Source organism: Jatropha curcas, chromosome 6 (genome assembly GCF_041381405.1).
Source record: "Jatropha curcas cultivar XTBG-Jc1 chromosome 6, XTBG_Jcur_1.0, whole genome shotgun sequence".
NCBI classification, from domain to species: domain Eukaryota; kingdom Viridiplantae; phylum Streptophyta; class Magnoliopsida; order Malpighiales; family Euphorbiaceae; genus Jatropha; species Jatropha curcas.
Genome location: NC_143156.1, coordinates 20,578,696 through 20,650,784, shown reverse-complemented (window position 1 = coordinate 20,650,784; position 72,089 = coordinate 20,578,696). Strand labels below are relative to the sequence as shown.

At 32.2% G+C, this 72,089-nt stretch overlaps 4 protein-coding genes across 10 annotated transcripts in view; all 4 read right to left on the bottom strand.

Annotated features, from left to right (window-relative positions):
• The window catches only part of LOC149495695 (alcohol dehydrogenase), a 2,635-nt gene extending 1,188 nt beyond the window's left edge, over nt 1-1,447 (bottom strand). Inside the window, exons 1-5 of the mRNA XM_089723323.1 lie at nt 1,255-1,447; nt 1,032-1,168; nt 894-940; nt 473-798; nt 302-384 (exon numbers count right to left, since the gene is read on the bottom strand). Coding sequence (XP_089579449.1) covers nt 302-384; nt 473-798; nt 894-940; nt 1,032-1,168; nt 1,255-1,291 — 630 coding nt within the window. The 5' untranslated portion in view covers nt 1,292-1,447. The remainder of the gene's footprint in view (nt 1-301; nt 385-472; nt 799-893; nt 941-1,031; nt 1,169-1,254) is intronic.
• Nucleotides 1,448-2,414: 967 nt separating this feature from the next.
• Nucleotides 2,415-3,258, bottom strand: LOC149495694 (alcohol dehydrogenase-like). Its single transcript, XM_089723481.1, has 3 exons — nt 3,040-3,258; nt 2,631-2,792; nt 2,415-2,531 (listed from the first exon to the last, which is right to left on the bottom strand). Exons 1-3 carry the CDS (start codon nt 3,121-3,123, stop codon nt 2,415-2,417), a joined length of 363 nt encoding a protein of 120 aa, XP_089579607.1. The 5' UTR covers nt 3,124-3,258.
• Nucleotides 3,259-18,379: 15,121 nt separating this feature from the next.
• On the bottom strand, nt 18,380-39,125 carry LOC105636104 (pre-mRNA-splicing factor ATP-dependent RNA helicase DEAH1). Of its 5 annotated transcripts, none has more exons than XM_012219273.4 (30): nt 38,932-39,072; nt 38,184-38,253; nt 37,098-37,246; nt 36,907-37,008; nt 36,610-36,740; nt 36,280-36,498; nt 36,108-36,176; nt 35,811-35,897; nt 35,426-35,459; nt 35,251-35,305; nt 35,092-35,151; nt 31,765-31,836; nt 31,264-31,327; nt 29,883-29,962; nt 29,647-29,714; nt 29,499-29,556; nt 29,249-29,306; nt 29,088-29,156; nt 26,522-26,590; nt 26,266-26,355; nt 25,023-25,109; nt 22,436-22,551; nt 22,287-22,353; nt 21,056-22,096; nt 20,901-20,963; nt 20,234-20,357; nt 20,039-20,139; nt 19,781-19,843; nt 19,606-19,678; nt 18,380-18,688 (listed from the first exon to the last, which is right to left on the bottom strand). In XM_012219273.4, exons 4-30 carry the CDS (start codon nt 37,001-37,003, stop codon nt 18,645-18,647), a joined length of 3,159 nt encoding a protein of 1,052 aa, XP_012074663.1. In that variant the 5' UTR covers nt 37,004-37,008; nt 37,098-37,246; nt 38,184-38,253; nt 38,932-39,072; the 3' UTR covers nt 18,380-18,644. The 5 variants fall into 5 exon arrangements, with proteins under 5 accessions (XP_012074663.1, XP_089578626.1, XP_012074665.1 ...); XM_089722500.1 differs by lacking the exon at nt 38,184-38,253 and adding an exon at nt 37,603-37,732 and having other exon boundaries at nt 38,932-39,066; XM_012219275.4 differs by lacking the exon at nt 37,098-37,246.
• A 737-nt stretch (nt 39,126-39,862) lies between these two features.
• On the bottom strand, nt 39,863-45,382 carry LOC149495693 (uncharacterized). 3 transcript variants are annotated; one of them, XM_089723430.1, is made up of 4 exons: nt 45,245-45,382; nt 45,112-45,156; nt 43,637-43,806; nt 39,863-39,995 (listed from the first exon to the last, which is right to left on the bottom strand). In XM_089723430.1, the coding sequence occupies exons 1-3, from the start codon at nt 45,360-45,362 to the stop codon at nt 43,652-43,654; spliced, it is 318 nt and encodes a 105-aa protein (XP_089579556.1). In that variant the 5' UTR covers nt 45,363-45,382; the 3' UTR covers nt 39,863-39,995; nt 43,637-43,651. The 3 variants fall into 3 exon arrangements, with proteins under 3 accessions (XP_089579556.1, XP_089579555.1, XP_089579554.1); XM_089723429.1 differs by lacking the exon at nt 39,863-39,995 and adding an exon at nt 41,437-41,591; XM_089723428.1 differs by lacking the exon at nt 39,863-39,995 and having other exon boundaries at nt 43,415-43,806.
• Nucleotides 45,383-72,089: the final 26,707 nt, after the last annotated feature.

Here is a 72,089-nt window from a genome sequence, read left to right as displayed (position 1 = left end):
GCATTAGCATATTAACCAAGACTTCAGACAAAGAAATGATAAAACAATCTCAAGGCTTGTTTGCTATTGTTCTTGCTGATTGCAGCTTTTGAGATAAAAGTTAGAAACAGAGAACTATTTTTTTGGTGATAAATAGTAGATTTTTGTAGAATGTGAAATTTTGATGATTAAATTAACATGTTCTGCATTAGTTTTACGGAAGGATAAAAATAATCTGAAAACATGACATTTTTTTCATTTGTCAATAATTTCAATCATGTGTAACAACATACCAAACAAGCTCTTTGGTTGAGATACTTACAGCAAGACCTACAGCTCCCAATCCAAAAATAGCAACAGTTGAACCTTTTGGAGGCTTAGCAACATTAAGAGTGGCACCAAGACCTAAAAAACAAATCCAAAATTAAGGATTTGGCTGAAAAGAGAAAAGGGCCTTTACAATTAGGCTTTGATCTGCATTCAATTTTTATACCTGTGGAGATTCCACAACTTAGAACACAGACTTTGTCAAGAGGAGCCAAAGGATTGATTTTGGCCACACAGCCAACATGCATAACAGTGTACTCACTAAAAGTGGATGTCCCAACAAAGTGGTAAATAGGTTTGCCCTTAATTGAGAATCTTGATTTTCCATCATTAAGCATTACGCCTCTATCAGTATTTATCCTAAGGAGACTGCACATGTTGCTCTCTTCGGAATTACAGTGAGCACATTCCTTACATTCTCCAGTAAATACAGGAAGGACATGATCGCCTGGTTTCAGATCAGTCACTCCTTCACCAACACTTTCCACAATCCTAATTAACAAAAAATTAGAAAAGAAAACAAGACTATATCAAAATATGATTGAAATCGTATGTAATTAGGAACACCCATTAAGAAATTTACTTACCCTCCTGCCTCATGACCATAAATTCTTGGAAATAATGGATTCTGTCCCTGCAGGATAGAAAATTAACATAGAAAATTTAGTTAAGAAGACATTTGAATCGGTATAGAAAAAAGAAACTATGAAATCATGAAGTTAAACCTTGGCTTCCCAAAAGTAAACATCAGTGTGGCATAAAGAAGTGAAGAGGATCTTCAAACGAACTTCATTGGCCTGTGGAGGTGCCACTTCCACTTCTTCAATCACTAATGGCTTCCCTGCCTCCCATGCCACAGCAGCTATAAATGTACCAAAATAAAAATACCAGTTAAGCATATATACATCAACAAAAATTAAATGGCAAATGCCTTTCTAAATATAATACCTTTGCAGTGAATGACTTTTCCTGCAGTGTTTGTCATCTTTTCTTTTTCTTCAGAAAAAAAAATATTAAAAGGTTTTAAGTAGCTAATAGAGCTCAAGTTTTGTTCTTGACGGTATATGCAATTTAGATGTATTTATACCCAGGAGATTAGATTTAATTAATTATATTTAAGTATATAATATACGTTTGACAGTTAATACAATTGAGGATTAAAGTTTTAAATGAGAAAATACAGGAGGCTAATCCAAAACCATTCCCAGGTTTTAGTTCATAGGATTTTTGTACCTGGTTTTATTTAACAGCGTTGTCAAATAATCTGTCTCTACCAATATTCTTCTCAAATCTCAAAAGCGCGTGATGTGCCATTGGACCCACCAAATGTTTATTTATTTTTTTTAAAATTTTTTTTCTAGTCAACCACCTATTGGATAAATTAATTTAATAATCGAAATTGTGACAGCATAGGAAAACAGTGGCTGTAAAGGGTATTTGCCAAGATGGTTTATGGTTTTGGAAAAATGGCATTTTCCTTTTGATTTTCTTTTTCTTCTTATCCAATTGTTATACATTCTAGCTCATCATAAGATTTTTTGCACCAAAATCACCAAATCACCGAATCATATGATAGCACACTAAATCATAGTCAAATGATAAGTGTATATATGACTTAAAATAGTTTCACGTTGGAATCTCTTTCTCAATACTTAAAAAATAATAATAATAAAAAATTACTAAACAATATGTGTCTTCGATTATTATAAATATGTTTTATTGACTCCGTTGTTTAATTTAGTGAATTTTTGATAAAATATTATTCTTTTGTGACCGACTAGTAGTTATATCTCGTATTTACATCAAACTACCAAATGCATTGTTTGTCTAAGTGATTTTTTAAATATTATTTTATATTGAAATCATTATTTCATTTGGTGAAATTAAAAAATAGAAATCTTCAATAGAACCAAAAATGGCCATCCTTAAAAGTATAAACTCCTGTTAACTCCAGAACAGGGTTCCTTATATATACAAGATGAGAACCAAACTTTTACTTGCACTTATAAGTGCAAAAACATCTTAACAAAAATTTATTCTTCCTTTTTTTTTTTAATTTATACTCATATTAGGTCGCTTTATTAAATTTTGAAAACTTATAAGGTGATCTACTCTTTCGTGCAGATTAGACATCTAATTCCTTCTCCTTTGAGCATTAAATCGAAAGCTGTATTAATCTTTGAGAATGGAATAGAGTGAGTGATGAATTTATCGAATTCAAGCTGCTGTAATGTCATAATTAGAACTAATTAGTAAAAATTCAGCGTGTTACTTGTTTATTCTATATATGTAATTTAGGAAAATTGATAGATTAAGTATTGGACCTTATTCAAGTACTTCTCCGCGAGTAAGGGTATATCAGTGAGGGGCTTGAAGTTCCCATAAAAAGTGTCCTTTAGAGTCCTTTCACTCAAGAATTTGAAGGGATGAGTCTGGAACACATCATCTTTGTTAGCCACCCCTACAAGAACAGCAACACCCCAACCCTGCACCCATACATACAATTTGATCCTATAAGATTAATAAGTAAAAGGTTCTTATAATAATTTAATGCCTAGGTGTTAAAGTCATAGTTAGAGAGGCTAACAAGTTACAAGAAAGTCTTGAAGTCTTTGTGCATGCGATGTAAGATTTTAATTGGAAAATTAAGACAAATGTCATAGAGGAAATAATAATTAACTTTAAAAAATAAATGTAGCTACTGTATAATTAAAAGAAGGAAGAAGATCATACATCATGAACACTTTCAAATGCAGAAATCATGGCCTGGACATTTCTTGTGCACTCAATGCTTCGATCTACACCTCCATTAGTCATCTCAGCTAAAACCTGTAAAAGAGTTTGTGTGATTAGAGTCTTTTTAGACCATCTTCAGTTTAAGTTCAAGAAAAAAGTTTCACTGCCAAACATCTTGGACAGGCTTCTTGTGGTCTTTTGGATTCACGAACTCTGTTACCCCAAACTTCTTTGCTGTGTACAAGCAAGGATATTAACAACCACTCTGCATATGATCCTCTTCTTCATACTTAGTTTAATCTTGCCAAAATCCTTATTTAGTTATGGCTTCCTCTCCTCTCTGCAATCTACACTCTTATGCTTTTTTTTTTTCTTTTTTTCTATTTTTCTTCTTTTTTAATGTTGCCAATTTTTTTCTTTTAATGTATCGTTTTCTTTTTTTTTTTCTAGCTTTTCATGTTTTACTCTCCTTCTTTACCGTGCTCTCCTCCCTTTTTTTTTATGCTGAGTCTTCTCCTCATATCTCTGTCTCTTCTAGTTTTTACCCTTTCTATGGATAGAATTTTCCCTTTCTATCATCCAAGGATTCTTCCTCTCTCGTCTTCACCTTATCTCTTTTTTTCTTCCTAAAAAAATTCTACGCTCATCTCCCTTCTTTTTTCTCTACAGCCTCCCTTTTTATTTATCCTCACAAAATCACTAATTACTTTTAGGGTAGTTACTAATTTATTTTAGATTTTTATTTTTGGATTGTCACTAATAATTTTTAGGCTTTTACAATTATTTTTAAGCTTTAAATAGATTTTTAGCCTAATTCAAAATTCAATTTCAAAATATAGGCCAATATCTAGAAAAACTATAAATTGAGCAATCAAAAATTATCAACATTAATTAATTAGAGAATTAAAGGATTTCATCATCGATCGAGCATGAGTAAAAATCGAGCATTGACAACCCTTTTTTTAAGAAAATGTGAGACTTTGTTTATTAGGAATTTTCATCCTATATTAAGGTTTTAGCTATAAATAAATTATTTTACATTATATATCTATCATCCACCACTCAATATACAATTAAATTAAAGTTTACTTATCTTTTCCCTTCAATTCTCTCCCCCTTTCTTCTCCTCCAACCCTCTAATATTTCTTTAGATTAATGACAATCTTGCTAATATATCTCACTTAAAATTATGTTACTTGAAGCCTACATATTCAATTTTAATATTAAAGGTTGACTTTATCTAATACCTTATATAAGACCTATATTGGATTTTTTTTTTTTTTAATTTGAAATGGCTAATCTTGCTGGAAGTTATTTATAAGGACTCTTAAATTAAAAAAATCTAGAAATAATCAATTGATGGGTGTCGAGACCACAAAAAATAATTTCTGCTCTTTCTAACCTAGGTAATTTGTAGATGTGGTGAAAAGGGTCGAACCCTAGAAACTAATTCAAAGTGATTCTTAATTGTAGACCAGAAAATTAAACAATAAAAGTAAAAAGGGGGGTGTTGTTTATCAAGGAAGGTATAGTATCACAAAGCAATTAAAATAACTAGAGTGCAACAAGAATAAAAGATTTAAATCAATGGGGGAAAGATTTAGTAAAATGTGATTCTTAGTACGAAATTCTCTTGATTGATCATTGATACTGAGATCTTTCAATAATTCGAAAGGTCGATAGGTTATGATCCTTGAACAAGCGTGGTCGAAAAATCTTTCCATATTATTAGATTAAACAAGACAAGCTCTATAAATAATTCCTTACTAGCAAATAACCTTAAATAAGCGATAGAATTTAATTTACTAGCAGCAATAAAAACTAGAAAGACCCTGCCCTAATTAACAAACTCTACAAGCGAGGTTTATTTAAATTAGATTGTAAGTTTTCATAATATAATCCAAAAGCCTAATTACAATTAAATTATATTATCTGCTACTTGAATTAAATCAATTAAACAATTACAGATTTAATCTCATTGATAGCTATATGCATTCCTATTAAGTTGAACAATGGGCCCTATTGAACAAATAATAAGAAGAATAGAGATGGGGTTTCTCATCAAATCCAGAAAACACACAAAGACCAATCGAAATTAAAGAAGAAAATATTGCATTAAGATCTCACAATCTTTGAGGAATTTCTACTTGAATTCTACCTTTGACTAAAACGTAATATTTAGCCACGCATGTCCATGAAGAAAATATAGAGAAAAATAAACTCTAGAATAGTTGTCGTTTCTAAAAGATGAGAAAAAGATCCCTGCTCAATAGACTTAAGATTCTATTTATAGCAAGGGAAAAAAATCATAAACTAGGAAAATAAAATCTCCAATTAATGAAAAGAAATAAAGTATTCAAATTTGAGTATCTTTCATAATCCCCTAATTAGTGGTCCAGTTGCATTAAATGACTTCCTGTAGTAACCCCAAAGTAATTCTAGCTAACAGAACACTTCAATCCCAAACAGCTCTAGGTGCGCCTCTACTAGCCTTGCCCAAGCTTAATTTGAAAACTTTCAGGGGGTTTTGGATTTGCCTTAGATGCGTCCCCCACTAAGCTTGCCCAGGCTTAGTTTGTCAACTTCTAGGAGTATCCTAAAAATTATGCTCCAACTTAGTATACTTCTTCAAATCTCCAAGGATCAGGCTTCAAAGCTCCTTTCCTGATGAATTTAGCATAATCTACGAAAAATATGAAAATCAAATGAAAGCTCTCATTTTAAATCAGAAAGTATCCATATATAATATTCTAATAAAGAGTATTTTATGCTAAATTAACTACTTATCATCAATCTTCATATGTTATATTGCGGTATTAATGAAACCTATATTCCATGGAACATGTAGTTCCAGCAAAGATATTGCAACAAATTTCAAGGTAGCATTACATATGTTTAAATATATTGCTCTAGTTAACCACAACCACAAATTTCAAGGAATTGTTTCTCAAGGAATATTCACTATAAGGAGGGATTTCAGTTTTTATTAAATTATAATCAGCCTGTGACTCTTTTTCAATTTATCGATTAAAGTCAACTCATATCAGTCTATAAACTACTTAAGCGTGCTCCTTGAATGAATGTATCCATTAAAAAAAGAACTCATGTTCGTGCTCCTCTATGTTGAGGACATGCCGCTCCAAAAGTATCTCTTGACATATATAAGAGTTATTTTTCCTCTTTTAGCCAATTATGCTCATACAGTGAAAATGTTTCAAGCATCAATGCCCAACCTATTTCAAACTCACTAATTGATGTGCTATTTTTACTAATTGTTTAAAATAAAATTTTCCCTCTTTGTAAGGTTTGCAATGCTTCGCCTTTCTAGGAAACTTGCCCATGATGTGCCATAGACACCAACAATGTCAAGCTTGTGGAAACACAATACCTATAGCCTTTCCTATACTGGTACATTGATAAATGATAATAGCAGGTGGTGTCACATTGCCCATGCACCTTAGCCACTGCCATATAAAACTTGACACCTTCTCATTGGATACAAAGCGCATCCTAATAATATTAATTTCCATGGTTATTGATGCCAACAAATGGAGCAAAAGACATTCGTTACTTGTTCACCAAATAAGTCATGTCAAATGAAATGACATGTTCAAACTATTCATAAGCATATTAGCTCCTTTAATCTGCCCAAAAAATATTCTTCATATAATACCCTTGTCTGTTGTTATTTCATAAAATATTTACTATATCTCTATTGCATTCTTTTAAATAATTGATCGATAGATTCTGCATCGCCCTTTTAAAGTTGTAACTTTCAAACTTTGCATAAGTGGCTTCTACAATCCCTTTTAAGACAATCCATCATCTCATATCCCCTAGCTTCTGCCACCAAAGAATGATATTCTTGGATGGACAAATTCCAGCACAATCATTTTAAATCTTCTCTTAACGTGGGGCATTACTTATCGATGTTGGTGCATAAATCTAGATTTGCTTAGACTCATTTCATGGTTGTCCTCTATTATGACTTTATTGATCTTCCACCTTCCATCACTTTGTGCAGATGAACAAATTTTAGCTTTACAACCTATTTTTTTAGATGATCATTCCTTTTCATCTGACATGCTACAATTATTGGCTTTACATTCACGGTGACAACTAATAGTTATGAATTGATATTCTCCATATTGTTCCTTCTTCCCATATATCACACTGAACCCTTTACGCTTCACATATGCTCTGTAGAAACTGAAAAGATCATCCATTGTAGCAAACATCTTGCCAACAATTTCCTCATCAGGCATGTCACTGTCATTCTCATTTAACTCATCGTTGCATTCCCAAATTCAACTATTTATTCACTAATAATGGTATTCATAATATTGATACTACTCAAATCATCCATCTATCTCCTACTCAAGCAATTAATAGTTTGGAGTTATTTTGCAAGAACCTCGTCAATCACATATGTTCAAAATGCAATTAAGAGATAATAGATTAATAGACAATAGACAATAGCTCCTTCTGAAGCACCATTGTAGGTTATTAAGTGTTTTAGTAAGAATCTTAATCCACATGGTTATTTGTCTCTATGTACCTAAAATATAGCCAATTAAATCAGTCAATACATCAAATTCATCAAATTCAATTAAAGCACTCCTACACATTATCTAAATTCAGTTTAATGTAATACGAGACAAGTGTTTCTTACCTCAAATATCTACTGCATTCTCCAATCTACCATCAAATCTATTTAGACAAATTGCATTCTCGATTGGCCTCTCCATGCTACTCTTTCCAAGCCCTCATTTTGTTATTTAGTTATGTTGCTTTTTTACTATAATTTTTCATCACCACAAAGACTTATAGCACAAATTATTGAAACCTTGAACCCTAAAAACTGCTTAATCCATGTTTTACAGAACCTTTTTGTCTAATCTCTAGTGATATCATTCATAAGTTCAACCACATTTTCTCCTAAATTCAATATAGAATGAGATCTATGTTCTACACCCATCTCCTCCACCATCGACCTTTATTGCTTTTATGGAATTTCATTCCTCTCCCTCCTCAATAACTACCGAATTTGTCCTTACAACATCCTAAAGCTTGACCTCTTTGCTTGTCTTAAACAAATGGGTATCTCCAAAGATTTTGGCTCGCTTTTTCTTTGTTTAAGTATGCTTGCTCAACTCATCTTCAATAAAGCTCAATTCAAAATAAGGGCAAAAATAACTTTTATTCATTCTTATCTTTGCCCTTGGCAAGGACAAATAATTACAATTAATAACCATTAAGCTATAAGTACAAACTACTCTAATGTATTGTTGATTAGTCACTTCGGTCCTTTTGTACAAACATTCTATTCCTTATAACCTCCAATGTATCTGGGACTGTTTCTCAACATTTTGCAATAAAAATGGTCATGCCTTGGAAAGAACCATTTTATCAATCATTTCTCATTTTTTTTATACTTAAGCATTCTTTCCTCCACCTTATTCTCTTTCCAATTATTTTTATTTTTATATCTTCTTTCTCCTTTGCCTCTCTCTCCTCAATTAGATGCCAATCTTTCATTACTCATCTTTGTTTTTTATTTTCAAAAATCAAGATCTCAACTTTTTTCTTCTTTTATTCATATTTATCAACCTTAATTTGTGGATTCCTCTTTAGGGAGCTTAGACACATCTACAAATTCCCATCCATCAAGTTTCATTTCTCTTATGCTTTTATGACCACTTCTTTCTCTAATCTCATTCACCGATCTAGCATTGTGCATATTTAAGCTTCTTTTTTGTTTTTTATTCTTCACTTACTCTAAATAACAATCTCAGTTTCCCCAATTCATATATAATTGCACCTTCATACTCCTCAAAAAAGTTTATAAACCCCAAAAAATAAACAAAAAAATGGAAAAATTATTTAAAAATAAAAGTTAAAAAAGGAAAAGTACTATTTAGTCCCTCTAGTTTCATCAAATTAACTTATTTGTCCCCCTATTTCAGAGAACTAATTTAAATGTCTCATATTTTGCTTTTGTCAAACAATAAAGTCATTCTGTCAAAAAAGATGTAATTTTGTCGTGAGTCTTCTTCAAACAGTGGATTCAAATGAATGAGAAAGAAATTTAATTTCTAGCTACCCTTATTGACTAATATATTAATAAATATAATATTTTTCTTTCTTTCCAGACTTCATGAAGCCTTCTACCGTTGCATTCCAAGAAATCAGTTTCTATTGGGCATTTCATCAAACAATTTATGCACATCACTTATCTTGCCACATCTTGTGTAGGTTTATTGTTGATATACTAAAAAATCTTCTAGCTACAAAAGAAGAAGGAAAACAGGAAGTAAAAAACTTCAAATAAAAAATGGGACAAACACAATAAACTAAGAATTGAACATTAGCAATATGCATCTATATGAAGAAAATTTAAGGCTAATATATCACAAGCAACATAATCAATTTATTTCAATGAGAAAATGAAATGAAACTTCATATAGCATACAGAAAAACCAATTTCAAGCTTCACTCTATAAGAAAAGAAGCAGATATAATAAAGTTTCAATCTAAAAAAAAAAAAAAAAAAAGACTTTCCTAGCAAATAAAATTGAATTGACATTAAAAAGATAAAAAAAAAAAAAAAGAAAACAACTTTCGCTATCCGTCAAAGGGGAAAAACTTGTAAATTTTTTCTTTCAAACAAATAGAAGAGTTTTTCATTTTAGGAAAAAAAAAACAATCATAGGGCGTGGAGCTTAATGAACAAATCCCTAATTTCTCAAACTCTTTTAGAAATCAAAGACATTATTGCCTTAAAAATCTCATTTTTTAAAAACAAAGAAGAAAAAAAAAATCGGGCATTAAATATAGAGCAAATGCATAGCAGCATTCATTTAAAGTCGATAAGACCCAAGAAGCACCTCAAGAAATTAACAACTACATCAATGTTACGATATTTTGCAGGTCTATGTCTTACCCAACTACCCAATTCTTTTGATAAACGGTAATTGAGAATTCAAATTCATCTTCTTTGTCATCGTTAATTTTCGTGATAAGATAAACCCAACTACAACTGAGCAAGAACACAATAAGAAAGGAATGAATGGTCGATGATGTTTGTTGTCATAGGAACGAGGGCGGTGACTAGGTGGGATTTTAGAAGGACAAAAGAGAGGGCAGCTTCATCTTTTCACACGCTATTGACAGTAAAAATATATCATTTTGATGGAATGGCTTTATTCTTTGACAATGGCAAAATAGGGGGACATTTTAGTTGGTTCTCTGAAATAGGGGGATGAATCAACTAATTTGACAAAAACAAAGGGACTAAATAGTACTTTTTCAAAATAAGAAAAAAAGAAAACAAACAATAATTACCGTAACTAGATAAAAAACGCCATGGATGCAGAGAGAAGGGACAGAGAACTCCAGTCACAGAGCTAGGGAGTTGGCCCCTCCCTGTCTCAAAATTTTCTAATAGGCCTTTAATTATGATGAACTTTTTAGCTTAGTGGTGTAGCTCCCGTTGTTTTGATTTGAAATTCATGGATCAAACCACGAAATCTGCGGTTTATATTCAATTAGAAAATTACATTTATTAGTTGATTGGATATATTTATAATAATTATTTTTTAAATAAATATATATAGATAATTAAGCATTTCAAAATTTTAAATTTATCTATTTTAATATATTTTAAGTTTTAAGTTTTTCCTTTTAAATAAATATTTATTATTCCAAATACAATTACTGTAAATAATGCTTGACTTTTTTATTTTTTTATTCAGAATATTTAATTTTAAAATTCTCTATAAAAATTTAATCAAGGTTCATGAAGAAGATGTTCAATTTAACTATAAATTTTATTTATTAGCCATGTAAATTTCTCTAAATATATTGTCAGTATATAATTTATGAATATATTTTAGTGATTCGGAGAAATGCGGATAAAATTTATTATTAAAATGATGCTATTTTTTTAATTTATGTGAAAATAAAAATAAGGCTATATTTATGAGATGAAAGGAGTAATAATATTTAATCACCACATTTACACTTCTATGCATCAAATCAAACATTTAAACGTATAATAAATAAATTAAAGATTTTCATAAAAGAAAGAAGGATTAACATTCAATCTCTAAATTTTTGTCAAGATTACTAGCACATTATGTTTTTTAGCAAAATCATGAATTCATTATTGGGAGCTAATATTATTCAACTATTATGTTTCTCCATTTAAAAATTACTTATTTACCATTAAATATTCCATGATATTTGATTATTTAGTCCTTTATATTTTAGTGGCATTATTATTTAATTTCTAATATTTACTATGAAATCACTAATTTAAGTTTATCAAAGGAAATTAAACGAGTTAGGGTTGAGTTTAAATGGATTCGTGTCATAAATGAGTAACTCATATATAATATGAGATTTAAATGCATATTATCACAATTAACTTGAAAAATCTGAATAACCAGTTTCATATTAAGGATAACAAAGTAATTTCAAAATAATATAAATAATTTTATTTTGTACATTAATTATATTTTTTATAATTTCATTTCTATGGTTTTTTTTTTATTTTGAATATTGAGTAACATATGCATTGTGTTCATTAATTGTATTTTTAAATATGATTTGGTTAAATATTATAAATATCATATATGCAGGTTAAGTGGGTCGTGTTGGGTTTTTTTTATCCATATACAAGCCTTTTACTGAAATGGATAATGTATGTCATATTCATATTACATACTCATATTCAAAAATTTGACACAAGTATTAAATGAGTTGTTTTCGTGTTGACCAAATCTTGTTACATAATTCATATCGAATTCGATATGAGAATCCATTTTGATGCCCCTATGACAAAATTACTATTTGGTTTTTCACCTAATGGTCAAAATGACTTTTTATAAATGAAAGGATTAAATCTATCTATCTATATCTATAATCTATCTATAATATATATAAATGTGGAAATAAGAGGAAATAATGAAATTTTTGATAAAGCTCTTGATGAAATTTGAAAATCCTAAAATAATCTTAGTCATGACCGATTATAAAATTATATTTTATTAATTGATTGGATGTACTTTATTAAAATTATCTTTTAAATAAATACATATAGATAGCATTTCAAAATTTTAAGTTTTATCTATTTTAAATTTATTTTTTAATAAATATATATGATAACAAGACATTTGAAAATTTTTTATAATTTATTTTTTAAATATTTGATTCTGTTTTTATTATAAATTAAAATATTTTATTTATGAGAGAGTAAAAAAATATGTATCTATTTTTCTATGATTTTTTTCTTTATATTATATAATTTGATTAGATATATATTTTTAAAAATAAATTTTCAAATTGAATATATATAATTAAGTCTTTTAAAATTTTTAAATTTTTACTTTTTAAAATTTATTTTTAAATAAAATGAATATATTTGTGTGAGATGACGAACAATTGAAAAATTTTAATTTAAAAATATATATAATATTTTATTATTATATCTATATATCTATATATTGAAACATATTTATATGTGATATTGTAGAATTGCAATGAATTTTAGATAAATGACAATATAAATTTTATTTTAACATTACAAAAATCTAAAATAATATAAGGCAAACATTATAATCAATATTTAATTAAAAAATAAAAGATAAAAAATTTAACGAATACAATCAACGTGTAACGCACGTCATTAAAGACTAGTATATATAAAGTACGAATTGTGGGAAAATTGGATTCCTAAAACGCCCTGTAGACTTTAATTTTATTTGTTGATTAAAGAATAATTTAGTCTTATTCTAATTTTGTCTTGTTTATTATTTTAATACTATAAATTTATTATTTTTTTTAGTTTTTATCTTAATTTATTATATTAATATTACAAATTTAATCTTATTCTAATTAGAAATTTAACTTTAATTATATTCTAATATGATATCAATTTATTATTGTTTTATATTAATATTATAAATTTAATTCCATTTTAATTAGAAATTTGTTTTATCATACGACTATATATGTTTGGTTTTAATTGCTTTTGACTATTAAAAATTTATTATTTTTTACTATCAAAAATTATTACATCAACCATTTACTAATTTGGAATTATTGAGTTTATAACCATTTATTCTTTTTGGGTAAGTATAATCTGAACATTCTCTATTTACAAAATAATAGAATAATTTTTATTATTTATATTTATATATATATATATATATATATATATATATATATATATATATATATATATAACTATAAATTTTAATTGTATATATAATCGTATGAATATGAAATTGTATATATAATCGTATGAATATGAATATACATAGGAAAAATTTCTCAATCACGTATCATTATTATTATATTCTTAAGTTTTCATTAATATTTTTGAGTATATATAAAAATTAATATAAAATTGCATTATATAATAAATGAATAAGAATATATATATTACATATATATATATATATATATATATATATATATATATATATATATATATATATATATATATTATAAAGTATATATTTAATCCTAATATGATTCTTATTAAAAATATGTAATTTAAAATTTTAATATTAATATATATTTATTTTTATATATCGAATTCATAATATAAATTTTATTTTGTAATTTCCATTATATTAGAAATTCATAATATTAGTGAATAAAAATTGTATTAGAAATTTAAATATATATTTTAATAATTATTCACTAAGATATTTTTATTATACTAATTGAAGAGTTTCTATTTATATTTAAATTAGGAATTTTAATTTATAATAATAGTGATATATATAAAAGTAGGAATAGGAAAGATAAACGTTGGGATTAATCAAGATACTTTTATTAAATTTAGAGATGACAAAATATTTTTAAAGATTTTAATTTTATATTTAAAAAATTAAAGGATAAATAATAAAAAAATTAAGAACTTGTGAAAATAATTAAAGAATGTATTGCTGCCTATATAAGAAATAAACCCTAGAGAAAAATTAAAACCTTCGTTGCTGCTTCTACAATGAGTCTATTTTTTTAGACAACTATTAATAATTTGTTTACTGAACTTAGATTAATTTTTTTTAGACTCTTTGAGCCTAAAGAAAAAAAAAATTCTTCTGATACAATGATGGAACGCATAAGCTCTCAAATTAAAATGCATATACTACGTTCTTAGGTGAAATGTATGTAAGCATATAATTTTCATTAATTATTGTAACTGAATTCCTTTCTCTGCCTTTCTTGACTATTATATATATTGATTTACGACAATTTGTTAATAGAGTTCAATTAATAAAAACTCTTTGCTTTATCATTCTCCTTTATTTTTAGAGAATTAATAAATTATTTTTACTTTTAATCTCTTAACTAAATTTTTATTTTTTTAGAAGAAATTAATTTTTATTTATTAATTCTTATTTAGAAATTATTATTCCATAATTTTAATAAATTATTTTTCGTTTATATCGAAACAACCTAAATTTTTATTTTCAAAATTTTTCATTTAAAATTTTTAATAAACTAACACCCTACGAATTTATTTAACCATTTAAATACAAACATATTTAAACTTAACCATTTAAATGCAAATATATAATTTAAATAGTTGAATCAACCCTACATTAATTGAAAACCCGAATGAAAAGCAATTGGAAATTAAAAACATACTAAAACAATGAATTGGACCGAACCAAATCCGAATCAAACCAAACCAAGACCTAAAAACCTAAATCAAACTATTCTAGAAACCCCCCTACCCCTTCAGCGCCGACTCACCCTTCCCCCTCTCCTCCTCTCATTTTTCCGACCACCAGGACTAGCGCCTCCTCGCCGCCGCCCCTTCGCCGCAGCAGCTCCGACGTCTCCTTCCCTCTCTCCGTTCGATTCCAGTGAAAGCAACAGTCGCAGGAAGAGCTGCGACCTTGCCTCGATCGGGAGCGCGTCGCAGTCTCCTCCTCGGCTCTCCAGCGACGCCAGGGGGTCTCAACGACGGCGTAGCTCCGACCCTCTCTCCCTCCGTTCTGGCTGGCGCAGCAAACCAAGGAGCTGCGATTGCGACTCGCAACAGGTACAGTCGCGTTACCTGCGTTCCTCCTCGATTTTTCGGCGAGCCTAGCCAAGGACCGGCCGGACTACACTCTCTCCACCCGTTTCTGGTCAAGTCAGCGGCGGCAGCGACTGTGTTGGCGCCTTGTTGCTACTGCCGGTCATTTTTAACCAAAAAATTTCAATTTTCAGCCTGTTTGTGCTGCTGGGTAAGCTATATTTTGACTCTTTTAGGTGGAATTCACAAGTTTTGATTTTAGTTGAAAGGATTGCAGTATAGATTGAATTAATGTGCAGATTAAACTCCTAGCCTTGGATTCTACAGCTGAATTTAGAGAATTTCGTCAAAATTATTATTATTAGGAATTATGAATTGAGTTTTAGATGAGTTAAGTTGGATATATTTTGATTAGGTTAAATATGTGATGGAACCTTAATTTTTTTTTTACTATCCAGTGGGTTTATAAAAATTGAATTTTCTTTCCTATACAAAAAATAATATAATAATTGGTTTTTTAAGTTAGTTTAGTTTTGAGTTAATATCTGTTGTTTGACTGTAAACCAAATGAGGTCGTGAATTAAATTTTGTGATTCGAGTTACTTAAAATATAATATGTAAATTTGAGTAAAGTAAGACCCGTTGTTCTAACAGGCAGCAACTATTGGAAAGCTAGTGCCATTTTATATAAATTAATATAATAAGAGATTTATTTATTAAGTTAATTGGAAGTGGTATAGGTATGTCAAAATGGAGGAAAAGATACAAAGCTTTAATTGATATGCTTTTAAGTGGCGAATTTAATTACTGAAAAGATACATTCATCTAATTGTAATTTAATTAAAGCAATGATTCTTAGTGGCTAAATTAGGATTTTATTAAAGGATATTTATGCCCGGGTAAGTTGGATGAACAGAACATATTCTTTTCTCTATCACTGTGAGTAATAATAAATAGTGCATATCATCGTTGCATACACATCATTTATTTATATTTATTTTTATATGTATATCATTATTTTATTTCATTATTAGTATGTGATTATACTTTTATATTTGTGCATTGAGGACTGCTTTGATGCATTATGTTGAGTCAATTGTTTGATTATTTGTGTTGTAAAACTACTGTGCTTTGTTTGTGTGGAATTGGAATGAAGTGGGTCACCATGGGTTTGTGAGGGTAGTCTTCGATACTGTCGGCCATGTTTGGGGAGATCGGCTCCCCGTGTGCATCTGAAGATATATGATATGGAAAACCACAGGATGGCCTGCCTGTTGGTATGGAAAAGAAAAGAGAGTATAAAAAAAGGAGAGGGCTGGTCAAGGGTTAGACCTGTCGGCCATATAAGGGGGATCGGTTCCCTGGTGCACGCGTTTGAGAGGGCGAGCCATGTGGGAGGACGGCTCGTCAGGGGTTTCGGTGACGCCACTGACTAATTTTCACTTGTTTGATTAATTGAAGGTGAAATTACTTGTAAGTACTGATGGTTGTGCCATATACTTGACTGGTTGTGTGTTCACTTTAGTACCTTAGGATGCTTTTCTCTTGAATGCTTGTATTATTCATTATTTATTATTATTCACTGAGTTGAAAAACTCGCTCTTCTTTCACTGAGCTTACTGCTCTTGGGATTTTGTGTGGCGTGTATGGGTTTGGTAGTTTAGGCTTACTACGAGCCCCAGGGCCTTAAGCTTACCTGGGTTCTTGTGCCAGTCCGGCCTATAATTTCGGGTTGTGACACTATTGAACTATTTATATTATTAATTTTAATTTTAGGTTATTTAATTTTATATTTTTTTAATTTTAGTTTTGAATTTGATTTCATTCTATCAATACACAAAATTCACATAAATATTAAAATATACAATAGTATTATAAATTTATATTTCAATTGTTTATTATTTACTATTTAATTAAAAATTAACTTGGAAAAAATTTTAGAATTCTAAATTCATTGAATAAACACATATGATATTTAATTTATTCAAAAAAATGAATTTAATATTATAATTCATATTCTCTTTTAATAGTTTTTTCCAAAAAAATGTGAAATTGAATTAATTAAATTTTAAAATCACAACAACATATTTAAAATTTTAAATACTAATATTTATTTTCATTGCAATTTCTAATGTGTAAATTTTAGGAAATTATTTCTTTTCTATTAAAGTTATTATTTATACTAAAAAAATCTTTATTATTTTATTATTATTTATACTATTTTTGTTTAAAAAAATTTTGATCACATGCAATATATTTTTCCATGTAATTACATTATTTTTATTTTTTTTAATTAAATTTATTTTTTATTCACCGTCCGTACGAAGACACATTTTCGCCTGCTATGAAAAAATTGGCTCCGCTCAGCGAGGGTTGTGGAGAATATAAAAAGCAGCTGCAGACATACAACAACAAAAATCAATAATAGGAGAATAAGAATATTCCAGAAGCGGCAGCAGTAGCAAATACTCTGGCCGCTACGAGGACATCGGCGGCTGTTGTGAGGCTGTGGACGGTAAGAAGGGCGAGCAGTGGGGTTATAGAGATTAACGTTGAATGCAAGAAATTGGTTGTGTTATTCTTGAATGAGCGCAAACCTCTCCAACGCTCTGTAGTGGGATATAATCTCGCACAATTTAGACTGATGATTGATGTTGTTTGGATTTTGGAATAGACAAATAGAGTGAGATAAACAGAGTGATAAGGGCGGGATTTAGCAGCGTTATGTTTGATATTGTCAGTATTACTGGTGGCAATGATCGAGTTGACTCAGAGAGTCATCACCGAGTTGCTTTGATCAAGCTAAGCGATTAAGGAGAGATAGATAGGAGGGAAAATAAAGTTCAAATGGAAAAAGAACCAAGTCGGAGGAAAGAATGCTTTGGTGTAAAAAAAAGTCCACATGTTTATAAATAGCATTTTAAGAAATTTTTATGTAATAAATTGAATTCTAAATTCGAACAATGGCTGATAAAAGTTCCAAGGAGATGAGCAATATTTAGTACTTAGAATGGATTATCCAAACCACTAAGCTGCTGCTGCTGCTTATTTTCTTTTGAACTTTCATCAGCCATTGTTTAAATTTTTTAGGGTGTCAAGCCCCCTCCCTCCTGTCATTGCATGTAAAATTGTGCATGTGCTCCCCTGTTAGTCGATGTACAAGAAGTCAACATGATACGACAGGCCGTCGCACAATGTTAATGTTGAAGCATATCAAAGAGCAATTCTGACGGCGACTCAGAATTCCACTTGTCTCAAAACAAAAGGGGTAATAGTTCAAATGTAATTGCAACGAACTTCTTCAGTAACAAATCCAATATCGCTATATCAGAGACTGGATTATCAAAAGCATTTTTTACAATGTTTAATTGTGACCCCAAAATGGTCAGTGAGCAAATACAAGAGATCAACTGATATCTACTTGTCAGTAAAAGCATTTCGACCTAATTTACAAAATTATATTTACAGTCTTCTGGTCGGCCAAAGAATCGTAAACATCCTGCTGAGCTAAACAAGGCCCTATCTGAACTAACAGTTTTTAAGTTATTTCTAACGAACCCAGCTATGATGCACGTCCTTCACCCCGCGGCATTTTCTTTGATCCCGCTGCCACATTCAAGCAACCAAATGAGATATCAAAACCAAAACCAATTTGCATTTGCTAAAAACTAAAATCTAAAACAGCATAGTTCATATAACAAAACAAATCATTAGAATGTTTGATGTACTTAATTTACACAATGTTAAACTGCCATCAAGGAAAACCACTTCTCAGATCCAACTCACACTAAACCATTCAGAATGCTGAGATTAGAATTTTCCCAATAAAATCTACAATTCTTTAAGAAATTGTTTTGCAATAGAACCAACTCAAAGAAATAGTTTGTTTTTCTTGGATATTTTTGCAAAAATGAGGAGAAGAGGTTGTGGGCCGTTTAGTGTAGATCATAAAAAGCAGTTGGTCTCTCATTGTTAATTGTCTGATTGCAAGGTGTTGATAATCTAAGAAATGTTGAATCTCAGAAATTTTAAATATTTTTCTTTAGAAAAAAAAAAAAAAAAAAGACTAATCTTATAAAGAAATTAGTAATTTTCATTGGAAAGGCATAATCATCCTCAAACAGAAATTAAGAAACTGTACTCAAATAAAATTATTCTTTCCTAAATTACTATAACAGATCGAAGCCGCTGTCCAAGCCGCATGGTAGATCTATTGTTAAAAGCCCTTCTACATTACGAGTCAAGTAATCTCAAACATGAATGCACTTGAATTTAACTTCATAATGCACCCCATATCATGCACACGCACATGCATGTATACACACAGCAAAAGGCATTCATTTTTCTTCCTATTCAACTCATTCAGATGCTTTTTCTTTTCTGCTCAGCTATCCCATCAAACTGAGCTGTTTTTATTTATGATATGAGGCCAATCAAAACCAATGGCATAAATTTATTCATAGAAAAAAAAAAAAAAAAAAAAGAAGATATACGAAATAGAGAAGGGGAGAGAGAGAGATTACAATCTTCAACATCCTTCAGCTGGTAATAGTGAGGGGCTATTTCTACCAGCCACTCGGGCTTCAGCTCAGTTACCTACAAATTCATCTTCAGAAATTTAGCCATGCTGGCATATGCATGCCAAAAGAATCCCTTAAAAAGGGAAAAACGTGTGGAATAATATATCTTAATACTTGCCTGCCTCATGTACTCCTTGGTCGTAAGAACCAACTCATGATACGTGACCCATCTTGGAAGCACCTGAAAGCAAACAAACACAACATACAAAAACGAATCCCAATTCTTCAACTTTCATGTGAAGCATATTCAATATTCAATATTCAATTCTTTCATCCACATGGTTGGTTTTCTGTCTTCAGTATGGCCTAATTCACGACATGCTTATGCAATAAGCCACCTAGCTCGTCATAAAAGTAAATAATGCAGACACCTTACCTGAGCCAACCCTGAGCTGGGATGTATGTGAACCGTCTGAGGATGTTTCACTGTTCGATATGATCCATTCTTCTGCAGCCTTGCGGAATGAGGGAAAAAACCTGCAAATAATATTTAAATCAAATCCAATTCTGAAAATCAAAAGAAAGTAATATTTACTTGTAGGTCCTAGGAATAAAAGGCACTTGTAAATACCAGAAGTTATGCACTTCTTTATGGCATCTAAATCATTGGAATTGGATGTTAGCTCAATTTCAACCCTTTCTAAAAGGCCTTCCAACTGATCTCGAATATCTCTAGCCCGCTTCATACTCCTCACCTTGAAAGATTAAAGGTTATAGGTTATAAAAAGTACAAAGAACAGATACAGATATGAAGCCTAACAAAGGGATGATTAAAACCCATGAACAATTGTAAATGTATTACACCAGCTTGAAATATTAAATATGCATGATTCAACCCTTTTTAAAAACCATTAGTCGTCTATCACAAAACACACAGCTGAACACCGATATGAGACTAATTCAGCAAGTTACATTGAACCCACTCTAGTTAACTGCAACCCTGATCTGCATTCCTCTCGTTCTACAATAGCTAAGTTATATCTTTTCTCCTCCCTTCTTTCCTAATTTAATTTCTCATCCAAACAAAGGAATAAAGAAAAGAGTCACAGGAACCCTGCACATCCATATACTATTGTTTCGAATTCACATAACTAAAAATTTAGAAGTTAAAAATATTAAATGTCCCTACATTTGCACTCATAAGATACCCAAACAAAGCCTCATAACTTCATACAAACATCAGTGAGACTAAAATACTATATTACTATCATGATGCACCGAGAAAATATCAGCCATACCTGAATGTAATTTTCATAACACCATTGCGTCGAGTAATTAGTTTCCTTCCAAGAATTATACACCTAAAAGAACAAAAACAAAGGACATAAAATAAGATCCTTCCAGAACCCTCCTCTCTCTGTGTGCATGCACCACATATGTCATATGTATTAACCTTGAGAAGAGCTACATGGTCCCCCACATTTCCTGTGTGGAAATTCAATCTAGCATTGTCAGCATGGACTTGTTTATCCTTCGGACGATAGAATATTGAATTTCCGATGGAAAGCATGGCAGCAATAGAAATTATCTCATCTGAACACTTGTACTTGTCAGAAGCAACTATCATTTTAGATAGCATAGGATCAAGTGGGAACTCAGCCATCCTTCGACCAACTTTAGTCAGCTCCCCATGTTTATTTAATGCACTCAGCGCAAATAGAAGTTCCAGGGCTTTCAGTAATGCCTCAGAAGGCGGAGGATCCATAAAATCAAAATTTAGCAAGTCATGAATTCCAAGACTCTTTAAAGACAATACAACATTAGCCAGATTTGTCCTTTGTATTTCTGGTACAGTACTATCATCCAAGTCATGCTGATAGTTATAGGCAGTGTACAACCGGAAACACTTTCCAGGACCTGTTCGCCCAGAACGGCCAGCACGTTGCATGGCCGAAGCTTTTGAAATAGGTGTTATAAGTAAAGACTCCATTCCTGTCCTGGGATTATATGATTTCATCTTGCAAAACCCAGGATCAATGACATACTTGATCCCATCAATTGTTAAAGATGTTTCAGCAATATTTGTTGCAAGAACAACTTTTCGTGCCCCTTCAGGAGTAGGTTCAAATATTTTAGCTTGAAGCTCTGTTGGTAAATTTGCATATATAGGGCAGATAATAAGTTCTGCAATTTTTGTCCCCAAACCTCTGGTCCTATGCTTCAAAATTTCCTCAGCTGTCTCTATTTCCTCCTGACCTGTGAGGAAAACCAAAATATCTCCAGGTGGCTGAGTCACATGAATTTGAAGCGCAGTTACAATTGCTGCATCAAGGTAATCAGCTTCTGGCGCTCTAGTATAATGTATCTCAACAGGAAACCTTCTTCCAGGAATTTTGAAAATTGGTGCTGAATCGAAGTAATCACTGAATTTCTCAGCATCAAGTGTTGCACTTGAAATAAGCAACTTCAAATCTGGACGGAACCGGGCTATATCCTGCCATGCACAAACATCAAATGGTAAATTAAAACGGGCAATGAACAAACTATATTTCCTTCTGAAAACCCAGGGCGAATATCAGTTCCCCTTGAATCCAACTGCTATAATTCACACAAGCATGGAGAACAACTTTGCCACTCTGTTCGTTATATGATCATGAAACTGAAGCCTGAAGGGATGTGCTTGCCTTTACTAGTCCAAATAGTATGTCAGTTGACAAAGTTCTTTCATGTGCCTCGTCCACCATCACGACACTAATAAATTGCTACACAATGTGAGTAAATCAGTGAAACCAAGAGATCGGCACTATTAACAAGCCAGTAAAGCAAGACTCACCTGTAGCTTGCCAAGTCTGGCTCACCAAGGAATTCTCGCAAGAGCATTCCATCAGTCATATATTTAAGAACAGTCTTTTCTGATGTGCAGTCTTCAAAACGAATGGAGTACCCAACCTGAAAATAAAATGGTAATAATTACTGGTGTCCATTCAGCAGCAGAAAGATAACGGTATACAACTCCCGACTGTAATAAAAACACAAGGCAATAAATACAGTCTCCGAATTTTTCGCATGCCAATGAAGCCGAATCATATAAACACAACATCATGATGATTTACACCCAGCGCCAAATGATGTAAGACATGTTAAAGTAAGCCTGACAATGATATGGTGGGGAATTCAAGCAATTCATCAGTCTTAGGGTGTGAAAAGGATCTGGAAATGCAGGTTTGTACGGATGCAAAAATAAATAGAGATTTAGCTTTGAGATTAAGTGTATAAGAGAACAAACCTATGTGGAAAGGGTGCTGTGAACAGTACACCTGATAATTTAGGCTATTAGAATAATTAGGATGAATTTCACTGGTTGTGCGTGAACACAGGGGATACGCACTTAATGCCTTGCCTTCAATTTGTAACTTAAAGATGCTCCAACTTTAATTTAACAATGGTAAGAAGACCTTTGCCCGTTTTGATTGACTTCCGACCACCGGAATGCCATATGACACTGACACTTGGATTTCTCTTGTTTCCATGTTGGCATTTTCTCTCTTTTTTTTATTATTTTTTTGTTTCCATTATCTCTCTCTCTTTCCTCTCTCCATCCCTCCACCCATTACAATTCATAAAGAACTCGACAACCTTAAACCCATCTTCAGATTCCTCTTCAAGACCATCTGCCTCTCTAAGCTTATTTTGTTGCAATTTTCGATTAGAGCAGAAAAATGAGATATAGGGTTCCACAATGAAAGATGCATTCAAGCTTTTGACTTTATAACAAATCTAAGAGACAGCCAAAAAATACAATCCCAAGACTTGAGAAAAATAGCTGAGCTCAGGCTTCCAGCCAGTATACAAGGAACAGAGGGTCCAATTTCAAACCTTAGGTGCTATAACAAGAAAGAAAAAGGCTTGACTTCAAAACTGGATCAAGAGAGCTCTAAATTAAAGATTTCTTCAACAAAGAACCTAAAACAATGAAAAACAAATTTATAAAAACTCGGAAGGAAAGATGTTGGCTCAGCTTCAAAAGAAATTTCAGGTGAAAAACCAACAGAAATATAAAATCCAGAATTGAAATGACTCAATTCAATAATGTCAAAACCCCACTAGAGTGAAAACTTAAACAAAGAAAACAAATTTGGAAGAAACCCAAGAAAGACAGAGAGTAAACCCTAGAACACCAAAACAAAATTTGTAGAGAAACTCGCATCAGATGGCCTATGGACGGAAAAATGATCGACCCCGATTTGGACTTCATTGGCGGCATTGTCCATTGGCTTTCAGAAGCTCGTCGTCTGGGCAAGGTGCGTTTACTTTGTAAGTTATGTAACGACGTAGTTCGTTTGGAAATTGGGTGCAGGCTCGGGTAACCGGAGGTGAAGGCGAAAGTTAAGTGGGAGATTGGCGTCGGATCCTTGATTGGCAAAGCCAGAGTTGGTAGAAGTAGTAGCCGGGCGGCTAATGTTCCCAAATTAAGGATAAGAAGAGATGAAAAAGAATAGAGAAATTTTTTATTGTATTAATAAAATTAAAATAAAAAAATAAAAAAAAATGTTGAAATGGAGAGAAATTTTTTAATCAGTGAAAATCTAAGTTAATTAAAAAAACTCCACGAGTCATGCCACGTAGCATTCTGGTGATCGGAAGTCAATTAGAACAGGCAAAGGTCTTTTAAGTTCAGAAACCACGAGTGAAATCAACCCAAACAATTAGAAAGACCTATAATATGTACAATTAAAAGGTCCCTAAACATCAAAATGATACCAAGTTCTTAGACCAAAAATTTGCCTCCAGTTCCAGAAGAGGACAATAATTTTGAGGTCATGGTAGTGCCCAAGCATCATTAGTTGGCTGTAATTAAAAATTGAATTCCATGATGTAAACATGAAAATACCAATCCTAAACTTTATAGATCACTGCAAGCAAAGATTTCACTAAAATTTCTCTTTCAACTTTTCAAGCATTTTCCCATGAAATATTGAAAACACGGATACCCAAAAAAAAAAATTATGCAGTAAAAGAAATTTTGTTTAATTTCACAAACAATAATTATAAATGTATAAATTAAAGCTAAAAAGATTCAACATTATAATTAAATGTTTCTCCAAAATCTCTCATAATGTTTAACCATTTTGAATAATTATTAGTGTTAAATTAAAGTTAATTCTCTAGGTATTTAAAACCCTAGACCAACTTCCTCGACAAAAACCCAATATGGTCATCAAAGTCCAAACTAAAGATTAAGTTGACCATATAAATTTGAAAGCATATAAATCAATTTTCAATAACCACAAAGTTCAGGGTGTCGCACATAATTATCCCTGAAAATTGTACCAGAAACAATTGAGAAGTGAATACAGCACGATTTGGAACATGAAATACAACAGGCAGAAGTTTATAACCAACGAAAGCACAAGACTTACTTCATGCCCAAGTTTGACTCCCATTTCTTGAGAAACCCTAGCAGCAACACTCATAGCAGCAACCCGCCTTGGCTGGGTGCAACCGACCTGTGAGACAAAGAAGACAAACTTATAAGTCTCCAGCATGGTCTTCAATTTTTTTCAAAAAGTACCAAACATGAATGGTGAATCATCAATTTTATACAAGGCCATAGGACTGAAGTTGTATGTTTGCTGATCAACAATTTTAGTCATGACCATAAATTTTTTATGATATAGATACATAAATAAGTACATACATGCACCTATTTGCATGTAGTTGACAGCAGGATTTTGAACTCTGGATCATAAGTTATAGAGAGGGGTCGAGCTACCAATTAAGAATGCCTCACTGCCACTTCTTTAAGATTTAAATATTTAGAATTTGCACAGACAAATTTAGTGCAACAATCTTTTGAACAAAGCTAGCAGGCTACATGCTGAAAACTTTGTTTGGTTCTTTAGATTTTATCACTGTCTAATTGGATGTCTCTCTCAAACAGTTTTTCACTGTTCTCAGTATGTATTCTTTAGACCTACGATCAAAAGAAACCTCGGTGCTACGTGTTTGTCGTTTTCAAGTTCCACAACACTACATTAAAGCACACAACACTGAAGCATTCAAATCATCAAGAATCAATTTAAATGAATTATGAATAAATAATCACAAAATTCAACTGACAGAATAACAGAAGAAGTCACAAAGAATGTAACCATTAAACAGCAAGTGGCCTAATAGATTTGGTTTTATATTACCACAATAATTGCACCAGTAGATCATTCCCTTTGGTTTAATTTTTAATTACAAAAATTCAAACATTTGTTACTTCTGTATGCATTTCCCACTTAGGATCATCTTATTTAGGAAGCATTTTTATATTATAATGTAGCAATTTCATTATTCAGAATTTGTTTCATTACTGTTATGCAGACTTCATATGTTGCTTTTTACATTACTGAGCTACCACTTGTAGCAACGAATTTCCTATATTTTTCTTGCTCTGGCCAGTGCTTTTAATTATCAAGCTTCTTATTCTTTAAACCTGAACGCTAAGATTACTCAAAATTATCCCACCATTAAGACATCAGTAGGCACCTTTCATCAGTGTGTGTGTAACAAATTATTCCCAAAATCACAAAAACTCAAAAGTTCAACAGAAGGTAACAATAGTTCTAACTCCAACAAAATCTACCATCAACCAAAGGGCAAGGAACAAACTTATACCTTTCCACGCTTGGTGTATCCAGCTTCATGAAGGTACTGTGGTATTTGCGTGGTCTTTCCAGAACCAGTTTCTCCTACAATAACAAGAACCTGCAGTAGAAATTAACCAAAATAACCACAGGTTAAATACATCTGAAAATGATTAGTCCATGCAAACTATGCCCCAGACTTGAGCACAACTAGTATTTATATGCCATGTTTCAAGACATTAATTTCAAATTAAAACTTAAAAATGTAATCAGGGAAAATTGAATACCTGATAACTCTCAATCGCCTCAAGAAGAGCATCTCGAAATCCATAGATAGGTAAGGTTTTCCTTTCCTCCTGAAATAATAACAAAAAAATCTCACATATTTTAGCGACATTCTCTGTTAGAGGATACGACATGCCAAACTAGATTACAAGACATGGTCTTAGGCCCATCATCATTAATGTATGTGCAAAATCCATCAACATTGAAGCTTTTAGCTTATACAGCCTATTTTAGATGTGCTTCTCCTCATAATTTGCATTTTTAATTGGGCAAGTTCGCTATATCAACATTTATGATTGTTAATTGGGTAAGTTTGCCATTTCTGTATTTTTGAATGAAAAATTAGAAGACATCAAATCATAAACTGAACATAATTTGCAAACCAAATTGCATATTGATTATCAATCCTTAAAGTTTCAGCAGTTGTGAGATGAGCCAACAATCCATATCAGGTACCCAACACACCTAACGACCTCCCTCTGCTAGGTCCTCCAGCAGATGTAACCTAAAGCAAGAGTTCAACTCAGAAATCCAAATGAAAACCAGAGACAAGGGCATATTAATTTCACCACAAAGCTAGAATGTCAGATATGTGTAGAACCCAGGAGATAGGCAAACAAGTTCCAATCCCTGTCAGTTAACCAGCCATCCCAAAACCTTGGGAATGGGATTACCAAAAAACAAGTCCCTCATCAAGAAAAAGCTACACGATTCTCACTTTCATCAGCTTTATAACTAGAAATGCAAGATAATTAAGTTCCTAATAATGTCATGGCAATTTTCTCTATTTCAAATTACACTGTAGCTAAATGTAACAATCAAACTCTTATCCAATTCAATTTTAGGAAAACAATTAACAGAAACCATGTATTAAGTGAGTCAAAATAAGGGCACCAAGAATGCGAATTCTCAATGAAAGAAAATAACAAGGAGAACAAAAAATCTGTTATATGATATATGCCATCTATAACTGTTTGGATGTTTATACCAAAAGTAAATACCAACAGTAGAGAATATCTTCCACACAATCTATTTATATATGATGTACAGATTTTATTTGGTCTAACTCTAGGGAGAATCCTTCCTTGCCCTGCATCGACAATTTCTTGATATCAGCAAATAGGTAGAATGACATCAAAATGCGGTCTGAAAGCTCCTACCAAGTCATCAACCTATTCTCCCTCATGTGGATGCTAGATCCCTGGTTCCTAATCCCTTCCATTTTGAAAATATGTGGCTTAAAGCAAATGCCTTTAAGGGTCTAGTTAGAGGCTTGTAGCATGAGTATCACAATTAAGGTAAAGTTAATTAGGCTCTTACTACAAAAAGTGAAATTCCTTAAAAGAAAACAAAGGCTATCAACTAAACAGTGTTACCAACAGCTTTTACAATCTGATTTCTAAAGTGCTTGTTTCAAGACTAAGGAGGCAATTGGCAAAGTTGTGGGGCTCATCCATAGCTTTGCATGAATGAGAACAAATCCTTAAAATATGGGTTCGTATAAAAGTAGTCGGGCAGTGATTAATCAACCCGGTAGAAAGAAAGTCTTTGGACATATTTGTTGGGATTTTCTCATCTGTGTCCTTGGGAAATGGGCTCTGTGTCTTGCATATTCCAAGACGATAAATAAGTCTGAATATTTTGATGGTTCAATTGCAAATGGATTAAAAAGAAATGCTGGTATTTACCTTGCTTTTCTATATTGCCCAATTTATGCCCTTTACATTTATTTCTCTTTGCAATTTCTTTGTTAAGGAAACCTTTTGTCACCCTTTCTTTTAGTTTTAGTTATGGGGTTTGAGCAAATGCAGTCTAGATCAGTGGAGGAGATATGCTATCTGATAAATCCCTTATACATATTTATACTCTTGTGGTTTTGCAGTTTTCTCACACATTAGTAAACTGCTACTGGATTCATAAATGAATTTATTTTATAATTTAATATCATAAATTAAATACATTGATAGAGATAATGTGGCAAGCACGAACAACAATTAATAATGCAGTTACAACATTTTATAGTTAGTTAAAATTTTTAAAATACACTTGATGTTCACTATTTTTCAATATAGTAGTCAATATCGTACCAGTATCTAAGAACATAAAAGTACGAAATTAGATATTACACTATTATTACTAATAAAATTTTATGGTATTTTTGTAATCAACATAAATTTGAACATAAGTGCATGACAGAAAGACTAGTGGCAAAAGAAGCAAGGGGTCTATAATGAGTTGATGACTTGACTCATTTTATAGACTTTTGTCAAGTGCTAATACGAGGTCATAATTAAATCATTAGGAGCAAAGAGTTTCCCCTGAAAGCTGAAATAACTAACATTGTAACACTAACTATTTGTGTTCTTCCAAATAGCAACAGCAAAAGAAAATTGAAGGTATACCCCATACAGACTTTTAGGAAGCTAAAACTGAGGCTTTTCCTAACACACAACACATATTCTTTAGTGGCAAAATTCGCTTCAAGTGACTTTGGGGGAGATTAAAAAATAACACAAACCCCACTAGGAAAAGAAAAGTAAAAATATAGATAGACAATAAAATATACACCTGAAGCTTCTCCAATGCAGTTTTTCCCCTAGACTCATCCAGTGACTCAGCATGCAATTGATCATCAAACTGCAAATCCAAAAAGGTAGTGCAATTATATGTGACTTTTAGAAGAAAACTGGGCATCCATTATTAGATAATTAAGCTAGTAACAGATCTACCTTGTCACCATCCATAACTGATTCCTTGATGAATTCAATCTGGTCTTCAAACACAAACCTAAGCCATATTTAGAAAGTGCTAATCATGTGTATTCATACAAAAGAACATATGTGAACATTTTAATTCAGAAGAAAAGAAAAAATGAAACAATGTTGAAACCACCGAACAAGAATGTAAAACATGAAAAAATAAGAAATGCTTGGTCAAAAGTTCCATCAACTTTGTGAGTCAAAGGATATTTCAACTTACTGATAATCATCAGATATTTGCTTTTTATTCTTTGAACCAAACTTCAATGATGCTTTCCCTGGAGGATGATGAAGGCTTCAGAATTAGTCTCAAAACTTAGTAGCAACAAAGAGATGCAAAAAGAATGCTAAAACCTTCCCGAATTTACCAATTTGATAATCTTCCCAAGCCTCCTGCTCTGCAAATGGGTTCATTTTATCACCAGCAGTAGGGTCCCTATGAAAAACAGTAAAAGATAATCTTAATAAGACAGACCAACAGTTGAATATTGAAAACAGTAATGTTAATTACTAGGATGAAAATTTTCTAACAGAAAACAATTTATGTAATGTGTAAAACTATTTGGTGCTCTTGATCAAGAGTAGCATTCCATTTCCAACTGACCTATAGCGCTGCAAAGCAACAGCGAACCTCTTCTCTTGATTAACACCCCCTTCCTGATCATATGCATCCGGCATTCTGTACTGCGTTTTCATAAAGAATGTAGGACAGCATATAATTTGTTATAAACAGTTACACAACGACCACAAAAACATGTATAAATAGAACATAGATGAAATGCATGATAGAGAATCTAAGTTAATCTGTCAGCTCGATTAAAATGGCAAAAAAATGCAGAGGGAAGATGAAACTAGGAAATCAAATTTTAGAATAATATAATCATTTTATTTCCTGTTATATTGGATAATAGGGGCATTGAGAGAAGAGATTTAGTTTAAGAGAAGGGATTTCTTGAGGATCCTAAACCTAGTTCCTTTCAGGAATCAAGCAACTCAAATCATTACCATAAGTTGCAAAGAAAAAGAGGGAGGAAGAAAGAGCCAAAAGGAATATAACCTCCAATACTATGAACCTGATAAAGTCATACCAGTATCGTAAATCTACATTATGATGTTCACATTTTGAAAAGTAGCACAGAACAAGAACAGTCACCTCATTTTCCCACAAATCACCCACGTATGGGAATATATATAAAAAAGTATGTAGAGAAATTATAACCTAGAATTTTTTTCCTCCCTCCAGTTCTCTCTTCATTTCCTACAAGATTGAATTTTGATTTCACTCTGTCAAACACTAAAAATTTCCATTAGAACCCTGATCAACTTTACAACACTAAAAATTTCCATTGGAATCAGTTAATGCAGCATAGACATTCAACCATAAATAGTCAAAAACTTAATCTTCTTCTCCTTTTTGAGTCGGTTATTTTTAACAATATTTAGATCCTCAAAGACATTGCCCTTACTTTTAGCAATTACATTGGAGCAATAATTTTTCTGATATCTCCTTGAAGAACTTTTTCAACTGCTGCAATATCAATTTTGTCAATTCATACATTAAAGTGGCTTTCAGGGTTATATGGCCTTGTACAACTTTACAATTATATAAAGGTGAGAAAGTAAAGTATTTGTGATTATATAAGAATAACGATCTAGATTACAGATATTGTCAAATGGTCATCTCTCGATTTTCCAAGGGGAAAAGAATGATACTAATATCTATTTGACGGCTTTAGAACATTGAAAACCTCAAGCATTTGCCACTAAACTCCATATTGTCACATTCAATAATTACAAAGATGTGAGTACTCATAACAACAACCAGTTTACTCTAATAAAAAGAAATCATTGCATCAAGAAAATTTGAGAGTTATATTTTACAATCCTGATAAAACACGTATTATTGTGACAGATAAATGACAAAAATAACAAAAACATAATATGGAACAACACCCGAGAAAAGATCTAAACAAATGATTAATTACCTCATTTGCGTCGTCTGGTGCTTCTGATCTCTTCTTTACAAGCTCATATATTTCTCTCTTGTATCTGCCAAATAAGATATCAATGATGCTTATTGTCTTGTATGCTATAGCAAATAACTTCACTGGTTAAAAGGGTTAGAATTGCATGTTAGCCTATGACAGCAAACAAGATTGGGAATGTTTAATAATTAATCACACAAATTTCAATACAGATAGAGAGAAGGAGGAAGGAGAAGACAAGAAAAAAGAAAAAGGAAGGCATTGGAAATGAGAATTAAGTCATTGTTCATTTGTATGCACCTGCTAAAATCACACCATAAAGTTAGAAAGATCAACACAAACTCTTGGATTTTTCTAAGAAATTTTGTAACTTCTCTAAGTTTATGGCCACATTTGGGTGAAAAGAAAAGAGGGGGAGAATGTCGAAAGGCAAGTATACATATACAGGGAATTTGAATTGAAAGGGTACAATGTACAACAGAAACAAATCAAATATATTACCTTAGTTCACGATTTTCTGCTTCAGTGAGCTTCACACCATCAAATAGATATTGTTCATCTTCTATATCATCTCTGAAACAGACGTGCAAAAATTAAAAACAATAAAGATTAAAAGGCAAAAAGCAAAATCCTGCAGGCTAAGCAACTGAATTTGCAGTAGTTGACAAAGGCATGCTGAGGTAACCAAAGCCTAGAGGTGACACCCCAAGTCACACGGATGGTAAATAAAGGTGCAAGGTGCACTAAGGCACAAAGGGATGTGGAGCCTAGGCACTAGCCTCCAGGCGAAGGCGCGCGCCCGAGTGAAGTGAGGTGCAAAAAGAAAAAATAAAAATAAAATAAAATACATAAATCTGAAAAATATATTTTAAGATATTAAAAAAAAAAGAGAAAATAATTAGAAAGACAAGGAAAGAAACACACATAAATCAGAAAAAAAAATGGTAACATGACAAGTTATATATTAAGATATTAGAGTTAAGACAAAAAAGTAGAAAGCAAATATAGGAGGAGAAATTGAAAGACGCAAATCTGAATGGATGTGGGCTAAAGACTAGATTGCAAGAGGTGAGTGCTAGATGATGGAGAGGAGGTTGGATCACAAAGCACATCACCAATTTTTGTGTTGCATTTTATCTCTTTTATTAATTTATTTATTTTGTGTAAGCAGATGTTGGCTAGATAGCTTTCTATCGAAAGAAAACCCTAGGTGACTTGTTCTGGAAAACAAAAACTAGAAAGTCGCGCCTTTCTCGATCCTTAGGCAAAAAAAAAAAAAGGCAAAAAACGTGCACGCTTTTGCCCAGAGGCTATAGCTTGAGTGAAGCCACCCGCCTGAGAACTGTTGAGGCGAAAGCCCTTGAGCCTTAAGTAAGGTGAGCCTGAGGCGCGCCTGCAATAACTATGGCCACACATCTAGGTGTCTCAGCATGTCTCTCAAGAGACTAAGGGTATTTTACTTATTTAAGCAAGAAAATATACAACATAGCTGAACAAGTCATGCCTAAGGTGCCATGCCTAAGGCTTATGTCTAGGCACCAAGGCGCATGCCTCAGGGGCTTAGGGATTTTTGTTCTTTTAATTTTACTCTTTACTTGTTCTACTTATGTTGGATGTTTTTAGTTTATGCCTTTGTTATTTGCTCAACATTTATAGCCTCCACCTCCTAAGGTTGTATGGTTTTGGTTCTAGTTTGGTTCTTGAGAAGAACCAGAACCAAAATCATAGTTCGGCTTTTTTAAATTTTGGAACCAGAATCAGAACCAATTAACTTAGGAACCGGAACTAGAATTCGATTCACTTCCAATTTGGTTCTTCAGTTCCGGTTCTACAGTTTTGGTTTCAATTCCAATCCCCCCCCCCCCCCCCCCCCCCCCGCGGATTAAAAATTAATACACTACTCTCCACATTGATACCGCATTTCCTTTAAATTAAAAAAAAAAAATCAAATACAAGATAATTAAAAGAAAAACTCATCCATAATAATTATAATAATAGTACAAAATTACAATATAATACTAAATCATAATTAATAATTGATAATTGTATTCTTTTTTTTTAAAGGAAAAACGTATTAATAATTTCTTTTTATTTCAGATAATAAAATATTAAAAATAAAGAAATTAAAACACTAACAATATAACTAAGTCTTAAAAAATAATGGAATTTAATATTATTGTCCAATAAAATAGTGAAAATGTCACCTTACACTGATAATATCTTCATTTTAAAAACCTACACTAAAGTGATACAGTTTCGATGTTGGTTAACTTGAGCTCAAGTACAAAAACTACGTGGGTTTGATTGTTAAGGGTTAGTTATTAATTATAAATATTAGTAACCATGTTATCATTAACAATCTACTATTATTATCATTAACAATCTACTATTATTACTAATTATTAGAAAGACAACAATTATAATATTATTAAAATTATCATTACTAGCTATTAGAAAGAAAATAATTATACTATTATCAAAATTAGTTGTTGTAATAATATTAAATATAATATAAAGTACACATGTAACTAGAAATGTTACAATTAATTATAGTGCTATTAAAATATTATTTATAATTAGAATCATTGTAATTATAGAATTAAATATGATATTAATACAAACTATTATTAGAAAAGCTATAATTAAAACACCATTAGAATACTAATGCAGTTATATGATCACTTGGTAATATATATATATATATATATATATATATATGCAGAAGTAATATTGTTTACTAATTTGTAGGTTATAATATAAAAAAGCTTATATAGTAAAAGCGCATGCTTAAATTAAAAATTGATTTGAATTCCAGTTTCCTCCCTAAATATCAAATTCATTGTTAATTAATAAAGAGTATTCCAATCAATTACAACTAGAGTCTCACCTCACCTTAATATTTACTAGCAGATAATAATATATTTTTCAATTTAAATAATAAAAATAATGGTTGTTCTGAAGTTTTAAATTAAATAATAAATCTAAAAATTAAAAACTACATATTTATTAATTGGTTCTTCAGTTCAGCTCTAGTTCAGTTTGGGTCCGGTATGATTTCGGTTCAATTCCAATTCGAATCTTAGTGAGAATCAGAACCAAAACCAACAAAATTTTTTTTTCCAGTTCTGGTTTGAATTCTTATAAAACAGTTGTTTTCAGTTCTAATTTAGTTCATTTCTGCGGTTTGATTCAGCCCCCTCAGGAACCATGCACAGCCATCCTCATACAGCCCTCTTCTTCTTCTTCTTCTTCTTCTTCTTCTTCTTCTACAACTACTGCTAATGTGTTATGCCTTTGTCATGCATCTGATGCACCCACCACTTTCTCCAGGCCAATCCTATGTCTGCTTCTTCATCTTTTTCTTTTTTCCTTCTTACTGTCCTGATTCTTTCATCTTTCTTCTCTGCCCAATCGTTTGATGTCCCCATCATCTTTCTTTCTCATCTTTGTTCCTCCATTTCCACCCTTCTCAGTCTCAACATGAACTTTGTACCTTTATTTTCTTTTGATGACTGATGTATGAACATAAAATTGTTACTTCTTTTATTCACACTCTTGAATCTTTCATGTTTTCCCGACCTAGACTGCTAGTGGTTATTTATCTTCAGTATAATATTTGATGATGCTTTATTATGAATGGATTTCTTTTGACAACTATGATTTGCACCTAGAAATTCCAAAATTTTTCAACTAATCACCTCAAGTATGTTCCCTTTGTTTTCTTTTTCATGTTGAGGATCCAACAATCTAGTCCATAAGCAGAATGACTAAAACAAGACAACAGAAAATTTGTAAATTAGGTGACAACTAGATTTTAATTTAAGATACCTGAGTTCTTCCAATTTCTTTTGCTCCCTTTTCTTCAGATATTCTTGTCTTGACACTTTTCTGAAAAGAAGACGAGAAATAGGATTAGAGCTGCTCACTCATTAAAAAATGCAAACACAAAAAGAAAATAAAGAGAGCAACAAATACTGAAGCACACACCTCAAAGTATCGATGCCATCTTCCTCCAAAGCATGTGATCTTCGAATTTCTTCTTCTATAGCACCAAAGATGCAAAACAGAAGGGGTAATGGAGACGAAAGATAACTTAATTCAAATGAATTATAAAGGATTCTTAAGAGTGTGATTTGTTTACATGACATTTAAGATGTTATACCTGCCTCCTTTTTTGTTAACTTCGGCTCTATTAGCTGTTAAAAATAGACCAAAATGACAATATCAGTGACATAAAACTAAAAATGTTCAAGAATATGATTTGTTGGCAGGAATTAAGCCCATTCCACAATACAGGTTATTCTAGTGAAGTTTATCCCATGTCAAGTGGGCCAGTAACAGAATCAGTACTAATCAGCTCATTTTACACGTATACGTCAAAAATCCAGAAAAATGTTTCAAGGTTGCATTTAACAGAAGATTGTTTAACAAAATTACAATTCTTTGCATAAAAGATTATGACAGTAATAGCAAGTCTCTGCAAATCCTAGTAATAATAGAATACGAAATGGAAATGCCAATTTAGATCATTAAAGTTAAATGTGTACCTTCCGAGTCCCTGCAGCATCACGTTCTCTTATATTGTGTTCTAATTGCTCCCTTTCTCTTTGATCACGCAATCTTTCCTCCTCAGACTGCAAGCAGAAAGATATAAATGCCATATTTAAATTTTACAGAAACTAACAAAGAACAAAGCTAAATATGCAGCAAATTACAGACTTAATTCAAGTACTTGTGTTCGAGGTGATTAATAAAAATAGAACCCATTATAGATTATGAGTATCTAGCTACTTAAACGCATGGAATAGCTTTCTTTAGTTCAAATTCTAAGAATTACAGAATACCTCAGAACCATCATCTTCATCCGGAGAAGTCCGCTGTCTAACATGCCTCTCTTCTTCTTGTTTGAGCAACTGCATCATTTCATTTTTATCAAAAAGTAAAAAATGCTTGATGTTAAAAACAGCACTGTTCAACAACTTACTATAAGAAATGAACAAAAGAATAACAATTTGCCTCATCTTCTTGATCCTCTTCACTGCCAATCTTCTTCCTAAATCTTTTCTTGTGTGTATCAGCTCTTCTAGGCTCGGAAGCAGCTGCGACTGATGATTTGTTATTAGAAACACCAGCAACACCATTATTGTTATCATCGTCATCAGCAGCATCCAAAATTGTGTAACTCTTCTGTTTTCTCACTAACATAGCAGCTTCCCTTTCTTGCTTTTGATAAAGCTGGAGAGAAAAGCATGGATATGTCTTGTTTAATTAACCATACAATTTAACGTGCCATAAGCCATTATCCAAACTTACAAGTCCATCATCATTCATCAACTAAGAACTCACACTTAAACCAGACTGTTTATGAGGTACTCTAGAAAAAAGTTGTTCAGCAAAAGCACGGGTTTCTGTTGATGATGAAAATCCAAATTCTGCTAGCTTGCCCATTACATCAGCTGACGAATTTGCTTGTTTAGCTGCATAGAAGTAAGATTAAGCACAAACTCAATCGATTCTACATATTATACACTAAAACCTTAGTTGTACAAAGTACAGAACCGTATTCTGTTTAACTCAACACATTCAATATATTATACATCAAAATCATTCTTTATATGACATAAATATGCAAAAGTGACTCACATAAGCCGATTATGTACTGAACAACTGTATTCTGCGAATAGCCCAGCAATGACATTAACTTATCAGATACCCATGTCTTCAAATCACTGTCTCCCATTTTCTCTGCACCATATAATGAAATAGAACAAACAAAATCAAACACCAAGTCGACAAATTTTTCTAAAAATCTCCGATTAAAAGAAATCTCAAACCTCTTCAAGTAGATGTAAGGCGAGAGAACGAGAAGCAACTACAGCTAGGGTTTTCAATTGAGCTTCAATTCAAAATTGAAAGTGCAAGCAGGAGCAACTACAGTTATGCGTTTGTTGTAGAAGGTTTATGTAAAGACTAGTTTATATGCCTGCCGAGGAAGAGAAAGAACAATAAATAATTTCTTCTCTACCACTGTTATTCTTCACAAAATAGAAGATCCAAAAAAGAGCAGGGTGGTGGTAACTTGTAATTTGTGAGGTTGCTTCCAACATGTTTTTTTTTTTTTTTCTAAGATCCAACAACATGTTTTTAGTGTTATAGTTCAAACTACAGTGTTATTCTTATATGTACACGTAGAAAAGGTGAATAAAAGCACCCTTACTTTTTACTAGAATTTTCTATTGAACCATTTTGTGAAATTTTTTAATATTAAACCTTGAACACATAACATATAGGACACGCAGCTAGGATAGGCACCGGGCGGTACCCGCAAAAATAAACTACCTGAATCCGTTAAGGAATAAACCAATAATACCCAAACCCGTCCCAAATTCGTTTAGAAATACCCACATACTGCCGAATCCGCTTACATAACCGTTTAATCACATATTTATTCAATCCATCAAACCCGAACCTGCATGAAACCCGAATCCGAACCCGAAGTGTAACAAAAACATGCATAAAAAATACATTAAAATTCAACTTCAAAATAATAAAACAACCTAACCTGTAATATTCAAAATAATAAAACAAATTAACCTGTAATATTCTCAATCAACAGTACATAGCAATATTAAAATAAAACAAAAGAATTGCAATTCAAACTAATATCTCAATTCTCAATTAAACAATTTGACAATCAAACATCTACTAAAATTCAATAAAAATAATATCAACCACAAACTAAAAACTAATTAAAATATAATAATACTAAACTATAACAAATTATAATGAGAACTATATCCATATAAAACATAACAAAAACTATGTCAATAAAAAAATTACTGAATTAAAAAGTACATTAAAAAAACAACACTACAAAAAAAAAAAAACATGTACATAAAGATAATATTCTTAATACAAACATAATTCTTGAACTCCACTTTTTCAAGAACCAAGATTGCAAGGATTAACAATCAACATCATCTTCTTCATCTGAAAAATAAATAAATAAAAACTTTGACATTATAATAATTTGGTAAATTTTCTATCGGATAAACAAGTATGCAAATTGAACTAGCAAATTCAAAGTCTAGCAATATGACTAAAACACTTAGATGTTTAAGCTATCAAGTCAGCCCTATATGCTTCTCAAAAAGAAAAATACAGCCCTATATAAAATCACAAAATACTAAAAAAAAAGTTCAGGAACAAATTAAACTTGTTAAACTTGTTAGGTTTGTATAAATATCTCATGGTAAAAAAATAAAAACAGGAATAAATTAAACTTGTTAACATGTTTTGCTTTCACATTTGTACAAAAAGCAGATTCCTTTTAATCATTCTCAGTATCTCTAGACAATCTTAATCATTAAAAACAAACCAAACTTTGAATTAACAACCCAAACATATCATATTTCACTTAATATATATAAATTTTCAACAAAAAAACATGCACAAAACCCATAAACGAAAAAATAAGACAATATGCAAATAATCTCGGCTGAACCCATCAATTAATTCAACAATTCCTCCTCTCTGTCTGTTTATATGTGTTTATAAATAAAGAGAGAGAAAGAGAGAGAGAGAGAGAGAGAGAGAGAGAGAAAGGAACGAAGCAAAACGAGAAAAAAAAATTAAACTGAGAACGAAATAAAAAAATCAAGAGCGAACCTGTGGCTGAAGAGCACGACTGCTGCGGAGGCGATGGCCTAGAACGAAAGCAACGGGAGGGAAGGTATAAACGAAGGTATAAAGAACGATTGTGGCTGCAGAAGTGCAGAAAACGAGCGGCGCAGGGAAGGGAGGAGGGAGGAGAGAATACGTTTGATTGAGTTGAGTTTGAGAGAACTTTCTGTTTGTTGTTTGTGCGATTAAAATCCAACCCTAGGCTAAAACGACGTAGTTTTGGTTTTGGATTCATTTAAACCTCCCCTACATCAAAACTACGTCATTTTAATGGTAAAATAGTTATTTTTGTTATTATTATATTAAAGTTATTATTTTTCTTATTATTCTTAAAGTTATTATTATTATTATTATTATTATTATTATTAATTAAAAAGCTATGATTATATTCCAATATTATAGTAAGTGTAACAAAATATTATATAAAGTATTAAGTTTAATTATTTTTATTAGAGAATGTATTTAGTAGGTTATAATTTGTCTTAGTTAATCAAAAGGTAACTAAGAAATGGATAACTTATTATTATTAATGTTATTATTTTTCTTATTATTCTTAAAGTTATTATTATTATTATTATTAATTAATTAATTAAAAAGCTATAATTATATTCCAATATTATAGTAAGTGTAACAAAATATTATATAAAGTATTAATTTTATTATTTTTTATTTGAGAATATATATAGTAGGTTTGTAATTAGTGTTAGTTAATCAAAAGGTAACTAAGGAGTGAATAACTACATTTAATGATGTTGTTGCATCCGTTTATCCTCCTTTAAAAGAAATTAAATTTGGTCATCAACATCAAATAGTTATATGTTCTTCTTTTAAGATGATAAATACAATAGATGATGATAAGAAAAATTCTACATTAAAATATATTAAAAATGTTCAATTTCAAAATAATTACACAAACCAAATACTCAACACAATAGAGTCACAATTAGATAGATTAGAAATTCAAACTCCAATATCTTATACTTCTCATATTCAAATACCCTTACCAATTACTAAACCAGAAATTTCAATATTTAAGCCCTATGAAATACCTGCAGAACAAACAGTTAAGTTAGACAAAACAGAAGATATGTTAAAAAATATATAAAATAGGTTAAATTGTTTGAATATTTCCACTTCTTCTAGTATTAAGTAAGTAAAAACAAACAATTTAAAGAAGAAGAATCTGACACAGATATTAGTCAATTAAAAAAACAATTTAGTGAAAAATTTATTGTTCAAAAGATTCATAATGCACCATTATCCAAAACTAGAAATTTTTACCCTAGGCCGACACCTCCAGATATACAATATGAAGATAGATCTGCCATGACTCAGCTAGATACAATGCAAAATCAATTAATAAATGGAATATAGATGGATTATCAGAATATCAAATAATAAATATGTTACAAGAAATGATTTCTAATCAGCTCATAAGTCTAAAGATAACATTAATCTAGCTGTAGCTCATATATTAATCTCAAAATTTACTTGTCAATTAAAAGAATGGTGGGATAATTATCTTTCTTTAGAAGAAAGATAAAAAATATTAAATGTTACTAAAACTATAGTTAAACAAGAAGGTCAACAACAAATACATACAACTGTACGAGATGCAATTAATATATGAATTTTTGCAATTACTAAAACCTTTATAGGTGAGCCAGGAGAATATCAAGCTAGAGCATTTGAATTATTAAATAATTTGACTTGCCCAAAGTTACAAGATTTTAGATGATATAAGGATGTATTTCTTATAAAAGTATTTACTAGGCAAGATTGTAGTCATGCATTTTAGAAAGAAAGATTTATTGGTGGATTGCTTAAGTTATTTGCTGAAAAGGTACGCTCGAGAATATGAGGGATATACGGTGGATTTATACCTTATGATATCCTCACATATGGAAAAATTATTAATCATGTTAATAATGAAGGTTTAGCTTTATGTACAGATCTTAAGTTAAATGCAAAAATGAAGAGTGAGTTCCATCAAAGTAGAAAAGAATTAGGAAGTTTCTGTTGTCAGTATGGATATGAAATGTTATATCCTCCTTTTGTTAGAAATAAGAGGAAACATAAGAAAAATCCCTATAGAAAACCTTTTAGAATTAGAATTTTTTGAGATAAAACCTTTAAGGATAACAAACCCCCTTAGATAGCTAAAAAGAATACACTTAAAAGAAAAGGTAAAAGACAAATAGTGTGTTACAAGTGTGGAAAAGCAGGACACTATAAGTCGCAGTGCAAGATGAGAGAAAAAATAAATAATCTAGATATATTGGATAAGTTAAAACAACAAATGATGAGTTTGCTTCTCACCGATACAGATACAGATTTAGAAATAAGTTATAACCTGGAGATTTATATAAAATAGAATCTAGTTATTCAAAAGATAGTTCAAGTGATATAGATAACTGTAAATGCGATGGTCCCTGTATTTGTAAGATAAATAGTATAAACATAGTTACTTGAGAGACAAATTTTCTTTTAGATTGTATAGATAAGATTAGAGATAAGGATGTTAAAAAGCAATATTTGTTAAAATTAAAATATGTGATATCACACAAAGACAAAAAACAATATGAGCCTGAGTTAAAAGAAATATCAATAGTAATAAAGAGAAATTTTTTCCTTCTTTAGCCGACCTACAAGGAGAAATTAAGATAGTTAAAAAGAATTAAAAAAAGAACATAATAAAATTAAACAAAACATCATTCAGTTACAAGTTAATAAAATTATAGATGTTCAAACAAAACCCTCAGAAAATAAGAAAATAAATAATTTGGCTGAAACATTATCTTATGATGAGTTTATTAATGTAATATTTAGAATAAGCTTTCAGATTGGATAATTTTAGTTAAATTAGTAGTTGAAAATGATTTTCATTTAACTAAGACTGCATTAGTTGACTCTGGTGCAGATCAAAATTGTTTGCAAAAAAGATTAATTCCAACTATATGTTATGAAAAAACTAAGAAAATGTTATACATAGCTGATTGTAGTAAGTTAAGAGTAGAATATAAATTAATAAAAGCAAAAATATGTACTGACGGTTTTTGTTTTAAAATGCCCTTTATTTTAGTTAAAAACCTTACTACAAGAGTAATACTAGGAACACTTTTTTTAGCTACTATCTATCCCTTTAAAGTAGATAATGAAGGATTAAAAAAAATATCTTAAATAATCAAATATCTTTTAATATTATGCAACCAATTAGACAAAATGATTTAAGTGGTATACAAGATATTTCTATATATAAAGAAATAAATCTCATTGAACAAAAACAAAAACATATTAGCTATTTGAAACAAGAGATTAATAACATTAGGATTGAAAATCAATTACAACAGACTCACATACAACAAAAAATTAAAGACTTTGAAGAACTTTTAAATAAAGAAGTATGTTCAAATACTCTGAAGCCTTTTGGTCTAGAAAACGACATATAGTTCATTTACCTTATATAAAAGATTTTGATGAGAAAATTATCCCAACTAGATCTAAAGCTATACAAATGAATAAACAATTACAAGAATATTGTTACAAAGAGATAAATGATTTATTAGATAAAGGATTAATTAGAAAATCTAAGTCCCCTTAGAGCTGTTTAGCTTTTTATGTCCAGAATGTGGCAGAAATAGAAAGAGGAGCACCCAAATTAGTTATTAATTATAAACCTTTAAATAAAGTATTACAATGGATTAGGTATCCTATATTAAATAAAAGAGATTTGTTAAAAATGTTACATAGTGCAAATATATTTTTTAAATTTGACATGAAATCAGGTTTTTGGCAAATACAAATATACGAATATGATAGATACAAGACTTGTTTTAATGTCCCCTTTTGTCATTATGAGTAGAATGTTAATAAACCTTTAAATAAAGTATTACAATGGATTAGATATCTCATACCAAATAAAAGAGATTTGTTAAAAAGGTTATATAGTGCAAATATATTTTCTAAATTTGATATGAAATCAGGTTTTTGGCAAATACAAATACATGAATCTGATAGATACAAGACTGATTTTAATGTTCCCTTTGGTCACTATGAGTAGAATGTTATGCTATTTTATTTGAAAAATGCCCCTTCTGAATTTTAAAATATTATGAATGACATTTTTAACAATTATCATGAGTTTTCAATAGTTTACATCGATGATGTGCTTATTTATTCAAATGATATTGATCAACAGTTTTCTAATTTGAAAAAGTTTTATAATATAGTTAAGCAAGCTGTTTTTTCTCCAAAAGTTAAACTATTTTAAACTAAAATAAGATTTTTAGGACATGACATTTTTCAAGGTACTATTAAACAGATTGACAGATCAATTAACTTTACTGAAAAGTTTTCATATGAAATTATTGACAAAAATCAATGACAAAGATTTCTAGAATGTCTGAAATATGTTGCTGATTTCATGAAAGATATTCGAATCTTATATCAATCATTGTTCAAAATGGGCGATCAAAAATTCTAGTTAGGGTAACTAAAGTTCATTGGTTTGCATAAGCTTTCAATTTATTAACAAGCATGTTGAGCTTCTAAATCTTACAAATGAGTTCCTCTTTATAAATACATTAGCTTTTAGTTAAAAACAACAATGTAATAAATTAAGTAGCATGAGCACACATTGTTACCTATAATGGTAAATAAACATAATCATCAAAATGTCCAATAAGCATACCCGATCATAATTTCTTTAAAGACTCTCATAGTGGAGAGGTCCCCCTTTTGCCCAAGGACTACAATGCTTATTACCCTCATCATATTCACTTGACCCACCTCCAACTCTAAGCCAACGATTGAATCGTTTAAAGCCAAACACAGCTGTGGCATCTACTGCAAGGCTATCACCTGTTGAAGCCAAAAAACAATATCTGTGTTGATGCTTTCTTATTGAAACGAAAGGAAACTGAATTCCATAAGAGACAAAATAGCATAATTGCATGTATGCAATGTGTTATGCTTAAAAGTGTTCTAACAAAACAAAAAATAAATGTAAACACAAATTGGGAAAGAAACGATAACATAAACTCTATATAGCCCAACTTCGCATAACAAAAAAACATAATCATTAATACCAATCTAGTTAGCCTTCCGGTAAGGGCCACTTTCTACCATACTTTAGCTTAGGTGTGCATTCATAAAAAGGAGTGACAGCTAGTCCTTTTAAGCATTTCTACCATTTTTTACAGCTGTACCCCAAAACTAGATGCAAAAGCCTAATCCCTCAAGCTCAAATTGGGCATTTAGCATACATATGAGAGTGGTACCAGGGAATGGCACCATAGTGCCTGCTCTCAACATGATCAAACCTTCTTTAGTCTAGGAGCTCAGTTTGTCATTTTAATCCTCTAAGTAGCCAGCTAGCTTCTATAAATCGAGGTGAAAATATATAAATTACTTAACAACTTCAAACTATTATGAATTAATTGTTATTAATATTATCCATTATCAAAGTAATGGATTCATATGTAGGATGATTGGAGCTCCTAAAGCACTTACGCTAGATGTAATTGTTGCATAATTAAATATGTATATATAATATACTTTTATTTTGTTATGTATGCAAATGCTAGTTGTTGCAAGCAACTATTATAATTCTTAAGATTGTATATATGAACATAAAATAAGCCAAGTAAAACATGAAAAGGATGTAAATGAATGCGGCATTTTGATCTGTCAAAGAGATCTTATAAATATATGACTTGATATTAGATTTCTAAAGTTTCACAAATATATGTATGTGCATGCACGCAATCTTGCTTGAGTCTTTTATCTCTTAAAATGAAAGTGGGACTAATCTCTAATAAGAATCTTTCTAAATGGTTGATATACCAATCTTATACATAATGCTCAATTTTTTTTATTAGCAATTTTGTGCAAAAGTTGATTACTTCAATGTGTGGAATTCTCCAAAATAATCTCAATTTCATGGAATTCTATCAAACCTAAATGAAAAAGCTCCTATTTCATCTTACATTTAAATTTCAATATAGATTAACACCCTCAAAGATCAGTTTTGCAAAAACAAAATTAAAATGTCTTTACAAGGATAAAATCTGCATTTAGCGAAAACCTTTAAGCAGCAATTTTTAATAAAAATCCCCAAGAGACTATTTTTCATAATAAAATTTGCATTTCATTGGCAAAACCTACCTTTATGTGAGTGAGAAACTAATCCAGATGATCCAGAACGCCGTCCTGCATAGGTACAAAAAAAAATGTTAAAAATATTCTAATTTTTCAAGCCAGTGAGGAGATCATGCCAAAGATCAGCAATTTATAGTACCTCCTCCCCTCCTCACCCCATTCAGACTAGCACATATATACTTGTGAAAGAAATTTTGGTGGATCCGCAATGATAAAATAGTGCCGTGCCGATTTGGGTTTTTTTTTTTCAGTATCATCTTCTATGTCTATCCCTATTGGATGTTCCCCATTCGTACACACACACACACACATATATAAAGGAGAATCAATGGGTTTTCTCCAATGCTGACGTGGTGAAGGAGAATCAATGGATTTTCTCCAATGCTGACGTGGTGCTTCCTCTAAAACGTGAGATTGTATAGATTTTACAAAACCTCCATGTTTCTCCTTTATATATATATATATATATATACACACATACTGATAATGATTAGCAACAAACTTTTCCATAGGCATATATATATTAATTAATCTCACAACTACTTATTAATTTACAGTTTTTATATGTATTAAAGGGTCCTTTATAATTCACTGACTCTCCTATTTAATCATTAGTTATCCCACCATTTTAAAGTTAAATGACTAATTTATTTATATAACAACACTACTTAGCTTTACATGGCCTGTAATCACCAAGTTTCAGTCCCACATTCAGACCAGTTGGTAATAGCATGAAGTAAAAGGAAGAATCATGCTAAAGAATTAGAGGAAGGGACTGAGATGGATATGGAGGCTAGTGAGGACGCGTGATTTTTTCATGGGAGGAAAGAATCGAATTGGAACAGGCTTGGTTTGATTTTATTTAATAAAGTGATTTTCTCTTTATTAAACTCGTTTTATTAATCCTCAAAAACAGCGATCCTTTTGAAGAAGGGATTTGTAAAAAGGTCTCTTACTTTAGTGAGAGTTTTATTTTTTTAGAGTTGCCACCCTCTTTAGGGAAAATTCTAAAATTAGTCGATTCTTTTGAATCGACTAACTGGGTTTTAAACCAGTGATAGGGTTCAGGATTTCGGTACGATATCAGAAAGGTGTTAGGCACCTATATCGCCTGGTTTAAACCAGCCTCATCGTTGTCCAATAATTCAAAATAAATAATAATATGATTAACTAGAATTGAGATGCAAAAATGGTTTTAATGCAATTTTGAAGAAATGACAATCATGCAAATAATATCAAGCATTTGACAAAAAGTTATATCATCCAAAGAAGGGGGTGAGGAGAAAGGAGTACAAACCAATATCTAAAAATACAATCTACCCTCATCCCATTAAAATTTCCCAACCAAACTAATTATTACATTAAAGCAATTATTAGGAATCCATTTAGGACCCTTTACATTAAGCCAATATGCAATATAAAACCATAACAATAAAAAAGGCATCCATACAGCACAAACATAAACATAAAACACATTCACAAAATCACAATCCCATACACAGAATCATAAACACTCATTCATCCAACAATTGATTGAATGATGCATGTTTATGTTCAAGAGTTAATGAATAATGTGTTAGTGTAACAATAATCATAATGCAATAAATTAAAGGGCATAAATTTAAAGGACAGAATATTAAAAGTTGAGTTTTTTAATCTAATAATCTGAGTCTGAGATTAGATCTACGTGTTTTTTGGGATTTTCAATGGATCCTTAAGGTTTTTGATGATTGAAAATAAATGAATCACAACTTCAACCAAAGAGAAATACAAATTTAGCTTTGATTTCGAGTTGAGTTTTGAAGATGCAATAATTTCCTTAAGGTTTGCCAAAAAATCCTCCTTACACAATTCCCAATGCGCTATTTATAGGCAAATGGGAATGTGTAGCCCTATTTTAGGGCTTAGGTGGGCAAAATGCCACTGGTGGGCCCCAAAATATGATCGGGCCCATTTTTACGAAATTAGACAGTGGCACGCAAAATGAGATAATGCACCAGGCGGGCCAGTCACGCTTCTCGGGCCAGATTTTGTTACAAAATGCCCGATGACCCAGAAAAGTAAAAATTGTTAAACACATTTATTACCTCAGCCACAAACCATTGGTCCAAAAATTGGAACGATTGAGAATCCTGATCCAAACTTATGTAAAAAAAAATGGTTTATCAACATTGAGCCTTTAGGGGCAAACTTTGATGTCTATAGTTTACCCCCACTTTGATGATATTTTGCATTTTGAGCAAGATGTCGTCAAAGTATAAAGTATACGCGCAAGTAAGGAATACTTACCAGGCTGACTTGCGTTCTTTGAATGACTTGGATGGATGAAGTGCACCATTTTGATGGCTTTGTTGATGTAGGTGTCCATTTCAGCGACGTTAAGCGGACGAATTGTGTCATGGTGGTTGATGTCTTCTGCGGCTGACTGCGCCAGTTGGTGGCTTGGTTAAAATACGTCGCTTTGGATTGGTGTAACTTTGGACATGTAGGGCAGAGGTGATTCGCCATGGTGGTTGTTGGCGGCTTCTCTGACTGACTCCGCCATTTGGCGGCTTTGATATGAAACGCTCCACTGTGGGAGGTTGGCACTGAGGTATGGAGGGCGAAGGAAATACACCATGGTGATTGTTGGCGGCTTCTGTGACTGACTGCATCAATTGGCGGCTTTGTTCTGAAATGCTCCACTGTGGGAGGTTGTCATTGAGGACATGGAGGGCGGAGGAGATGCGCTGTGGTGATTATTGGCGGCTTCTACGGCTGACTGCGCCAGTTGGAAATTTTGTTTTGAAATGCTCCATTGTGGGAGGTAATCCTTTGGACGGTGCCTTCTTTGAAGGGCTTTGGGTAAGCCACTTGGGACGGTTAGGGTGTGCCACTTGGGACGGCTTGGTTCTGAGATGCTCCACTATGGGAGGTTGTCCTTTGGATGGTGCCTTCTTTGAAAGGCTTTGGCTGCCTCAGGGGACTTACGGTGCCTTCTTTAAAGGGCTTTGGTATCCTGCCTCAGGGGACTTTGATTCCCTGCCTTAGGGGACTTTGATTCCCTACCTTAGGGGACTTACGGTGCCTAGCTCAGGGGACTTATGGTTTGAAATGCTCCACTTTGGGAGGTACCTGTGTTGACACGTGTCTTTATGCCCCCACTTGATTTGATGAGGATACGAGGATGCGGAATGAATGGTTAATGCTATCTAGAAGTCTTTTAATCCAAGGATTTAAATTAAACCGATTTTAAATTTCTGGTTGGGTCAGAGTTGTGTCAAGCAGCTAAGCAGGCGCGTGACGGCACTGTCAGCTGCATCACCCAGCTCTAATCCAAATGCAATTCGAATTTGTATGACGTCACCAAAAATGACGACATAACGGTTTTTTTATTCTGTCTGAGCGACACGTGGCTGTGGTCCAGAAAGGAAGCTACGTCACGTATCTAACCAGATCCGTCACCTAGCCGTAAGCTGCGTGACACAGCTACCCTCTGCTGCCCTACATCTATAAATTGATCTTTTTCTCTCGTTTGAGGAGGCTTTTTTGAAAAACTCACTTTCGGCTATATTTTTCTCCAGAGACTCTTCTGAGTTCTTTTGAAGAAAAATTGCCATTAGATATCAATTTAGGTAAAAACGAAATCATAAAAAAAGAAAAAAAATCAAGAGAGAAAAGAATAAGTGTTTGAATCCTTGGTGATAAAGCTTCTGGGAGGCCTTAACTATCATTTGTTAAGGCATTTAAGCCACTTACAATCCTCAATCTGAGGATTAGGTGACTCCTTTACCCTTCTTTGTATTTTTATTTACTTTTGTGGTTTTAATAGTTTAAGCTTCTTTAAACTGTATTCTGTTCATCTTTAGTCATTTTAGGTTTTCTTAAAGCATATTTAGATAAAAAAAAATGAATGATCTAAACAAATCATTTGAAAAATAAGCTTGGACCAGAGTAGTTGCGTCACGCAACTAACGGATCCGTAACGGATCTGTTCATATCCAAAATTTTATTTCTATACCCAATGTTCTATTTTTCAGATTGTGGATTTAAAATAAGTTTCTAATGGATCTGGAGTTTTAGGATTAGATCCGTCATGGAACTAGAAGATCCATGACGCAGCTGTTCTAAGATTCCAGAAATAATTTTTGTTTTTTTTTAAATAACAAATTTTGCACAAAATAAAGTTTAATTTCTCCAATAAATCCGAAGATGTCCAATTATGAACAGATTGCAATTTAATTAAGTTTAGAGTACTAAAATGTAATTTTTCGTATTTACTTGTATGAATTTTACAATTTTAGGTTGAATGAAAAATGAAATTAAATTTATGGATTTGTTAGTAATTTACATGTTTAGGATTAAATTAAAAAAAATAAAATGTGATTTAGGTGCTAAATAATAATTATGCATGATTTTGGTTTTTGATTTTTGGGTTTAATTTTGAATTGGGTAGAATGTATTTTAGGTTCGGTTTGTTGCCCGCCTTGAACCATAAGGCAAGAGCGAGTCTTTTATTTATTCGATTTATTCGCTTTGGTTTGAATGATTATAAATGCGATAATTGGATTTGATTGGGGCGATTAAGTAATTGTCCATATAAGAACTCGGTCCGATTCATTTAGGTTGGGTTTAAGAAAAATAAATAATTTGGTTTTTCTAACTAAAATAAATTAGAAATCATAGGTTAAAAGAGGCCGATTTTTCCTGGCGTCGGCTTCCAACGGGCTAGCGTACCCAATTCCCTTACCTAGAATCACATTGGTGCGTCTGACCAGTCTTTTTAATAATTTGGCCTTAAATAAAATTGGGTTTAAAATGGAGTCACTTTTTTATAAAATAAAATTGAAAACGGTCCCATTGCCAAAATAATGGGTGGCGACTCAAAAACTGTTTATAAGACCGATTTATCGGCATCGTATCCAATAAAATGTTTTATCACCACTTTTCATAATAAGATTACTTTCCACATCAAAATAAAATAAACAACATAAAAATAATAAAATAAAAAGGATGTTTTCGAGTCTCCCGGGGGCGCGGTACAAAAACAACCTGCGAAAGTAATTTTTCTGACAGGAAAATAGGCCTTTTGTCAATGGTTAGAGTTAGAAATTTCGTGATTAGGCCCGGAATAGTGTGCACGTATGTTTTCGCACCGCCCCCGAGCGACACGAAAAACGTGTCCCCATTTTTGTTTTTGATGGAAAATGATCTTATTTTGAACAGTGGTGACAAAACATTTTATTGGATACGATGCCGATAAATTGGTCTTATAAAACATTTTTGAGTCGCCATCCATTTTTTCGGCAATGGGACCATTTCCAATTTTATTTTAAAAGTGACTCCATTTTAAACCCAATTTTATTCAAGGCCAAATTATTTAGAAAACTGGTCAGGCGCACCAATGCGATTCTGAGTAAGGGAATTGGGTACGTCGGCCCATTGGAAGCCGACGCCCGGAAAAATCGGCCTCTTTTAACCTACGATTTCTAATTTATTTTAGTTAGAAAAGCCAATTTATTTATTTATTTAAACCCAACCCGAATGAATCGAACCGAGTTCTTATATGAAAAATTAATTAATCGTCTATTGACGCGTGTTTTTTATGCCCCGCCTGATCCGATGAGGACACAAGGATGAATGGGTTAATGCTATATAGAAGCCTTTCAATCCAAGGATTAAAAAAATAAAAAAATAAAAAAATAAAAAAAATAAAAAAAAATATATAAAAAAAAACGAGTTGCGTGCTACAGTGTAAACTGTTCTACAGTATCCGTGCTACAGTGTCCTGACCTAGCTCTATAAATACATCTCTTTCTCACAATTTTCACACAACTTCATAACTCCACAAACGGCAAAAATCCTAAAAAAATATACTGTGCTGCTACATTTCTCTCCAAAAAATTCTTATGAGTTGATTTGAAGAGAAATTGGCATTAGATATCAATTTTAGGTGAATCAAACCATAAAAAGAGAGAAAAAAAATCAAAAGATAAAAAAAAAAAAAAAAAACACTTCAATCCTTGGAAACAGAGCTTCTGGAGATCTTGATCCATTTACAATCCTCAATCTGAGGATTAGGTAATTTCTTTAACATTTTTTGTATTTTTTTTTTTTGCATATTTTTTTGTGTTTTTACATGTTTTTGTGGTTTTAGTAATTTAAGCTTCTTTTAATTGTATTATGTTCATATTTGGCCATTTTATATGTCCTTAAATCACATGTAAACAAGAAATGATGTAAAAAATCACTTAAAAATGAATTCTGGGTAAAAATCACGCAGCTGTTCGTCGATGAACAGTAACTGTTCATGGATGAATAGTAACTGTTTCATCCATGAAACAGTTACTGTTCATCCATGAATAGTACTGTTCATCCAGATTTTTCCAGAAATAATAAGAAATATATAAATTTTGCTGTTCATCGATTAACAGTAACTGTTCGTTTAATGATATATAAATTTTGTACAAAAATAAAATCTAATTTCTTCAATAAATCTGAGAATGCCCAAGTATGAACAGAACACAGTTTAATTAAACTTAAAATACTAAAATGTAATTTTATGTGTTTATTTATATGAATTTTACAATTTATATTCAAATGAAAAAAATGAAATTAAATTTGTAGATTTATTAACAATTTGCATATTCAGACAAAAAAATAATAATTAAATGTTTAGGAGTAAATTTGTTGATTTATTTATATTTAAGATTAATTTGCATATTCATTAATAATATTTTTGGTATTAAATAATCATTATGCATGATTTTATTTTTATTGGTTTACGGATTTAATTATGAATCAATTTATATATTTTTGGATCCGGTTTTTACCCGCCTTTAACCATAAGGCAAGAGCGGGTCATTTATTTATTCCATTTAATATTTTTGATCCGGTTTGTTACCCGCCTTGAACCATAAGGCAAGAGCGGGTCTTTAATTGCTTTGGTTTAATTGCTTTGATTTGAATAATTGCTATGTGATAATTAGATTTGATTGGGATGATTAAATAATTTTCCATATAGGAACTCGGTCCGATTCATTTGGGTTGAGTTTAAATAAATAAATTGTTCATCTAGATTTTTCCAGAAATAATAAGAAATATATAAATTTTGCTGTTCATCGATGAACACTAACTGTGCATTCAATGAAGAGTAACTGTTCATCCAGATTTTTCCAGAAATAATAAAAAAAAAATATAAATTTTGTATAAAAATAAAACCTAATTTCTTCAATAAATCTGAGAATGCCCAAGTATAAACAGATCACAGTTTAATTAAACTTAAAATACTAAAATGTAATTTTATGTGTTTATTTATATCAATTTTACAATTTATATTCAAATGAAAAAAAATGAAATTAAATTTGTAGATTTATTAACAATTTGCATATTCAGACAAAAAAATAATACTTAAATGTTTAGGAGTAAATTTGTTGATTTATTTATATTTAAGATTAATTTGCATATTCATTAATAATATTTTTGGTATTAAATAATAATTATGCATGATTTTATTTTTATTGGTTTACGGATTTAATTATGAATCAATTTATATATTTTTGGATCCGGTTTTTACCCGCCTTAAACCATAAGGCAAGAGCGGGTCATTTATTTATTCCATTTAATATTTTTGATCCGGTTTGTTACCCGCCTTGAACCATAAGGCAAGAGCGGGTCTTTAATTGCTTTGGTTTAATTGCTTTGATTTGAATAATTGCTATGTGATAATTAGATTTGATTGGGATGATTAAATAATTTTCCATATAGGAACTCGGTCCCATTCATTTGGGTTGGATTTAAATAAATAAATAATTTGGCTTTTCTAACTAAAATAAATTAGAAATCATAGGTTAATAGAGGCCGGTTTTCCGGGCGTCGGCTTCCAACGGGTCAGCGTACCCAATTCCCTTACCCAGAATCGCATTGGTGCGCCTGACCAGTCTTTTTGAAATAATTTGGTCTTGAAACAAAATTGGGTTTATAATGGAGTCATTTTTATAAAAATGGTCCCATTGCCTAAATAATGGGTGGCGACTCAAAATTGTTTATAAGACCGATTTATCGGCACCGCATCCAAAATAAAAATATTTTATCCAAAATACAAACAGGATGTTTTCGGGTCCTCCAGGGGGATTTTCGACGAAAATATCGTCCCAATCAAATTTAATCATTGCATCCATAATCATCCAAATCATCCAAACCAAAGCAGTTAAATCGAATAAATAAAAGACCCGCTCTTGCCTTATGGTTCAAGGCGGGCTACAAACCGAACCTAAAAATACATTCTACCTGATTTAAATTCAACCCAAAAATCGAAAACCCAAAATCATGCATAATAATTCTAAAACTTAATTAAATTGCAATCTGTTCATAATTGGTCATTTTCGGATTTATTAGAAAAATTAAATTGTATTTTGTACAAAATTTATTATTTTTAAAAAAGGACAAAAATCGTTTCTGGAACCTTAGAACAGTCGCATCACGCAGCTGTTCTTTGAAGAACAGGTGCGTGACGGACCCGATAGCTGCATAACGCAGTTATTCTGGGTAAAGAAATGAAATTTTGGACATGAACAGTTCTGTCACGCAACTGCCAGCTTCGTTACGGATCTACTGGCTGCGTGACGCAACTGCTCTGGTCCGAATTCTGTTTTAAATTATTTGTTTAAAGTGTTTTTTATTTAAATATACTCTAAGACAACTTCGAATGACCAAAAACGAACAGAATACAATTCAATTAAGATTAAACTACTAAAACAATAACAAGATAAATAACCAATGAATAAAAAATACAAAAGTGTAAAGGAATTACCTAATCCTCAGATTGAGGATTGTAAACGGCTTAACGAACGATAGTTAAGGCGATCCCGAAGCTTTGTCAACAAGGATTTAAATGTTCACTCTTTTCTCTTTTAATTTTCTCTCTTTTTTTCTAGTTTGATTCACCTAGGATTAATATCTAATGGCAATTCTCCTTCAAACGAACTCAAAAGAGCTTCTAGAGGAGAATGTGGCCGCAGGGCGTGTTTTTTAGGGTTTCAGAATCGTTCCAAAAGTTTTTTTTTTCAAACGTGAGAAAAAGATCTATTTATATAAGTAGGTCACAGAGCATAGCTGCGTGACGCAACTTACTTGTTGTATCAGAGCTGCATGTCGTTTAATACAAAAACGTCATGTAGTCTAACATAGCTGCGAGATGCAGCTTATAGCTGCGTGATGCAGCTATGACCCAGTCAGTCACTTAAAATCTTTTTTTAATTTAAATCCTTGGATTAAAAGACTTCTAGATAACATTAACCCATTCATTCCACATCCTTGTATCATCATTGGATCAGGCGGGGGCATAAAAACACGCGTTAACAACGTGTGAAGTGTGATTTTGGATAAGATTGTTTCTGCATAGAAATACAAGAGGTGGATTTTTGTGAATCTGGTGAATTTATATCAATTTGTGTGTGAAACATATGACTTTCCACAGAAGTAAAATCGAGAACACTTACTTGTTGGCCAAGAAATTTTATCTGCGACCAGCGTTGATGGCCCTGCTTACGTGGTGAGTCAGGACGAGTTCCGACTAAGCATAAGAGCTGTGTCGTAGCTATTGAGCCGGAAATCCCAAATTGGGTCTATTAAACCCATAAAGCTTATACCCATAGATTGAAAAACCTTATAGGCTTCACTTTTATTGCTTAGCTAGTTATGTAGCCAGTGCCTATGAGGTCTTTTCTCAAGGTCCATTATTAGGAGAGGCTCTTCCGCTTGATGACTTATATGACTCCAACGGTGGAGGCAATTCAGCCCATACCTCTGGAGTATTATTTTTTTTTTTGAAACTTCTTTTTATTGGGCTTTGTCCGTATTTATTCTTGGTAGCTCTTTTATTAGCTTTGGCCCTGTTCGATATTTGATTTCCTTTTGTTGTAGGTCTGCCCCAATTTTATCCTTTAACTGCCTCTTGTTTTGGGCTTACCCTAGTTTATTCTTTGATCCCTTCTTATTGTAAGCTTTGCCCTAGTTTATTCTAAATTGCTTTCTTGATGTAGGCTTTGCCCCAATTTATGCTTCAATTGTCGCTTTTCGTGGGCTTTGCCCCGGTTTGTTTTTCTATTACCTCTTATTGCGGGTTTTGCCCTAATTTTATTCTTTGAAACTAATTGTGATGTGTTGTAGACCCACTGTCTTTCATAGATCTGGGTAAAAGACTTTAAGAGCTGAGCCAGTTGTAAGAAGTGGTAAGAGTGATCCTCGTGGAAGTGACTATTTAGGATGCCAATGATCTTGTAAGTTCTAAAACAAAAACACCACAAGGAAAACTATGCATGATGTGCAAAGCTAATGCAAAATCTTATAATTCAATGCGCACGCATGGGTTGCCATTTTAGGGACTGACAGGCTCATTCTTGTCTTGGTGTCCGGCCAATGTACAGACATGAATGGCTGAGCTGTCGGGAGTATTGAGCTCGAGGAAGATTTTGATGACACCCAATGATAAATTCAGACTTTTGTCGTCTATACTGTGTCTTTATTTCATAAGATATTTTATTTGACACAATGAATGAGGAGTTCATCATCATTTTAGTAGGAGACCAGATATCGATGAGATTACCACGGTGCCTTGACTGGATATTTATCCCACTTTATTAATCATTTCTTTACTCGGGATTCCATTGACTGATATCCTATTAGATGAACCGAGAGTAGACATTTTGTCATTATTGCCATTATGAAAGCGGGCACAAGGCTTGGATTATTCAGTCAATTTTGGTTGCCACTTGTTTGTTTCTGCATTTATGAGCTAGCACTTTATACTGATTAGCATTGATGATCACTGCATTGTCGGGCTTTTGCCAATTATAGATTAGATGTGGAGTGGCTGAGCTCCATCTCCATTTATTCTGGCTAAGTCTTTGACTGAGTTAGGCGAATCATCTCGAGATCTTGATACCGATTATGGTCTGATGGGGAACCCATCCATTCCTTGGGTAAATATACAACTAGTCAATTTCATCTGCTCTAATTTTTGCCTAAGCCGCTCTTTTAGGCTTTCGACTTAACGAGCTTTTTTATTCTCCTTCTTTATTATTTGATTGCTTTAACTTTTGCCTAAGCTGCCCTTTTCGGGTTTTCAACTTAGCGGGCCTTCTTTTTTCTTTTTTTAATGCTCTAATTTTTGCCTAAGCCGCCCTTTTCAGGTTTTCAACTTGGTGAGCTCTTTCTCTTTTTTTTTTTTAACTGACTGACTGGTGTAACATTTGCAGCTTTGGTCTTTTGAGAAACTTAAGATGGTGGGATCACCACTAGACTGACTGCTATGGATCACAGTACTTTGCTCAGCATTGGGGATGCATATTCGGAGATGGAGGATTGGACCGCCATTTTGCAAATTATCACTACAATCAGTTTTAGATGGACTCATGCATGGTGGTCTATGTTGCGTCTCTTTTGAGTTCCCGCAAGTATACGGATCGCATCGTAGTAATAAAAAGATCGATCCCACGAGGAACGGGTTATGTCCACTTTACTACTCATCCTTAACACTTATGTTTACAGCAATAAAAAATAAAATGATTAAACTATAATCCTATTTAAAGTATAATTAAATATACTACTTAATTCTATAGATAAAGATATAGTAGAGTACTTAGAAGAATTGATCATGCATTAGATTTTCTTTTTCTATAGCAAAGTGTGTAACATGTAATAAACGATTCTCTAATCACATGTGGTCAAGTATAATTCAACCTCTCGGTATAGAATTACTCTATTTATTATATGCATCTCCACATACAACAAATGCCTTACTTTATCAAATATTAAACCTAGTTCTTATTCTTTGATTATTTCAATAAGTTAGACTTAACTTTGATAAAGCAAGTTAAAGATTCACATGGAAATCCAACTAAATGAATTCTATCTCTTTGATCCTTACTGAATTATTTCTTTCTGAGAATATAATTCAGTAAGCTTGATTAAACAAAGACCAAAAGATAACTTAAAGAAACTTTATTGAATGAAATCAAATAACATTGTTGCTTTGCATAGAAAATTATGAAGCACAACATGCAAAAAGTCTATAAAACAAGAGAAAGATAGAAGTAATCAAACTCAAGCCTCTTGGAGGGCGTCACACCTCGAGGAACTCCTGGATGTTCTTTGCACGAACAATACTAAGTGACTCTCGTCATCTTATTTCTAAGCACTACTTTATTATTTTTCTCCTGTATTCTAATACTACATTTTGCCTACTGCATAATGCATATTACATAATGCATCATTTCCTTTTGATTTGGATTACAATTTATAGAAGAGGAAGAGGGTGTTGGTTATGATGATGATTGGTTGGCCAAAAGGTGCTTTAGATGACTCCTCTTGGGAAAAGTCCCGACCTATGCATGGAAGGACATGTTTTTCTGATGAAAAGACAGCAATTACGTCTCCTGGAAACACGACTCGCGCTCGCGCTTGTAAAGGTCGCGCTCGCGACTTCTGCTCCAAATGCTTCTGCCTCTCAAAAGTGATTTGCGCGCTCGCGCAGATGGGAGTCGCGCTCGTGCATTTCGCTGGCAAACCTTCTGCCTCTCAAAAGTGATTTGCGCGCTCGCGCAGATGGAAGGCGCGCTCGCGACTTAGCTTTTCCGGGTGTAGGTTGCGCGCGCGACTTCTTCTGGTGCTCGCGACTGGCCTATTTCTTTTCCAACGCGACCTCCTTCGCATCGCGAAGTCTGCTGAGAAATTTTCTTCCATTTTTATCAACTTTTTGGTCCTCTTTTCTATATAAAGCAAGCCTTTTCATTCCTTTGCTCAAATTGTGTTCCTATAATCACTTTGAAACAAAAACAATACGAGCAAACGTAAAATATATAAAAACAACATGTATTCATACAAATTTTATGAAAATAACATAACAAAATTTTGCCCGCTTTGCGAGGCTATCAATTCCCCCACACTTAGCTCTTTGCTTGTCCCTAAGCAAAAACATTCATCTTTCTTTCGAACTTCATGTTGATCATGTTTATTTTTACTCGTTGATTTAGACTTCTTAAGTAATCTACCAAAGATAAGAGATTGATGTGTTTATGAACTAAGTAATGTAAATGAATATGACATGTAAAATTTTCAATATAGCAAACAAAAATCTAAAGTATACAAAATCTAGTCATTTTAAAATATGAGATAGGCAATCTTCCTTCCTTAGAATGCAAAATAGGAAGTACTTAGGATAGCACACATGTATTGTTTCTTATCTCAAGGCATTTTTAGGTAATCTATTTTCTCTTTTTTTTTTTTTTTTTTGACTCTACTAAGTGGTTGCATTTTATGCTCCATACCACTTCTCACTTTCTATATTTCTTTTGTGGTTGCATTTTATGCTCCATACCACATTTTTCTTTTGCTACCAATATATATATATATATATATATATATATATATTTTGAGATATGTGGGAATGTAAATGGTAAGTGGTTGCATTTTATGCTCCATACCACTTTGATTTAGAACGGATTTCCCGTTATTCCCTTTTTTCGTATATTTTTCTCTCTTGGACTACCTTCATCCTTTATTGACTTTGAAACATACAAGTATTTAATTTCCCTTTTCTTCCTATTCTTCATTTAAGTTAGGATTCAAGCTTCTCTAAAACAAAAGATAATGTCTAGATAGTTAACTAAAGATTAAAATTTGCTATTTGAAAATTTCAATATGTCATATGTAATATATTAACACTTAAGTTCATATAAGCATTTAAATCTCTTTAATCATGGTATATTATTCAAGACTTCTACTTCAACAAGCAAAATGCAAACAAATCAACATGTAGAGACTAAAACATTGAACTAAGGCAAAGAAGTTGACTTTTTTAATTGTCACATTTTTTTTTTTTTTTTGCAATGAAATGAAGATGTAAGTCTCCCCCACACTTAAAAGACACAATGTCCTCATTGTGGGAGGGTATATGCATGTAACACACAATGCACATGCATAAAACACACAATAAAATACTAAAAATAAAAATTAAAGCAAATAAGGATAGAAAAACCTTATGCCTCCGGAGAACCTGGAGGTGACGGAGTGAATTCGATGTTTTGTTTCTGAAAATATTTCATCCACTTCCGTGCCATACTCGTTTGGTTTTTCTGGATCGTGTGCAATTGTTATCCCTTGTCAAAACCTATGACCTATAAAGTCTCCTGGTATTGCTGTAATGCTTCCACTTTACCTAAAACTTGCTTCCATCCAGTGATTTCTTCATCCTCTTTATCCGCTTGAGGAGAAGATGTTACCAGTGTCTTGCCTCTCCTTGGTCTTTGTTCATGCGCACAAAAGGTTCCTTCATTTCTATTACCTTGCTCGACTCGTCTTTCTCATGACTTCCAGTGATAAACCACTATGTTGCCGGTTTTCACTTCATCGACTAGTTCGGTTTTCTTGAAGAAAGCACCATCCATATACTTGTGAAACTTGAAGCCAAATCTCTTTTTGCTGGAGCAGAAGAAGAATAACCTTCTTTGTTTTTTCTAGCCTCGTGTTTGAACGGCATAATGAGTTTATGTGATGGAGGATTATCGTTTGAAAGTAAAAATGGGTTTGTGGTGGAGTATATTGCACTGACAGAGTTGGGGATTTTGAAAGGGGAATAGAAACTCTTATATAGATTTTTTTAGGGAAGGATAGGGTTGAATAGGTAATAGGGAAGTTGAAAAAGAAGAGATTTGATTGGTTTGGAAAGGGTGTCTGCAGTTTTTGCAGGTTTGACTACCTTAAAAAGGAGAAGGGTTGAATTTGAATATGGAAAAGACAGTTGTGACTTCCTGACCATTGGACAGTCGTGCCTGCAATTTCCGTTGTCGCAATTGCGTCTTAAATTCGCATCTCGCGAATGGCTTTCTCCGCCCTTTCTGATTTCTGTTGTACCCTAATCGCGCCTGTGTTTGATATTTTCGCGATCGCCAACGTGTATCCCAAAGTTTCTGACTTCCTTTGTGACTCAGTCGTGCTCGCGCTTTCTTGTACCGCGATCGTGAATGTTGATCTCAAACCTTTTGTCTCTTTTTCACAGAAATCGCGCCCGCGCTTTCAGAATTCGAGCTTGCGCAATCTGTTTTTGTGAAGGCAAAATTTGCTGCACACTTAAACGAATATTAGTCCTTTAAAGCCAGATCTTTGGCTTTTAATCAAAGAAAATATTCACAATGCAAACCTTAGAGGAAATAAAAATAAAACTAATAGAAGTAAACATATATATATATATATATATATATATATATATATATATATATATATATATATATATATATATATATATATATATTTTAGATAAAAATGCTGTAAATCATACATAAGAATTTTTGTTAAATGACAAAACACCGTTCCCCGGCAACGGCGCCAAAAACTTGTTGCGTCTCTTTTGAGTTCCCGTAAGTATACGGATCGCAACGTAGTAATAAAAAGATCGATCCCACGAGGAACGGGTTATGTCCACTTTACTACTCATCCTTAACACTTATGTTTACAGCAATAAAAGATAAAATGATTAAACTATAATCCTATTTAAAGTATAATTAAATATACTACTTAATTCTATAGATAAAGATATAGTAGAATACTTAGAAGAATTGATCATGCATTAGATTTTCTTTTTCTATAGCAAAGCGTGTAACATGCAATAAACGATTCTCTAATCACATGTGGTCAAGTATAATTCAACCTCTCGGTATAGAATTACTCTATTTATTATATGCATCTCCACATACAACAAATGCCTTACTTTATCAAATATTAAACCTAGTTCTTATTCTTTGATTATTTCAATAAGTTAGACTTAACTTTGATAAAGCAAGTTAAAGATTCACATGGAAATCCAACTAAATGAATTCTATCTCTTTGATCCTTACTGAATTATTTCTTTCTGAGAATATAATTCAGTAAGCTTGATTAAACAAAGACCAAAAGATAACTTAAAGAAACTTTATTGAATGAAATCAAATAACATTGTTGCTTTGCATAGAAAATTATGAAGCACAACATGCAAAAAGTCTATAAAACAAGAGAAAGATAGAAGTAATCAAACTCAAGCCTCTTGGAGGGCGTCACACCTCGAGGAACTCCTGGATGTTCTTTGCACGAACAATACTAAGTGACTCTCGTCATCTTATTTCTAAGCACTACTTTATTATTTTTCTCCTGTATTCTAATACTACATTTTGCCTACTGCATAATGCATATTACATAATGCATCATTTCCTTTTGATTTGGATTACAATTTATAGAAGAGGAAGAGGGTGTTGGTTATGATGATGATTGGTTGGCCAAAAGGTGCTTTAGATGACTCCTCTTGGGAAAAGTCCCGACCTATGCATGGAAGGACATGTTTTTCTGATGAAAAGACAGCAATTACGTCTCCTGGAAACACGACTCGCGCTCGCGCTTGTAAAGGTCGCGCTCGCGACTTCTGCTCCAAATGCTTCTGCCTCTCAAAAGTGATTTGCGCGCTCGCGCAGATGGGAGTCGCGCTCGTGCATTTCGCTGGCAAACCTTCTGCCTCTCAAAAGTGATTTGCGCGCTCGCGCAGATGGAAGGCGCGCTCGCGACTTAGCTTTTCCGGGTGTAGGTTGCGCGCGCGACTTCTTCTGGTGCTCGCGACTGGCCTATTTCTTTTCCAACGCGACCTCCTTCGCATCGCGAAGTCTGCTGAGAAATTTTCTTCCATTTTTATCAACTTTTTGGTCCTCTTTTCTATATAAAGCAAGCCTTTTCATTCCTTTGCTCAAATTGTGTTCCTATAATCACTTTGAAACAAAAACAATACGAGCAAACGTAAAATATATAAAAACAACATGTATTCATGCAAATTTTATGAAAATAACATAACAAAATTTTGCCCGCTTTGCGAGGCTATCAGTCTATATAGCATGTCATTATATCTTTATTTATGCTCTGTGTGAGTCGACTGTGGCCGTGGCCTCCTATCTGAGTCGTGCAACCTCGCAATATGTCTTCATTAGTCTGCTCCATACTATACCCACTTCAGAGGAGGCTCGATTACCCAGAAATTCTTATCTCGCTTTATTCCACTTGGTAAAGTGGTATTATTGTTCCTTCTCCTGATAGAGCTGACACTTAAGAATTTTATATAGTAATGGCCACGTGCTTGTATTGAGATTGGACTAGACAGGAGCGCCATAATTGTACTGACTGTCTACTTCTTAACAGGTCCAGGCAGATAGTTGCCTTATTTCTCTATTTTTTAATTTCATGTACTAATCAAAAGATCAACATTATTTTAATAAATAGTGCACAAAATGCTATGCATAATGATTTTACTTAAAATGTTTGAAATATTTCCTTTTATCCTATATCAACAATGTAAATTCACATCATTTGCATAATGACAAAAACTTAACATGATAAGCTTTAAAGTTAATAAAAACACCAAAGGTGAATTTAATTGATTGGGCTTTGCCATAGATGTTTCGTCCTAAACATAAAATTTCTTTAACCTGCCTGGGTCGACTGATTCTGTAATCTCATTGCTTTTAGATCTGACAGCTTCGTACACCTTTTGAGAACATTTTCTTGATCATGAATGGACCTTCCCAATTAAGCTTGAATTTTCCCTTTGGTTCATGAATGTTCGGCCTCATTTATCACAGGACCAAATCTCTTACTCTTAATAGCTTCAGATGAACTTTCTTATCGAAGTGCTTAGCCATTGTCCTTTCATATGACTGATCCATGAATGTGGCGGCAAGCCTTTTCATCTAGGAGAGCTAATTCTTGATAGTGATTCTCAGCCCTTTCTCATTCTGGAATTTTGGATTCCATCATTATGCGCAAGGACCGCACTTCCATCTCGGTCGGTAGCATAGCTTCCATTCCATAAACTAAGGAGTTAGGAGTTGCCCCATTCACAGACTTGGTGGTGGTCTTGTAACCCTATAAAGCATATTGCAATTTTACAACCCAAACGCAACGATTCTCAGCCATTTTTCTCAAATTTATCTTTTTCTTTTCTTCTTTTTTCTTCTTTTTCTCTTTTTTCCTTCTTTTCCTTCTTTTTTCTTTTTTTCTTTATTCTTTTTTGTTTCTCTTTTCTCTTCTTTTTGTTGGCTCAAGGGTCAAATTTTAATCTCGGAATTTTGATGATTAAAACAAAACAAATAAATTTAAATTATATTATTTGTGCTAATAATATTTTAGGTAGAATTCTTATGAAAAGTAACAAACGAACAAGGCAAGTCCTACAAAATCCATAATGTGTGAAGACATCTGAAGACCCTAGTGGATAGGTCTTTAGGTTTCATTGTAGGATAGAGAGAAAATTCATCTATAAGCACAAAAACTAATTTTTTCTCTCATCGAAATTTTTCGAAAATTAATTTCTTTAAAATAAATCTTTTCGTCAAAATCATTTTCGAAATTCCTTTAAAAGAAATCAAAATGATTCAATTACCTAAATTTAAAGAGATTATATCTTTAACGATTTTGGTAATAAATCATATGTTTTCTTTTTCAAAAATCCTCTTTGAAGATCTAAAGAATTTTAATCTCTTACCTAAAACGAAGGAAGATCTTATTCTTTTCGTTTTAGTAAGTAGAATCTTTTTGAAAAATACTTCCCAAATAAAATGCTTTCGAAAACCTGTATGTTTAAGGAAAGGAATATCGTCTCTTATTTTTTATCAAAAGAATAAAACAAATTTTTGGTAACTAAGATTCTCATATCTTCTAAATAAGGAAAGCAAATATTTTGATTTCAAAATGAAATATCCACTTTCCAAAAGCGAGAGTTACAAATCTCTCTTAAAAAGGAGTTTTCACTCTTTAAACAATGTGGAAGAAAGAGTTTTCGTTTTAAGAGTATACACCTATTGATCACATTCTTTATCTCTCAAAACTTACTCTTTACCTCCATTTTTCTTTTCATCTTTACATTTCACGTTTTATCTTTAAAAGAGAAAATAATTTTTACAATCACTACTTTTGAAAAACGGTTTTGTGTTCTAAACAATTTTCTAATCAGAAAAACTATTTTTCTTGTGATTATATTTGCATTTCTATCTGTCTATTTAGATTCTGTAATCTTTAGTAGACAGGATTTTATTTGATAAACAATTGTGTAATAGCTTAGGTTAGAAGCTATTGTGAAAGAGGTTATCAAGCAACCTTCTCCGTGAGAGAGATTCTAATGTCTTGAATTGAGTTTCTGTACTCTGCCAAAAACAGAAAGGGTTAAGGTTAACTAGAACCTTTGGAAAATCTAGTGGGATAAAGGGTAGATCTAGGTGTTGATCTATTGCCTTGTACTGTTGGTTTGTCTCTTACCCTTGAAAAGAGATAACATAGTTGAGGATCTCAAGATGAGTCTTTGGGAGTGGATGTAGGCGAGTTAGTCCCGAACCACTATAAATCACTGTGTTGATCTTTTTAATTTCTGAAGTTTTGCTTCATAGTATTTTTACACTTCTGTTTATATTTTAGAATTGCTAAAAGTGTTAATGGATTTGATGTTCTAAACTGAAATAAGTTTTATCTTCTCTGAATACTAGAACTCTGGAATTTTGATAAGTGAATATACAAAGTTCTAAACTGTTCTTCTATTTACAGTATATTTCACTACTTGGGTTTCTAATCAGTTTTCTAAACTTGATTAAAGTATTGTGAAGCAGTTCTAATTTCAATAACTGTCTCTCACACAGTCTTATATGATTTTTTAAACTTTATGAGAAAGTTCTAATTACAATAGCTTTCCCTCATAAAGCAGTTCTGATATTGAATAAGACATTGTGATGCAGTTCTAATCAATAGCTGCACTTTGCATAGTCTTTCTATTTTTCATGAATAGAATATTGTGAGGAAGTTCTAATCCATAACTTATTCTTACAAGTTCTTCACTTTTCCGCTGCACTTAGAATTCTACATTTTTTTTAAATCTAAAATATTTTTAGAAAACCCAATTCACCCCCTCTTGGGCTGTGCCATACATATACGGGACACACACTTTTTTCTTTTCTTTTCACTTTTCTTTTTCTTTCTTCTTTCCTTCTTTTCTTTTTTTTTCTTTTTTTTTCTTTTTTTTTGTGATATTCTTATTTGCGGCTCCTACTGTCCTATTCACTTGTGGATGATACAGTGAAGACTTATGATGCTCAATTTCATACTTTTCTAATAGTGTTTTTATTTGACTTGAAACTGAACTCCATTATATGTCACTTCATGATAGGTGACCCCATATCTGCAAATAAGATTCTTTTTTATGTATTTGGCCATTTGCTTGGCATCAAAGTTCTTAAAGGATTATGCCTCAACACATATTGAGAAATAGTCCACTGCCACCACTATAAATTCATGTCCATTGGATGTAGGTGGTGAGATTTTGCCAATAATATCTATTCCCCAAGTTGCAAATGGCCATTGCAAAAATAGAAGGATGTAATTTTGACGATGGAATATGACTCAGGTCTCCATCGATTTGGCATTCAAAGCACCTTTTCACAAAATAAATACAGTCTCTTTCTATTGTCGACTAGAAGAACCCTTTGTCTAAGAATCTTCTTTACTAAAAATTTTCAGCTCATGTGGGTACCGCAAACTCCCGCGTGGATTTGTTCCATTATTTTCTCAGCTTCCTTTATTGACACACATCTGAATAATACACCGTTTGGCATTCTCTTGTACAACTGACCGTCTAAGACTACGAACTGTAATGCCAAGCGTTGTAAGTCTCGTTTATCATCTCTAGTAGCTGATTCGAGATAAATTATTTTTGGTCATCCATCGCAGGATATCATGGAATCATGGCTGATCATCTTTCGATAATGCTTTTTGTTTGGATCTCCACATTCTGACCCGTCCATCTTTCTTGGAAATCAGAACTAGGTTGGCTACCAATCACGATAGTGAACCACTTCTAAAAAAATCCTGCATCTATCTGCTTGGTCACTTCCTCTTTTATCTTTTCGGCCTATTCTGATCTCAATCTTCTTCTCTTTTATTTCACTGGCTAGGCCCAAGGATACAGTGAAATGGTGTGCTCAGCTATAGATCCGTCAATACCTGACATGTCCTTATGTCTCCCTCCGGAGGTTTCTTTCTTATCCTTGAATAGGTTTTGAAATTTCATCTTTAATTCTTGGTCAGGTTAGGCCCAATTAACAAATTATGTGGGTTGTCTTTTGTGTTAATATTAAATTCAAGCATGTGTGATTAGTTTATGCCAAATATGCGAATGAGCTTATCTACTTGTTGAATGGAATCGTCAAGAAAAATGTCAAACAAAATAAGCAAAATTAAAATGCATTTTATTGAATAACAGAGAAAATTTTGTTACAATCAGTATCAAATACGAATTATCAGAAGAAGGGAGGATCCGGCCTCCTCGAAGCTCTCTTTTATAGAAGATCTTATTTCCTTCAAAATTTGATGAGTAGTTTTGACAACGACCCCTCAGTGCCTTTTTATGCTCGTACTTGACTTCTTTATTGGGGATAAAATCTTTTCGCTCGATTCTTTGCAACCCCTCGATCATTTTTTTCTTTATTTTCTTCTTCTTGCTTTGTTTTTGGTTTTCTTTCCTTTTCTTTTTGTCTCTATCTTTTTCTCTTTTTCTCTTCTTTTGCCTTGGCCATAACCAAAATTCTTTCTCTCTTTTTCTCTTCTTTTGCCTTGGCCATAACCAAAATTCTCTCTCTTTTTCTCTTGCTTTGACTTCCTAGTGCAGAGCTACGGTGGCTGTAAGGTTAGAAGTGATGCATGTATGCATGAATGCATGGAAATGTCACACAAAATGCAATCACGCAACACAACATTGTGAAATGTAACTAATATTATATTTTGTCATGGTTCAGTCGAGATAGTTCAAAATGAAGATTGAAGAAAGGCTTTCGAAAATTTGTAAGAATCAAAACGTGCCTTATTCTGTAGCCAAATATTTGGAATGTCCCCTTTTGCTTATTATTATTATTATTATTATTATTATTATTATTATTATTATTATTATTATTTAATCCTTTCTTTTTGCCTCAAACAATGATGACATTTGAGTAGAGTCCTTTATTTATACATAATCGAGATTTTTCCTTTTTGATTTTTTTGATTTTTTGATTTTTTTTCTTGATTTTTCTAGGAACATGGAAAATATTTGGCTCAAAATAGACAACTTCATATATTGCTCTAAAGGTTGACTTCTTATAATAATCCCTTTTGGCCTTATCTAGGTATTTATACTCTCTTTTTTTAAGCCTAAGACTTTAATATGGTCTAGCATCCTCTAATGCCCTATTTCCACAAGGCGGTTTGTGCATGCGGGTGGTACGCGTATCCACCCCTTGGAAGAGTGTCATGGCTTTAGGTTGTGCTTGCTTGATTTCAAGTGAAAGTTGATGAGCCTCTTCTAGGCATCTCCATATGTCGGTGTTTGAACCGGAGGAGGTTCCTTTTTAGGCACTTGAGTTTTGGCCTTAAATTGGAATGTCAACTTTAGAGAGAACTCTTTTGGCTCATTTTGCTTCTAGCACTTCTCTTAAATCCTTCGCCCTTCAGAGCTTCAAACTGTTGGCTCAAGGGTCAATTTTTTATCTCGAGATTTTGATGATTAAAGCAAAATAAATAAATTTAATTATTTTATTTATGCTAATATTATTTTTTGCAGATTTAAATATGGAAAATAATAAACAAAGCAAAATCCTACAAATCCAAGGAAAATTGAAGATCATGAAGACCATTGAAGATTTTAGTGGTTAGCTTTTTAGGATTTATTGTAGGATAGAGAGAATGTTCGTTTATAAGCACAAAATTAATTTTTCTCTCTTTATCAAAAATATTTTCGAAAATGTTTCCTTGAAAAGTCAAAGCTTTCGTTCTTCATTTCCCTTACCTGAAATGAAAGAGATTATGCCTTGATTATTTTGGTAACAAATTTCTTAGCAAAAGATTTTCTCGGTTTTGGAAAATATCTCTATAAAATTTGATTCTTATTCACTTACCTAAATGAAAGAGACTCTGTCTCAATCGCTTTTGGTAATAGAATAATTCGAAAAAGATCTTTTATGTTTTTATTTTCGGAAACTAATTTTTTATGGAAATCCAAAATTTTGTTTTTATTTACTTACCTGAATGAAAGAGATTTTATCTCAATCATTTTTGGTAATAAAATATTTCGAAAAAGATTTTACATATTCTTTAATTTCGAAAATTATGTTTTAAAGGAAAGTCTAAAATCTCTATCTTATTCGCTTACCTAAAAGAAAAAGATATTGACTCAAAGAATTTTTGGTAACAAAGATCTCTATATCTTCTAAATTTGGAAAGTCAATATTCTGATTTAAAAAGAAGAGATCTTACTTTCAGAAACGGGATTCTCATCCCTCTCTATAAAAGGCGTCTTTCTCTTTAAATGATGCAAGGGGTTTTTGTTTTAAAAGTATAAGTCCATTGATTAAATCTTTAATCTCTCAAAACTTACTCTCAACCTCCTTATTTCTTTTCATCTTATTACTTCACGTTTTATCTTTAAAAGAGGAAAGAAATTTTATATCAACTTCTTTTGAAAAAAACAGTTCTAATCTCTAAAACGATTTTCTAATCTTAAATACTGTTTTTCCTGTGCTTATATTTGCATTTCTATCTGTCTATATAGATTCTGTAATCTTTTTTAGACAGGTTTTTATTTGAAAACATTTGTGTAATAGCTTAGGTGAAAAGCTATTGTGAAATAGATTATCAAGCAACCTTCTCCGCGAGAGAGATTCTAATGTTTTGATTTGAGTTTCTGCTCTCTGCCAAAAATAGAAAGGGTTGAGGTTCACTAGAACTTTTGGAAAATCTAATGGGACAAAGGGTATATCTAAGTGTTGATCTATTGCCTTGTACTGTTGGTTTGTCTCTTACCCTTGAAAAGAGATAACATAGTTGAGGATCTCAAGATGAGTCTTGGGGAGTGGATGTAGGCGAGTTAGTGTCGAACCACTATAAATCACTATGTTAATATTTTTATTTTTTGAAGTTCTGCTTGGTACTATTTTACTTACACTTTTGTTTATATTTTAGAAATGCTAAAGTTGTTAATGTTTTTTATGTTCTAAACTAGAATAAGCTTTATTTATTACTGAATATTAGAACTCTGGACTTCTGCATAGTGAATATACCAAGTTCTAAACTTTTCTTCTATTTTCAGTATATCTCACTATTTGGATTTTAATCAGTTTTCTAATCTAGCTTAGAGCTTTGTGAAGCAGTTCAGAATTCAATAATTGTATCTCTCATAGTCTTTAATATATATATCTAAACTTTGTGAGGAAGTTCTAAAAGTAATAACTTTCCTTCATAAAGTGGTTTTTGAAATTGAATAAGATATTGTGAAGCAGTTCTAATCTATAACAGTTCTTTACAAAGTCTTTCTATTTTCTGCATAGAGCTTTGTGAGGAAGTTCTAACCTTAATAACTTACTCTCACAAATGCATATTTTTTCCGCTGCAACAAAATTCTGAGTTTGATTTTAAAAGTTAAATTTTTATTTTTAGAAAACCCAATTCGCCCCTCCTCTTGGGTTCTGCCATACATATACGGGACCCACAATCTGGTATCAGAGCATTGGCTCTTCACTTACCAAAGCTTAACAGCTTGAGAGAAAGATCCCATGGCAGCCCCACTTCCTCTTAAATCTTTAGAAGGTCAATTTGTTTCTAGACCACCTTTGTTCAATGGTTCTAATTACTCTTATTGGAAAACCAGAATGGAAAATTTCATAAAATCAGTTGACATAAACTTCTAGAGGAACGTCATTACTGGTCCTCGTATTCCTATGAAAACTGTAGAAAATGAGAGAGTTAGAAAAATAGAAAAAGAATATACTGATGCTGATTGGAATGATATCTCTATAAGCGCAAAAGCTATTAATATTCTTCACTGTGCATTAGATCCAACAGAGTACAACGAAGTGTCTGGATGTAAGTCTGCAACGGAAGTCTAGGAAAAACTTAGAGTTACCTATGAGGGTACTGATCGAGTGAAGGAATCCAGAGTCAATATCCTTTGGAGAGAATATGAAATGTTTAGTATGAAAGAAGGAGAAACTATTGCTGAATTAAATTCTAGATTTACTAATATAGTTAATCCTTTGAGAACTTTCGGAAAGGAAATTTTAGAAGATGAGCTTGTTAAGAAAATCCTTAGAATTCTACCTAAAAAATGGGATTATATAGAAACTGTTATGAATTACAAAGAGACTCCTATTATTTATGATTTACTTAATAGGAGCTCTTATTTCAGAAGAGATGAGATCTTCTTTGACTGTAGAAGATAAGAAAAAGAAAGGATTGGCTTTGAAAGTAGATTCTAGTGAAGAAAGTTCTTCTGAACTTGATAGTGATGATTAGCTCTTATTGCTAAGAAATTCAAAAAGTTCTATAAAAATAGTGGAAGGCCATAGAAAAAGTTTATCAAAAAGAACTTTCTACCTAAAAATAGTAACTTGTCTAAGAAAGAACCTTTCGAAGTGGTTTGTTATGAATGCAACAAGCCCGACCATATCAAGCCTAACTGTCCTAAGTTGAAAAAAGAAGTCAAAGAAAGAAAAGCTGTAGTAGGCATTCATAGCTGCTTGGAGTGATTCAGATATTTCTAATTCTGAAAGCCAAAGTGACCAAGAAGAAACTACAAATATCTGTCTAATGGCCACTATCAATTCTGACTCCAAGGAAATCAGCACTCTGACTTCAACACAGATCTGCATGATCTTTTCAGGTGTGCCTAAGGAGTGAGCTGAAAACAGAAATATGGTATATGGACAGCGCTTGCTCTAGGCACATGATTGGTGATAGAAAGAAATTCACCAGATTAGAAAAGAAAATGGGAGTTATAGTAAGCTTTGGAGACAAAGCGAAAGGTAAAATCATTGACATTGGTGTGGTAGGTTCTAATCCTTCAATAGAAGATGTATGCTTAGTAGAAGGATTACATTATAACTTGTTAAGTGTAAGTCCGATTTGTTATAAAAATAGAAAAGTGATCTTTGAACCATCTTTTTGTGAAGTTCAGAACATGCATGATAACAAAACTTTATTTGTTGGAAAAAGGTTTGAGAATATATACCTAGTAGATCTTTATGATATGCATAACATAGATATATATTTAGTTTCTATTGAAAATTCTAGTTGGTTATGGCATAGAAGACTTGGACATGCAAGCATGCACCTTATTTCTAAACTGTCTAAGAAAGACTTGGTTCGAGGTTTGCCAAAGCTAAAATTTGAAAAAGATCACATTTGTGATGCTTGTCAATCCGGCAAGCAAACCAAACATCTTTCAAATCTAAGGGCATGGTTTCTACTTCTAGACCTTTAGTATTACTACACCTTGATTTATTCGGATCTATTAGTCCTTCTAGTCTTGGAGGAAAATTCTATGCACTTGTTATTGTAGATGATTATTCTAGATTCACCTGGACACTCTTTGTAACGTCCCATTTTTCTATGTCTGAAATAGTAAGTTGTGACATCCTACTGAATCGAGTCGTTGCTTAGAGTCGAGTTGGGCTGATCCAAAACTCGGTTCGAGGCATTAGAGCCTAGAGTGGAGTAGAATGAGATGTAACTAAAATAATGAAAAGAAGTGGACTTACTTGAAGGAAGCAAAAAGATCAAAGTATAAGGATTAGGACTTACTTGCACTAAAATATAAAGCTTAGGTATTAAGTTGTAACATATTGACACTTGAGGTACCATTTGGTAATTTTACACACAAAATCATTGATATTTTGGAGATGTACCCGAGACTTCCATTTCATTTTCTTTTCTTCATTCTTATCTTCATCTCCTTCATCTACTTTCCTCTTCCACCTTCTTTTCTCCATCAATTTTAATGGTAGTGAAGATTTTAATGGTAGTTAAGCCTTAACTTCAACTTCTATTCTATCCAAGTGAAGTGAGCTTAAAGGTAAAAGGAAGCTAAGAAGAAGATTCCAAGCTTGTTAAGTGAAGGTTTGCTCTCTCTTTGAGTTTAACTAATT

Bases quoted from the DNA above. Each gene is read 5' to 3' on its own strand.
- LOC149495694 (XM_089723481.1), bottom strand. From the start codon at position 3,123: ATGACTAATGGAGGTGTAGATCGAAGCATTGAGTGCACAAGAAATGTC. The intron at 2,793-3,039 runs GTATGATCTTCT...GTATGGGTGCAG, and splicing joins CATTTGAAAGTGTTCATGAT to GGTTGGGGTGTTGCTGTTCT. The intron at 2,532-2,630 runs GTCCAATACTTA...ATGACATTACAG, and splicing joins CGGAGAAGTACTTGAATAAG to CAGCTTGAATTCGATAAATT.
- LOC149495693 (XM_089723430.1), bottom strand. From the start codon at position 45,362: ATGATACTGAAAAAAAAAAACCCAAATCGGCACGGCACTATTTTATCA. The intron at 45,157-45,244 runs GTACTATAAATT...GTACCTATGCAG, and splicing joins TGGGGTGAGGAGGGGAGGAG to GACGGCGTTCTGGATCATCT. The intron at 43,807-45,111 runs GTAGGTTTTGCC...TGGCTTCAACAG, and splicing joins AGTTTCTCACTCACATAAAG to GTGATAGCCTTGCAGTAGAT.
- LOC105636104 (XM_012219272.3), bottom strand. From the start codon at position 37,003: ATGGGAGACAGTGATTTGAAGACATGGGTATCTGATAAGTTAATGTCA. The intron at 26,591-29,087 runs GTGTATATTTTA...TTATTATTTCAG, and splicing joins CTGCATTGGAGAAGCTTCAG to GAGGAAAGGAAAACCTTACC. The intron at 19,679-19,780 runs GCAAGTATTAAG...ATGAATTTGTAG, and splicing joins CCAAGGAGTACATGAGGCAG to GTAACTGAGCTGAAGCCCGA.